The 72,089-nt window shown below is 37.5% G+C and overlaps 2 pseudogenes; both read left to right on the forward strand.

The window, feature by feature from the left end:
* The first annotated feature begins 8,157 nt into the window (after positions 1-8,157).
* LOC140873963 (G-type lectin S-receptor-like serine/threonine-protein kinase LECRK3) lies at positions 8,158-35,544 on the forward strand (annotated as a pseudogene).
* Positions 35,545-35,732: 188 nt separating this feature from the next.
* On the forward strand, positions 35,733-49,193 carry LOC140873964 (G-type lectin S-receptor-like serine/threonine-protein kinase LECRK3; annotated as a pseudogene).
* The last annotated feature ends 22,896 nt before the right edge of the window (positions 49,194-72,089 follow it).

Genomic DNA, 72,089 nt, shown 5'->3' on the forward strand with positions numbered 1-72,089 from the left:
GATTGGGAGAGTCGGTGAGTCGTTACGTGATCTCATCCTCGGGATCCCAAAAGCAGAGCAATACTCCCGTGTTTATCAGAATCGATATCCTGGTTTTAAAGACATGCATATCATTAACTTCGACTTGAATATGTGGTTTGATAGCATGTTGTATATTCATTACTTGATATGTTGCTTTTACTGGGATTATCTTTCTCACCGGTTACCCGGCTGTTGCTTTGTTTTGTATGTGTACTTGGCAACAGGTGGGGCAGGAACAAGTCAGAAGAGGCATGGTTAGCTTCGAGGGCAAGTAGTAGAAGTGAGACTCGGTTTAGAAGTCGAATTAGCATGTTTATCTAGTTTAAGATTGAAGCATGTTAGAACTCGAACTTGATATGTTTTGTTATTCGAATTAGTTTGTATTCGGATTGTAATCTGAAATCGAAGTATGTTGTTGTTGTATCGATTTAGACTTCTGGTTGTTTTTTTTAGGCCTTCTGAAAGCATGACTTGTTATGGCATGTTTCCCTACACCCTGTTATTGCATTTGTATTTGAAGGCATGTCGGACCAAGCACGGAATTCTTTTCTTTTTTTCTGCAGCCTGAGCATTTTCTGCCCAGGCCTTCCGCGCGCGGGCGAGGCGTTCCTCGCGCGCGCGCGAGGCCTCCGTTGGGCCTCTGAATCGTTTGCCCGCGCGCGCGCGAGCTTAATACCTCGCGCGGGCGCGAGCCTTTAAAAAAAAAAAAAAAAAAAACTCTGACTTGTTTTACTCTTGGATTCTTGTTCGCTTAATTGTTGTTTAATCCGAGATTAGTGGTTTAGAATCGAGGTCTCACATAACACCTTGACCAACATCTTCCTTATGGCCCATCTCCGATCAAATATCATGTGAGTAAAAACCTTTTCCTGCTATTTGAATTTTTCCGAGAGTGAAAATTTGAAGAAAACTTTTGGGCAATTGAGAAAACAGGAAGTGATTAGAATAAGGAGTTGCGCGGAATTTAAACAAGGAAATAATGTATTTCCAAAAACAGATAAAAACCCAAATATATTCTAAAACACTCAACCTTTCCTATTTTTACTTGAATTTACAGCCCCTAACGGTCAAAATATCTCCAACGGTAACAATCCTATTTAAATTAGGAAACAAATCATTCCGATTTTTAGCAATTATCTTGGTCCAAATATTTCACAAAAAATTCAAACTAAACTCCTCATCAGAATACAACACCACTGAAACAAAATCCAATCTCATTCAAATTCAAAATTCAATGGATAGGAGAAAAATCAAAATTTTGTTCGATTAGAATTTAAAACCTTTTGGCCAAAGATATTTACAAATAAAAATATGCATGTCCTAATTATGTCTAAAACAGAGTGTGACATAAAAATAAAATGGGATCACATGCAAAAATATATGTTGACAAATGAGATGTTTTCAACGATGTTGGCAACATCTTCCAGCAAGACTTTAACGCCCCACTTTATCAAGACTGGTCTTTTCAGCGTGCTTATGTCCTTACTCACACGCATCCTGAAAAACTTCCTAGGGGGTCACCCATCCTATAATTGCCCCAAGTCAAGCATTCTTAACTTTGGAGTTCTTATGTGATGAGCTTTCGAAAAGAAGATGCACCTTCTTGATATGAATAATACATATGAAATCTTTTAACCTCTCCTCAACCATGGAGTCCCATACCTACACAGTTCCAGAATCCCTCTCATTCCGGTACGGGATCGGTTCATTTATTTCTCCCTCCGCCTAGAAGCCTACCAGGAGCCGCTCATTGTCCGTGCAACCTCTTGGCACCGGCGATCACTCTCTGCCTCTTCAGCCCCGGGCGTCACATGTCCACCAGCTTCCGCTTGGTTTGTCCCAGAACCATACCGTACTAAGAGAGGTCGGCTTTGATACCATTTTTAACGCCCCACTGTATCAAGACGGGTCTTTTCAGCGTGCTTATGTCCTAACTCACATGCACCCTGAAAAACTACCCAGGGGGTCACCCATCCTATAATTGCCCCAAGTCAAGGACGCTTAACTTTGGAGTTGTTATGTGATGAGCTTCCGAAAATAAGATGCACCTTCTTGATATGAATAATAAATATGAAATCTTTTAACCTCTCCTCAACCATGTAGTCCCATACCTACACAATCTCAGAATCCCTCTCATTCTGGTACGGGATCGGTTCATTCATGTCTCCCTCCGCCTAGAAGCCTACCAGGATCGGCTCATTGTCCGTGCAAGCTCTTGGCACCGGCGATCACTCCCTGCCTCTTCAGCCCCGGGCGTCACAAAAACTTCAGGATTCAGAAAAATTTTTGGTATCCAATTCATTATTACAGAAGTTGTAGCCTGCAAACTAAAGGAAACGATCTTCAAAGAACCCCTTTAGGTAGCTTTTTCCATTTGATTATGATTTTCAATCAAATTTGATGATTGACTCAACTTAAGTTTAATCTTTTTGTTCAATTGAGATTCTGATATTGCAAAGTCACTTTTCATTTGAGACACGATCATAGAATACACGAACATCCCTCCACTACTTCGTGATTTATTCAGAACTCTTCTTCAATTACTCCATATTAAACTGTAAAACATTTTGCAAAGAATCCTGAGTGAAAAATAGTAGATGGTTACAAAATATCCAACACATCACAAAACAGAATGAATGCATGAATGCAATATGCCTAATGAACCTTAAAAGAATGCACATGCATGAAAAGGTGTAGTCACAGGGTGTTGGCAACACTCCTGACAACATCTTGGTTCAGTCTATAATGCACACATACTGAGAGACTTCCTTAGACTGGAGAATCTCTCGAAATACAAAGCTTTTGTGAATATATCAACTAATTGGTTATTTGTTCCAACAAACTCAATTAATATCATGCTTTTCTCGACCAAATCTCAAATGAAGTGATGTCTAATGTCAATGTGTTTGGTTCGAGAGTGTTGTACTGGATTTTTGGATATATCAATGGCACTAGAATTATGACAGTACACAATAGGAGTATCACTCTTAACTCCATAGTCATTCAGCATTTGATTCATCCATAGGATTTGTGAGCAACAACTACCAACAACAACATACTCAAACTCGGTAGTAGAAAAGTGAGACACAATTTTGTTTCTTACTATACCATGACCCTAGGTTATTCCCCAAGTAGAAACATCCTCCCGAAGTGCTCTTTCTCTCATCTAAATCCCCATCCCAATCAGCATCACTAAGCCCTACCAAATTCAAATTGGTTTCTTTAGTGTACCACAAACCCAAATTCAAAGTACCTGCCATATATTTCAGTATACCTTTCACGGCCTTTAAGTGAGTAATTTTTGGGTTAGAATGGTATATAGCACACAGAAAAACACTATACATGATATCAGGTCTAGTATCACTCAAATACAAAAGACTAACAATCATGCTTTTCTGTAGAGGGTGTTGTCAACACCTTCGAAAACATCCTCCCTAGACAGTTTTTCATTAGACCTCATAGGTGTGCGCATGTGTTTAGTGTTGTCATTCAGAAACTTTTTCACAAGATTTTTAGCATACTTTATTTGACACAAAAAAATACCATCATGAATTTGTTTCACTTGCAATCCCAAGAAATAAGTTAACTCACCAACCATGCTCATTTCAAATGTAGAAGACATGCACTTCACAAAATCATCAACAAGTTTGTCATTTGAAGCACAAAAGATTATATCATCTATATAAATTTGGAAAATTAAGATATTACCTTGAGACTTTTGCACAAATAAAGTCTTATCAATTTTACCTCTTTTGAAGCCAATATTGAGCAAGTACTCGGTTAGTCTTCCATACCATGCACGTTATGCTTGCTTCAATCCATACAATGCCTTTTTCAACTTATACACATAATCAAGATGATTTGGATCATCAAACCCTTTAGGTTGTTTCACATAAACTTCTTCATTTAGGATCTCATTCAAAAAGGCACTTTTTACATCCATTTGAAGAAGTTTCATTCCCATGTTACATGAAATAGCAAGCAGAAGTCGGACTGAGTCAATGCAGGCTACAGGAGCAAAGTTTTCATCAAAATCCACCCCTTCAACCTGTGTATACCCTTGAGCTACCAACCTAGCTTTATTTCTAAGGATGTTTCCCGACTCATCAGTTTTATTTTTGAAAATCCACTTAGTTCCTAAGACATTACCATGAGCAGGACACGGTACCAAGTACCAAACATCATTCCTAACAAATTGTTCTAACTCTTCATGCATAGCATTGACCCAAAATTCATCTTTTAAAGCTTCTTCAACCTTTTTGGGTTCAATGTTTGACACGAAACAATAAAATCTTACCTGAGAATATGTAGAGCTCATGCACATTAAACCTGCCATCTTTTGATAATTCATTTTCTCTTTCCTTCGAGTTTACATGTTTCCATGTACTTCTCCAATTACTTGTGAGGTTGGATGATTCTTCTGAATTTTGCTTGGAATATTCTTTCCAACTTCATTCACCTCACTGTCCTCATCAATATTCTCAACAGTAGGTTTCTCAATTTTTGTTTCTGAAATTTCTGTAGGAGGTGTTGTCGGAGGTGTTGTAACACCTTGGACAACATCTAAATTTCCAGAATTATCAAGCAGATCATCAACTTTATCCTCAGCTGTTTTCTTCTTTAGATCTGCAAAATCATCAAATACAACATTTATTGACTCAAAAATAGTCCTAGTTCTTAAGTTATACATCCTATAGGCTCGACTATTTGATGAATATCCCAAGAACATACACTTATCACTCTTTGCATCAAACTTAGTAAGATGATCCCTATCATTCAAAACGTGACATACACATCCAAAAACATGAAAATATTTAAGGTTTGGCCTCTTTCCCATGAGAATTTCATAGGATGTCATAGTAGTACCATTTCTCTAATAAACTCTATTTGAAATATGACATGAAGTATTCAAGGCTTCTAACCAAAAATGTTTTGAAATATTTTTAGAACTTAACATCACTCTTGTCATCTCTTGCAAAGTACTATTTTTCCTTTCAGCAATTCTATTTTGTTGTGGAGTTTTAGAAGCAGGAAATTCATGAGAAATACCTTTATTATCACAAAAACTTGAAAAAGAAGAGTTTTCGAACTCTTTACCATGATCAGTACAAATCCTGATTACCTTCAGATTGTGGATATTCGAAATCTTGTTGAGCAGTGTGTCTGATTTTTCTCTCAAAAAGTTTACCCAAGTATATCGTGAAAAATCATCCACACAAACAAAAGAATATTTCTTACCACCAAAGCATTCAACATCCATTGGACCCATCAAGTCCATATGTACAAGCTCAAGACAACATGTTGTCAGAGATGTTGGCAACACCTCGTGTGACATCCTAGTCTGCTTTCCTTTTTGACATGCTTCACACAAAAATGGAACACCTAATTTTAATTTAGATATACCTCTGACAACATCTAACTTACTTAAGTTCTTTAGTATCTTGAAATTTGCATGACCCAATTTTTAATGCCACAGGTCAAATTCAGTCACTTTTGTGTGCCTACAAGCCATCTCTTCTCCAAGTTGATAGCAGTTTTCAGATGACCTAGTACCTGTCATGACACACAAATTAGAACTATCAAATACTTTGCATAATTTTTTATCAAATAGCACATGTAAATTATCATCACAAAGTTGTCTTATGCTTACTAAGTTTGCGGTAAGTCCTTCAACATGAAGCACATTGCGACGCTTAGGCAAACCAGCAACATTCAATGTTCCTTTTCCAACAATGTTTCCCTTTGAACCACCTCCATAAGTTACTTTTCCACCTTTTTGTTCAACATAATCAGTGAAAAACTTCTTGGAACCTGTCATATGACGTGATCTACCGCTATCAAAGTACCAAGCACCTGAAACATTAGTTCTCAAAGCAGTATAAATCATATAACAGTGAATATCAGCTTTTGGTACCCAAACTTTTCTTATAGTAGATCTGTTTCTATAGATGTTTTGGAAGGGTGTTGGCAACACCTTTGGTGCAGATCTCTGTCTGTAGTCATCCTGCAGCTTGAAGCAATATGGTTTGATATGACCGGGTCTATGACAGTAGTGACAAATGTACTTACCTTTCCTTCTAGGTTTTGTAGGAACAGTAGGATGTGGCTTCAATTTTGGAGGATTAGTTGGTGTGGCCTTTTTGGTTAAGCTTTTAGTACAGGTACTTTCTTTGACAAACACATGTCTTTTTGAACTTTCACCAACCTCAAATGTGCTGTTTTCAAAACCTAAACCAGCCGTACCATCTCATCCCATCATGAGTAGAGAATCAAGCTTGGATGTGCTTGAATTAAATTTAGCCAGTGTAGCTTTTGCTTTTCCGAGTTCTTTTTTTACTTGACTTAGTTCTATGTCTTTCTTACTCAGCATAACTTCAAGCCTTGACACATCAGCCTTTAGATCAGAATTTTCTTTTGAAAGAATTATATTCATCTTATTTCTTTCAATCCAATCAGCATGTAACTTTTCAAACATCATCCAAGCTTCTTCAATGGATATAATCTCATCACCTAAATCATTATTACACAAATTATCAGTAATGGATGAATTTAAACAAACTGACCTTTGGGAGGTGTTACGACCAGGTGTGGCAACACCTAAAGGATTGACTTGAAACTTCTTTTTGCTTTCCAGTAGGGCAGATAGGGCAGTGTGGATTTCTTCATCTTCCTGTTCTTCTTCATTAGACTCTTCATCACTTAAAGACGTATTCATACCTTTTCTAAGAGTGTTAGCACACTCATTTGCATAATGTCCAAATCCTTGACAAGCATGACACTGTACCGTGTCTAACTTCTTTGGTACTAACTTATTCTTCCCTTCCAACATCAGTCGAGGCTTAAGAGTATCAGTAGATTTCCTTGGTGACTATTCTGGTCCAGTAATTCTCAAAGGCTTGTTAGAGAACATTGGAGCCTTGAGTTTTTGATCCATCTTTATGGTCTATTTCATCTTCTTCAGATAGTCATTGAATTTCTTAGTCATGAGAGAGATCGACTCATCCTCTAAATCAGACTGATGAACTTCTTGGTGGAATTGAACATACTCCTCATATGAGGGCTTTGAAGCTTGAAGTGCTATTGATTTCCATTTATCCTTCTCTTGTGTTGTAGAGTTCATATCAAATACTTGAAGGATACTAATCAGTTCAGTCTTCTTCATCTTTGAGGTGTCTGTTACCTCCTCAAGCGCCCAAATCTTCCCATTGAATCTCTTTGGCAAAGACCGAAGAACTTTGTTCACCATATTCTCACTAGCAATAGGTCCTCCAAGACCATGCGCCTCTGTAGCTATCTCCCTAAGTTTCTTATCATAATCCGCAATAGTATCATTCTCATCCATCCTGATATTCTCAAATTTTGCGTTTAACAATCTTAGTCTTGTTCTTCTCACACTATCAGTTCCTTCACAGTGTTCTTGAAGAGCATCCCACACATCCTTGGCTTTTGTGCAGTCGGCTATGATTCCAAACATTCTCACATCCACATATGAAACAATTGCATTGATTGCTTTAGCATTGTAGCTTGAACTTTGTGTTTCCTCGGCGGTCCAAGTTGCTTCTAGCTTGAGAATATATTCTCCTTCTGGATCTAACATCTTTGGAGGAGTCCAACCAGTCAGAATGCTTTGTCAAGAACGAACATCCATTGCTTTTATATTATAGCGCATCCTTGTCTTCCATAGTGCGTAATTCGTGCCATCAAGAATCGGAGGTTTCAAAAACGAGTTAGCAACAGAAGATGAGTCCATCTTATTCCCTGTAATAAAATAAACAAATCAGGATCAGTTCTTAGTGTATCAAGAATATGGCTCTGATGCCACTTGTAAGGGAATAGGGGTTGCACATAAACAGTTTGAGGTGTTGTCACAAGGTGTTGACAACACCTACAATAACACCTTGAGTAATTTGAAACGGAATATAATTTAAGCGTGAATAAAATAAACAAGCAACCAAATAAATAGACTCAAATGTTTTAAGAAAAAGTATAAAATACTCTTGCAGCGCCTTAGGGCAAAACTTTCACTAGAAAATAATTCAAAGAGTTCTACAAACCCTAAAACTAGTGATTATTATAAAAACCAATTTTCTCAACACAAGTGAGAAAATACACAATAAAAGTTCTCGTAAAAATTCTATGCAAGATAGAATAATAAAACGAGACAAGGAAAAAAATATTGAAGCCAAAACACGTGAGCAGCACACTTCTCCGATCAATGATCTTCAAGTGTTCTTCAATGCTTCAAGTAGTCACGACCGATACAAGCTTCTGAATATCTTCGGTTCTTTCTCAACGTACGTATTATGAAGCTAGTAATTCTCAATTGGTCGTTCTCTCTCTCTAAGTTCTCTGTGTACGTCCATCTTCAATATATAGGCTAGAATCCTTCTTCACAATATTTCCTTGTATGCGTAGGATTCCTTAGATTTGATCATATCAAATCTACAAAGATTGAGAAATAAATCAATTAGATATGATAATGATAGATATTATAATAAGCTTATCAATATCTCAAAACAGCTTACCTAAGTAAATAAATAACTTATAAACGTTACTTCATGTCCAAGAAAGACAAAAGATATTAAATAAATTCTTTTCAAAAACTTGAGATTTTAAAGGAATAAAATATTCCTTTCAGGTTCGTCTCTCATTGCAAATAATGAAAATTCCACTTGGTTATCACCATCAGGTGATTTTGCTTTCGGATTCCAACAGATGGTTCCTGGTGGAGGCTACTTTCTTGCCATCTGGTTCAAAAACATACCCGAAACAAGTGTAGTTTGGTCTGCGAATCGCGATAATTTAGCCGAACAAGGATCTAAGATTCAACTCTCCTTAGATGGGAGAAAGTTGGATGATCCAAGAGGGCAACGGATTTGTTCAGCTGATGTGGGGAGCTCTAGCATGGCCTACGACGCCATGCTTGATACCAATGACTTTGTGCTAGCAGGAAATTCATCTGTGGTTTTGTGGCAGAGTTTAGATCATCCAACCGATACCATGTTACTAGGCAAGATATTGCATATAAATGGGAGATTGGTTTCCAGCTTTTCGTTGACGAATTACTCGAGTGGGAGATTTGTGTTATTAATGCAAAATGATGGTAATCTTCTGTCCAACACCAGAAACTTCCCTCGGGATGATATGATCGGTACATATTGGGCTACAATGACTATGACCGTAGGGTTCCAAGTGATCTTCAACGAATCTGGCTACATCTTCCTCACAGCAGAGAATGGAACTATACCTGGTTTCCTATCTTCAAATGGTTCTTCAACCGGACAATATTACCAGAGAGCGGTATTGGATTATGACAGGGTTTCCAAGCATTGTGTGTATCCCTAGTTTGGTCATACGACAGGTGGAAGGCCAATGAATAGGTCCGTTTTGGACTTCTTACCTAAGAATATATGTCTCCGTACACCACTCGTTTTGGCATGGGATGCGTGTGGCTTCAACAGCATATGCTCCCTGGGAATTGATCAGAGGCCTGACTGTATCTGTCCCACCAGTTACTCTCTTTTGAATACAAGTGACAAGATGAGCGGAAGAAAGCAAGATTTTGTCGCACAGAGTTGTTATCAACAATCACAAGATACATCCCTTTTCACTTTTGTGGACATGCCTAACAACAATTTTCCTGGTGGTGATTACATAGCATACCAACAAGTTCAAGAAGATTGGTGTCGACAGTCCTGTCTTGATGATTATCTATGCGCCATTGCTATCTATAGAGACAACAAATGTTGGAAGAAAAGGTACCCACTTTTGAATGGAAGAATTGACTCGGGGATAGGGGGAAAGCATTGATAAAAGTAAGGAAAGGCAATGCCACATTAGCCCCGCCTAGTAATAATAATTCGAAAAAGAGCAACAGATCCACTCTCAATATCACAGGATCTGTTCTGTTTGGAAGTTCGGTGTTCGTAAACGTAATCCTGCTCATTGCTTTATTGTCGTTTGGTTTTCATTTAAAACGACGAGAATCAAAGATTCTTCATCCGTACTCGGCCCTTTCGGGAGTAGCGAACCTAAGAAGTTTCACTTTCAAAGAATTACAAGAGGCAACAAATGGATTCAAGGAAGAACTTGGTAATGGGGCTTGCTAAACTGTGTAAAAAGGGACTCTGGAGGACCGAAACGGCCCTTTGAGCGTTGTAAAAAAGCTGAATAAGATAGCCAATGAAGCTGAACAAGAATTCAAAGCTAAATTGAACTCAATCAGACGAACTAATCACAAAAATCTGGTTCAGTTACTAGGATACTATGATGAAGGTGAAAACATGCTTCTTGTTTACCAATACATGAGCAATGGCTCGATAGCGAGCTTTCTTTTCTAGAACTCGAGGCCGAATTGGTACCAAAGAGTACAGATCGGATTTGGAACCGCAAGGGGACTCTGCTATTTGTATGAATAGTGCATGTAGTAGCCCGTACCCTAATTCAGTAATTAAAGGATTAATGCTAATTAAATAAATTGGTTATCGGACGGATCGGAAGCTCCAAAGGCACGATCGGAAGCTCCGAACAGGAAAGGAAGCTCCGATGAGCCATCGGAGGCACCGATGACATTATGTCATCCATGACGTGTGGTTAGATCGGAAGCTCCGATCAGGATCGGAAGCTCCGATCACCCCTATCCGGAGTCAACAAGTGATATTTTGACACGTGGCAGATCAGGATCTTCGGAAGCTCCGATGGCAGGATCGGACGTTCCGATCTAGGTTCGGACGTTCCGATCGAGGATCGGAAGTTCCGATCGTTGTCTATAAATAGAGGGCCAAGGCTTCATTTCCAATTGCCAATTCCGAGTATTTCCCTCTCCTTTCTAGTTTATTCGAGTTGTTCTAGTCTTCCTAGGCTTGACCCGGTGGTCGTTGAGGCGTTCGACAGTCGTAGCAGAGTTGTGCCCAAGTTCTGGAGGCATCGACATCAAAGGGCTAACAACGGACGAAGGTATAGCTTTTGCTTCCTATAAATATTTAGGAGTATGCAATAGCTTAGTTAAGGCTTTTAGAGCACTTTAATGATAGAAGTATCATTTGGCAGTGTAGAGCAGACTATAGGCGTGGACCTAGAGTTGGTAGAGCTTGCACTGATTTGAGGTACAAAAGTACTGTTCGAGATATCCTGACTGAGTATGCATGTATTATGTGACTGCATGGTTTATATGTCATTGATTTATGCTGCATTCATTTGCATATTGAGCTATCTCCTTCGAGATGTCTGTTAGTAGGGTTATTCCCTATCCTGTTAGTGGTTGGACTTACATCGATTTGGGTCCGGCATATCCACTGGTATTATGGTATGGGAGCCACCACCTGAAGCGACGGCACAACGTGCTACACACCAGGGCCCGGTCTGTCTATGTTATCTGATCCTTGACCTCGAGTTTATAGGGAGTTCACTTTGCATGCATGTATACTCATACTCTCGTACTGAGCGTCTTATGCTCACGTCTCGTACTTTGTGTTTCTGGACACCCTATTCCATGGGGCAGGCTTGCGATTAGAAGAGGCGGGTGGATCCAGGAGGGGCTAGTAAGTGGTTGACCAGTTGGAGCTTCATCTAGGTTTTATTTCTGTGGTTTTGAGGTTGATGCAGCTATTCGATTTGGTTGTATATTATTTGGACAAATTACAGATTCCTTTACTTGGGATTGTATAATGTTTATGGTTTCCGCAGTTTTATTCTGATATTAGATTAATTAAGTTAATTGCATGCCTAAGTTCTTTTAGTAGGTGATCCGGGTAAGGGTCACTACATTTATGGTATCAGAGCATGCAAATGTATTCTTGGGATTTAGTCTCATCATGAGGTATTTTTGTAGATGGCAAATCATGATGACCAGAGTTCTCATGGCAGTATTGGTGGGCGTTGGGGTGATGCCGACCGAGAGCATCATCGAGAACGGCGTCATCGTCATCATGAAGACGAGCGTTTCACTGTGCGTCGATTCTTAGCTATGGGTCCTAAGCCCTTAGTTGGAGGTGAGTCTCCGGAGGATGCGAAGAACTGGTTAGACCGCATGGAGACGACTTTTCAGACTTTCCAATGCACCGAGGAGTAGAAGATGGAGACCCTTGGCTATCTTCTGGATGGGCGAGCCCGTAGGTGGTGGAGGTTTACTTCTGCACCCTTTATTGCGGCGAGAGGAATGGCCACCTGGGCCGAGTTCCGCACAGCTTTCCAAAAGCGGTATTTTCCTCCTGCACTCCGTCAGTCGAAGGCAGGAGAGCTATTGAGTCTGCGACAGGGAGACATGTCTATCGATGAGTATCAGCAGAGGTTCTTTGATCTGGTATCCTATTGCCCCGAGATTGCTGATAGCTCAGAGATGAAATATAATCTGTTCCTTCAGGGCCTTAACCCTAAGATCCATGACCGTGTGGCGGTTGGAGACGACATGTCCTACGAGGGTTTGGTGAGCCGTTGTCACTAGGTGGAGGACAGCATTCGGTGGAACAGTTCTTTCCCTCAATCGAGGCCTGCTAGTTCTTTGGGTCCCCGTGCCCAAATTTTTAAGAAATCTGGATCTACTACTTCTTCCTCTGGTTCTGGAGGTGTTGTCCGTTTCGGTAAGAAGGACAAGTGTGATCACTGTGGGAAGAACCATCCATCCGACAAGTGCCACAGAGCTTGTGGAGCTTGTTTACGTTGTCGAGAGACTGGTCATATCCGGAGGGATTGTCCACTATCTGGGGGAGGCGGTTCTGGTTCAGGTTCAGGATCGGGTTCTCAGGACACCATTCAGCAGAGGTCGCAGGGACAACCTGCTGGGAGTTCTCATTTGAGGCCACGAGCTTCTGGCCAGGTGTTTGCCCTGAGACATGATCAGGCTGTGGAGGAGAATGAGAAAGTAATCGCAGGTACATTTCTGCTTTATGGTATACCTGCTCTTGTACTTATTGACACTGGTGCATCTCATTCCTTCATTTCTGCACGTTTTGTTAAGAGGCATAAGTTACCATGCATTGCACTAGACGTAGTGATGTCTGTTTCTACTCCGGCGGGCCAATCTGCTTTGGCTAAGCGTCTAGTGATGGGTTGCCCTTTAGAGTTCGAGGGTAACATTTTGATTGCGAATCTCATGGTCCTGGCGATGGACGACTTTGATTGCATTCTGGGAATAGATATGTTGACTACCTATCGAGCTTCAGTGGACTGCTATCAGAGATTAGTACGCTTTCATCCGGAGGGGAGTGAGAGCTGGTTTTTCTATGGTGAGGGAGCGCGACCCCCGATGCCTTTGGTATCAGCTTTGAGAGCCCGTCGGGGAAGGCTACCTTATCTATGCAGTTGATTTGTCCGCTGAGAGTATTGGGATAGAGAGCATTCCTGTTGTGGATGAATTTCCAGATGTATTTCCTGATGAGATTCCGGGTTTTCCTCCTGCTAGGGAAGTCGAGTTTGGCATAGAGTTGATGCCGGGTACTTCGCCTATTTCTCGAGCACCGTATCGTCTGGCTCCGTCAGAGATGCGCGAGTTGAAAAATCAGCTACAGGATCTTTTGGACAAGGGGTACATTCGTCCTAGTGTATCTCCTTGGGGAGCTCCTGTTCTCTTTGTAAAGAAGAAGGATGGGTCGATGCGGTTGTGCATTGACTATCGGCAGCTGAATCGAGTCACTGTGAAGAACAAGTATACGTTGCCTCGTATTGATGATTTGTTCGATCAGCTGCAGGGCACGTCAGTTTACTCCAAGATTGACTTGAGATCTGGGTATCATCAGTTGAGAGTCCGTGATCAGGACGTAGCCAAGACTGCATTCCGTACTCGCTATGGGCATTACGAGTTCCTAGTGATGCCATTTGGTTTGACTAATGCGCCGGCTATATTCATGGATTTGATGAACCGTGTCTTCAGGGAGTATTTGGACAAGTTTGTCGTGGTCTTCATTGACGACATCTTGGTGTATTCGCGTAATATGGAAGAACATGTTTCTCACTTGCGGTTGGTACTGCAGACTCTTCGAGATGAGCAGTTGTATGCCAAGCTGAGCAAGTGTGAGTTCTGGATGGATAGAGTGGTCTTTCTTGGCCATATCATATCCAGGGAGGGGATTTCTGTTGATCCAAGCAAGATTGAAGCGGTACTTAATTGGTCGCGTCCGACGACAGTTGCTGAGATCCGTAGTTTTCTGGGTCTAGCAGGGTATTATCGTCGCTTCATTCTGAATTTCTCTCAGTTAGCTCGACCTTTGACGCAGCTTACCCGCAAGGGTGTGGATTTCGAGTGGTCCTCCGAGTGTGAGGAGAATTTCTGTGAGCTTCGACGGCGGTTGACTTCTGCGCCGGTGTTGGCATTACCGTCAGGATCTGGAGGGTATGTGGTATACACTGATGCTTCTCTTCAGGGGTTAGGTTGTGTCCTGACTCAGAATGGGCATGTGATCGCATACGCTTCTAGACAACTGAAGCTTCACGAGGACAACTATCCAGTCCATGATTTGGAATTGGCAGCCATTGTGTTCTCTTTGAAGATCTGGCGTCATTATCTGTATGGCGAGAAATTTGAGATCTTCACCGACCATAAGAGTCTCAAGTATTTGTTCACTCAGGCAGAGTTGAACATGAGGCAGAGACGTTGGATGGACTTGCTTAAGGACTATGATTGCGAAATTAAGTACCATCCGGGAGCTGCTAATCTCACCGCTGATGCCTTGAGTCGCAAGGTGCGACTATCCGCACTTCAGACATGTTCGATGTCTAGTGCGATCAGTGACTATTGTACTTCAGGTTATACCTTCAAGCATAAGAAAGGTATGCAGAGTATCCAGATGTTTGCGATATTATCTGAGCCAGCTTTGTATTCGCGGATTCGAGATGCTCAGATGTCTGATTCAAAGACCCAGCGCTTAGCTCGTCTAGTTAACGAGGGTAGCTCGTCTGGATTTCATTATCAGTCAGATGGATTTCTGTGTTTGTCTGGTAGGCTTGTGATTCCGCAGGATGAAGAGTTGCGAGAGGAGATTTTGTCTCAGGCACATCGCACTAAGTTGAGTATTCATCCTAGGAGCAACAAGATGTACAAGGATCTACGTACTCGTTTGTGGTGGAAAGGAATGAAACGCAGTGTTTATCAGTTTGTTTCGAGATGTTTGGTGTGTCATGTAGTGACCCTTACCCGGATCACCTACTAAACAGAACTTAGGCATGCAATTAATTCAATAAAACAGATATCAGAATAAAACTGCGGAAACCATAAACATTATACAATCCCAAGTAAAGGAATCTGTAATTTATCCAAATGATATACAACCAAATCGAATAGCTGTATAAAACCCAAACAACAGTAATAAAACCTAAGCGAAGCTCCAGCTGGCCAACCACTAACTAGCCCCTCCTGGATCCACCCTCCTCGTCCAATCGCAAACCTGCCCCATGGAATAGGGTGTCCAGAAAATACAGAGTACGAGACGTGAGCATAAAACGCTCAGTGCGAGAGTATGAGTATACATGTATGCAAAGTGAACTCCCTATAGACTCGAGGTCAAGGATCAGATAACAGAGACAGACCGGGCCCTGGTATGTAGCACGCTGTGCCGTCGCTTCAGGAGGTGGCTCCCATACCAAGATAACCGTGGAAACGCCGGACCCAAATCGATGGAAGTCCATCCACTAACAGGATAGGGTACAACCCTACTAACAGACATCTCGAAGGAGATACAGCAAGATGCAAATGAATGCAGCATAATGTCATGGCATATAAATCATGCAGTCACATAATACATGCATACTCAGTCAGGATATCTCGAACAGTACTTTCGTACCTCAATACAGTGCAAGCTCTACCAACTCTAGGTCCACGCCTATAGTCTGCTCTACACTTGCCAAATGATACTACTATCATTAAAGTGCTCTAAAAGCCTTAACTAAGCTATTGCATACTCCTAAATATTTATAGGAAGCAAAAGCTATACCTTCGTCCGTCGTTAGCCCTTTGATGTCGATGCCTCCAGAACTTGGGCACAACTCCGCTACGACTACCGAACGCCTCGCCGACCTCCGGACCAAGCCTAAGAAGACTAGAACAGCTCCAAAAGGACTAGAAAGGAAAGGAGAACTCATTATTGGCAAATGAAAGTGAAGTCTCGGCCTTCTATTTATAGACAACGATCGGAACTTCCGATCCTTGATCGGAACGTCCGAACCTCGATCGGAACGTCCGATCCTGCCATCGGAGCTTCCGAAGATCCTGATCTGCCACGTGTCAAAATATCACTTGTTGATTCCGGATAGGGGTGATCGGAGCCTCCGGTCCTGATCGGAGCTTCCGATCCAACCGCACGTCATGCCTGACGTAATAACATCGGTGCCTCCGATCGCTCATCGGAGCTTCCGATCCTGTTCGAAGCTTCCGATCGTGCCTTCGGAGCTTCCGATCCGTCCAATACCCAATTCAATTAATTAGCATTAATCCTTTAATTACTCAATTAGGGTACGGGCTACTACATTCTCCCCCACTTAAGATATTTCGTCCTCGAAAACAGATCTTAAGTACCGAACGCAAAGACAGAAATCAGAAACATTCTTTATTCAAATCAAACGTTTACAGAGTTTGCAACTGAATACAACTTAAAGAATGAAATCAAAACAACTCAGGATGGTCTTTACGCATCCTATCCTCAAGCTCCCACGTAGCTTCCTCAGTGCCTCGGCGCTGCCACTGAACTAAAACCAAAGGAATGACTTTGTTCCGTAAAACCTTATCCTTATAATCCAGGATACGAAGAGGTTTTTCAACATAAGTCAAATCCTTGTCTATCTGAACCTCAGACCGCTGCAGAATATGAGATTCATCCGCCACATACCGCCGTAACAGAGATACGTGGAACACGTCGTGAATACTGGATAGATGCGGTGGCAAAGCTAGTCAATAAGCCAAATCGCCAATGCTCTCCAAGATCTCAAACGGACCGATAAATCTGGGAGACAACTTGCCCTTAAGGCCAAATCTGAGAATCTTGCGGAAAGGTGACACTCTCAGAAACACTTTCTCCCCGACCTCGAACTGCAAAGGCCTACGCTTGATATTAGCATAGCTGGCCTGACGATCCTGTGCAGTCTTAATCCGTTTCTTGATCTGATCAACAATGTCTATCGCCTGCTGGATAAATTCCGGTCCCACAGCCTGTCTCTCCCCCACTTCTTCCCAGAAGAGTGGAGTACGACAACGTCGCCCGTACAACGCCTCAAAAGGTGCCATCCCAATACTAGTGTGATAGCTGTTGTTGTAAGCGAACTCGATCAATGGCAAATGATCCTGCCAGGCTGAACCAAAATCCATGATGCACGCTCTAAGCATATCCTCTAGGGTACGGATAGTGCGCTCTGATTGACCATCAGTCTCCGGATGATAGGCTGTACTCAAACTGAGAGTAGTACCCATCGCACGCTGAACACTCCCCCAGAATCTAGAAGTAAACCTGGGGTCCCGATCGCTGACAATGCTCACAGGCACTCCATGAAGTCGAACGATCTCCTGAATGTACATCCGTGACATGCGATCCACAGAGTACTCTCGGCTATAGGCAATGAAATGCGCTGACTTGGTGAGTCGTTCCACCACAACCCAGATAGCATCACAGTTCTTCGGGGATACCGGCAAATGGGTCACAAAGTCCATAGTGATAAACTCTCATTTCCATTCAGGAATAGGCAGACTGTGAAGCAATCCTCCAGGTCGTCGGTGCTCTGCCTTGACCTGTTGACACACCAAACATCTCGAAACAAACTGATAAACACTGCGTTTCATTCCCTTCCACCAGAAACGAGTACGTAGATCTTTATACATCTTGTTGCTCCCAGGATGAATACTCAACTTAGTGCGATGTGCCTGAGACAAAATCTCCTCTCGCAACTCTTCATCCTGCGGAATCACAAGCCTACCAGACAAACATAGAAAGCCATCTGACTGATAATGAAATCCAGACGAGCTACCCTCGTTAGCTAGACGAGCTAAACGCTGGGTCTTCGAATCAGACATCTGAGCATCTCGGATCCGTGAATACAAGGTTGGCTCAGATAATATCGCAAACATCTGGATACTCTGCATACCTTTCTTATGTTTGAAGGTATAACCTGAAGTACAACAGTCACTGATCGCACTAGACATCGAACAAGTCTGAAGTGCGGATAGTCGCACCTTGCGACTCAAAGCATCAGCGGTGAGATTAGCAGCTCCCGGATGGTACTTAATCTCGCAATCATAGTCCTTAAGCAAATCCATCCAACTTCTCTGCCTCATGTTCAACTCCGCCTGAGTGAACAAATACTTAAGACTCTTATGGTCGGTGAAGATCTCAAATTTCTCGCCATACAGATAATGACGCCAGATCTTCAAAGCGAACACAATGGCTGCCAATTCCAAATCATGGACTGGGTAATTGTCCTCGTGAAGCTTCAGTTGTCTAGAAGCGTATGCGATCACATGCCCATTATGAGTCAGGACACAACCCAACCCCTGAAGAGAAGCATCCGTGTAAACTACATACCCTCCAGATCCTGACGGTAATGCCAACACCGGCGCAGAAGTCAACCGCCGTCGAAGCTCACGGAAATTCTCCTCACACTCGGAGGACCACTCAAAATCCACACCCTTGCGGGTAAGCTCGTCAACAGTCGAGCTAACTGAGAGAAGTTCAGAATAAAGCGACGATAATATCCTGCTAGACCCAGAAAACTACGGATCTCAGCAACTGTCGTCGGACGCGACCAATTAAGTACCGCTTCAATCTTGCTTGGATCAACAGAAATCCCTTCCCTGGATATGATATGGCCAATAAAGACCACTCTATCCATCCAGAACTCACACTTGCTCAGCTTGGCGTACAACTGCTCATCTCGAAGAGTCTGTAGTACCAACCGCAAGTGAGAAACATGATCTTCCGTATTACGCGAATACACCAAGATATCGTCAATGAAAACCACGACAAACTTGTCCAAATACTCCCTGAAGACACGGTTCATCAAATCCATGAATATAGCCGGCGCATTAGTCAAACCAAATGGCATCACTAAAACTCGTAATGCCCATAGCGAGTACGAAATGCAGTCTTGGCTATGTCCTGATCACGGACTCTCAACTGATGATACCCAGATCTCAAGTCAATCTTGGAGTAAACTGACGTGCCCTGCAGCTGATCGAACAAGTCATCAATACGGGGCAACGGATACTTGTTCTTCACAGTGACTCGATTCAGCTGCCGATAGTCAATGCACAGCCGCATCGACCCATCCTTCTTCTTCACGAAGAGAACAGGAGCTCCCCAAGAAGATACACGAGGACGAATGTACCCCTTGTCCAAAATATCCTGTAGCTGATTCTTCAACTCACGCATCTCTGACGGAGCCAGACGATACGGTGCTCTAGAAATAGGCGAAGTACCCGGCATCAACTCTATGCCAAACTCGACTTCCCTAGCAGGAGGAAAACCCGGAATCTCATCAGGAAACACATCTGGAAATTCATCCACAACAGGAATGCTCTCTATCCCAATACTCTCAGCGGACGAATCAACTGCATAGATAAGGTAGCCTTCCCCGCCAGACTCTAGAGCTCGACAGGCTCTCAAAGCAGATACCAAAGGCATCGGGGGTCGCGCTCCCTCACCATAGAAAAACCAACTCTCACTCCCTTCCGGATGAAAGCGTACTAATCTCTGATAGCAGTCCACTGAAGCTCGATAGGTAGTCAACACATCTATTCCCAGAATGCAATCAAAGTCGTCCATCGCCAGGACCATGAGATTCGCTAACAGAATGTTCCCTTCGAACTCTAAAGGGCAACCCATCACTAGACGCTTAGCCAAAGCAGATTGGCCCGTCGGAGTAAAAACAGACATCACTACGTCTAGTGCAATGCATGGTAACTTATGCCTCTTAACAAAACGTGCAGAAATGAAGTAATGAGATGCACCAGTGTCAATAAGTACAAGAGCAGGTATACCATAAAGCAGAAATGTACCTGCGATGACTTTCTCATTCTCTTCCACAGCCTGATCATGTCTCAGGGCAAACACTTGGCCAGAAGCTCGTGGCCTCAAATGAGAACTCCCAGCAGACTGTCCCTGCGACCTCTGCTGAACGGTGGCCTGAGAACCCGATCCTGAACCAGATCCAGAACCGCCTCCCCCAGACTGTGGACAATCCCTCCGGATATGACCAGTCTCTCCACAACGGAAACAAGTTCCAGAAGCTCTACGGCACTTGTCGGATGGATGGTTCTTCCCACAGTGATCACACTTGTCCTTCTTACCGAAACGAACAACACCTCCAGAACCAGAGGAAGAAGAAGATCCAGACTTCTTGAAAGTTTGGGCACGGGGACCCAAAGAACTAGCAGGCCTCGACTGAGGAAAAGACCTGTTCCGCCGAATGCTGTCCTCTGCCTGGTGACAACGGCTCACCAAACCCTCGTAGGACATGTCGTCGCCAACCGCCACACGGTCATGGATCTCAGGGTTAAGGACCTGAAGGAACAGATTATACTTCACCTCTGAGCTATCAGCAATCTCGGGGCAATAGGATAACAGATCAAAAACCTCTGCTGATACTCATCTATAGACATGGTTCCCTGTCGCAGACTCAGTAGCTCGCCTGCCTTCGACTGACGGAGTGCAGGAGGAAAATACCGCTTTTGGAAAGCTGTGCGGAACTCGGCCCAGGTGGCCACTTCTCTTGCCGTAACAAAAGGTGCAGAAGTAAACCTCCACCACCTGCGCGCACGCCTATCCAGAAGATAGCCAAGGGTCTCCACCTTCTGCTCATCGGTGCATTGGAAAGTCTGAAAAGTCGTCTCCATGCGGTCTAACCAGTTCTCCGCATCCTCCGGAGACTCACCTCCAACTAAGGGCTTAGGACCCATAGCTAAGAATTGACGCACAGTGAAACTCTCGTCGTCATGGTGACGATGACGCCGTTCTCGACGAGGCTCCTGGTCGGCATCACCCCAAAGCCCACCAACACTGCCATGAGAACTCTGGTCGTCACGATTTGACATCTACAAAAATACCTCAAGATGAGACTAAATCCCAAGAAATCTTTTGCATGCTTTGATACCATAAATGTAGTGACCCTTACCCGGATCACCTACTAAACAGAACTTAGGCATGCAATTAATTCAATAAAACAGATATCAGAATAAAACTGCGGAAACCATAAACATTATACAATCCCAAGTAAAGGAATCTGTAATTTATCCAAATGATATACAACCAAATCGAATAGCTGTATAAAACCCAAACAACAGTAATAAAACCTAAGCGAAGTTCCAGCTGGCCAACCACTGACTAGCCCCTCCTGGATCCACCCTCCTCGTCCAATCGCAAACCTGCCCCATGGAATAGGGTGTCCAGAAAATACAGAGTACGAGACGTGAGCATAAAACGCTCAGTGCGAGAGTATGAGTATACATGTATGCAAAGTGAACTCCCTATAGACTCGAGGTCAAGGATCAGATAACAGAGACAGACCGGGCCCTGGTATGTAGCACGCTGTGCCGTCGCTTCAGGAGGTGGCTCCCATACCGAGATAACCGTGGAAATGCCGAACCCAAATCGATGGAAGTCCATCCACTAACAGGATAGGGTACAACCCTACTAACAGACATCTCGAAGGAGATACAGCAAGATGCAAATGAATGCAGCATAATGTCATGGCATATAAATCATGCAGTCACATAATACATGCATACTCAGTCAGGATATTTCGAACAGTACTTTCGTACCTCAATACAGTGCAAGCTCTACCAACTCTAGGTCCACGCCTATAGTCTGCTCTACACTGCCAAATGATACTACTATCATTAAAGTGCTCTAAAAGCCTTAACTAAGCTATTGCATACTCCTAAATATTTATAGGAAGCAAAAGCTATACCTTCGTCCGTCGTTAGCCCTTTGATGTCGATGCCTCCAGAACATGGGCACAACTCCGCTACGACTACCGAACGCCTCGCCGACCTCCGGACCAAGCCTAAGAAGACTAGAACAGCTCCAAAAGGACTAGAAAGGAAAGGAGAACTCGGAATTGGAAAATGAAAGTGAAGTCTCGGCCTTCTATTTATAGACAACGATCGAAACTTCCGATCCTTGATCGGAACGTCCGATCCTGCCATCGGAGCTTCCGAAGATCCTGATCTGCCACGTGTCAAAATATCACTTGTTGATTCCGGATAGGGGTGATCGGAGCCTCCGGTCCTGATCGGAGCTTCCGATCCAACCACACGTCATGCCTGACGTAATAACATCGGTGCCTCCGATCGCTCATCGGAGCTTCCGATCTTTTTCGAAGCTTCCGATCGTGCCTTCGGAGCTTCCGATCCGTCCAATACCCAATTCAATTAATTAGCATTAATCCTTTAATTACTCAATTAGGGTACGGGCTACTACATGTCAACAGGTCAAGGCAGAGCACCGACGACCTGGAGGATTGCTTCACAGTCTGCCTATTCTTGAATGGAAATGGGAGTTTATCACAATGGACTTTGTGACCCATTTGCCGGTATCCCCGAGGAACTGTGATGCTATCTGGGTTGTGGTGGATCGACTCACCAAGTCAGCGCATTTCATTGCCTATAGCCGGGAGTACAATGTGGATCGTATAGCTCGGTTGTGAAGGGGATCGGTTAACTCGTGCTCGGAAACGCAGCGGAAATATAAAATTTTTTAATAAAAGAAATCCGAGCACTTATGTAGTATTCAAAAACTCAAACAACCATAGGGTGTTTAGAATTTTACCTATCAATCTCAAAGATTGATTTATGGCTCCAACCAAGTTGATAAACAACTAGGCTCTTGAAAATGGTAGACTCAATCTACAAGCTTCCAAGAGCACTCCTTGCTCAAAATGGATTCAACTATTCGAGCCTTCGAATTAGGTCCACGACTAGACGATCTAAATCCACTCTAAATATGCACTAGAATATTTAGAGGATTTTCCATTGAGATTTTCTTTTCCTTCTTCCACAAAAATGAAAGAAAATTTTGGAGGAAAACTTGAAGAAGGTTTCGGCCACTTCAATTAAATTATTGGAATGGAATGGATTGTTTTGTGTGTATATATTATTCCAAATAATATATTAAAGGAGAGGGATTAATGAGTACAATTAATCCATGCATGGAAAATTGCAAGGCATGCATGGAAAATTGCAAACCATCTTACAACCCTTCAAATTCCATACACACACATATATATATCATATATATATATATATACACGCCTATATATATATACATATATAAATATATATATTTAAATGTAATTTGAACTTATTTTTAATTAATTATTAAACCTAAACCCAATTAAGTTTAATCAATTAATTAAATTTAACTTGAACCCATTCAAGTCCACTAGTATCAATAATTATACAACACTATATTAATTTGAGCTCTACTAGACTCAATAGTGTTTAATTAATTCAACACTTGAATTAATTTAATTATTTGTACATTAAAATGTCTACTAGTGTTAAATTAATTCAACACTTGAATTAATTAACTAAGTTCAAAATAATAGTTTAGAAAATCACCATTTTCATAAACTAATTATTTTAAGTCAACTTTTAATCTTGGAACACATTCACAAATTAAAAGTTACTTATTCCATTCATTCTCCAATTTAGAAGTCAAACTTCTAATTTATTTTACTTATAAACTCCTTTATAAGTTGTTCAACACATTGAACTTATTTTAATCTCAACGGGATCTAGAAAGCTAGTACTTGTGTGACCCTCAATGGTTCACTGATACAACTAGCAGTGGGTTCACATCTCCATGTGATTCGGGATCAACAAGTCCCTTATATGAGCATACCCTATATAGCTCCATTCTTATTAATCAACACATTGATAATAAGAACGTCAGAAAACTTAAGTCTGATAGTACCCAACCAGTCATGTAAACATCTAGCAGCATTGCTTACATGACTCCCTAGGTATCAAATGATAGTGCCTGCAAGAACCAATCAATTATGGTTAGCGTACAGTACGGTCCCTTCAACTCATATATCCCGACCGATTATACAACCATTGGTTTATCGAGAGTTGTCATTGAATTGATAACTATGTGTCATGCCGTAGTTGCATCGAAAGTGTAATTCAAGAAACTCCTTTCTTAATTACCACTTACTCTGATCAGAGATTTCAGCTACGTATGCATGATATAACATAGGATATCCATACCCGTAGGTAAGCGGTGAATCCCCGACTACAATGAATTGACTCCTATATGTTTCGTCACAACACCCAACATTGCCACTTGATGACCCCAGATGAGTCGGTAAACAAGTCAAAGTGAAGCACTAGCATATAGAGTCTCCATGTTGTCCCGGGTTATAGGACTAATGGTGTACAACCATAAACTAGGACTTCTCCACTCGATAAGTGAGAACCACTCGGAAAATCCTTTAGGGAGGGTTGTTCAGTGCACTCTACAGGGAGCACCTATTTGCATGCTTGGACATCTCCATGTCCCCTACCAATGAAACATGGTACTCACATCGCAAATACTAGTCTCAAGCTCGAGCGGCCTTTATCCTTCTTTATGGCGGCTGAATCGACTAGGAACAGTTTAGAATATACAGTATTCCAAATATAAGTTTCATGATAGTCATCACATGACCATCTCATATTCTTTCTACTATTTGTATATTCAAGGGCTTTATCTATGCAGCATGCATGGGTATAAAGATAAAGATGTGCCAAATTAAATAATGTCAAATATTATTAAAATAAAGATTGTCATACAAGAGTTCTCTCAAGGACCATCGGCCAACACATTGGCTCGACGGGCACCTACTCTAACAATCTCCCACTTGCACTAGAGCCAACTACCCATATTCTTCAAACCCATTGATTCGCGATGCTTTTCGAACAATGGTCCTGGTAAAGGCTTAGTTAGTGGATCAGCAACATTATCTGCGGAGGCGACTCTGTCTAACAAGACATCTCCTCGTTCCACAATTTCCCGGATGATGTGGTATTTTCTCAGTACATGTTTGGATTTCTGATGAGACCTTGGTTCTTTTGCCTGAGCAACTGCACCAGTGTTGTCGCAGTACACCGGGACTGGATCAACTCCATTAGGAATAACGCCCAACTCTTGGACGAAATTCCTAATCCAAACAGCTTCCTTTGCAGCATCGGATGCAGCAATATATTTTGCCTCAGTGGTTGAATCCGCAGTGCTATTTTGCTTGGAACTCTTCCAATAAACAGCAGCACCATTGAGCATGAATATAAAACCGGAAGTTGACTTCGAATCATCAACATCGCTTTGGAAGCTAGAGTCGGTATAGCCTTCCAATTTTAGTTCTCCACCCCCATAAACTAAGAACATATTCTTAGTCTTTCTCAAATACTTGAGAATGTCTTTCACAGCTTTCCAGTGTGGAAGACCAGGGTTCGATTGATATCTACTTGTAACACTAAGTGCAAAGGCCACGTCAGGACGTGTAGATATCATCGCATACATGATACTACCAATTGCAGATGCATATGGAATGCGTGTCATCGCTCTATCTCTGCATCATTTTTGGGAGACATGGACTTGGATAGAGACACGCCATGACACATTGGTAGATGTCCTCTCTTAGACTCATCCATCGAGAACCTCTTCACGATGGTATCAATGTATGTGGACTGGGTGAGACCAAGCAATCTTTTCGATCTATCCCGATAGATTTGTATTCCCAATACAAAATATGCTTCACCCAAGTCCTTCATCGAGAACTTACTCGATAACCATACTTTAGTTGATTGCAACATTCCTACATCATTCCCAATGAGTAGAATGTCATCAACATAAAGTATCAGGAATGTCACAGCACTCCCACTGACCTTCTTATACACACATGGTTCCTCAGGATTCTTAGTAAACCCAAACTCTTTGATTGTACCATCAAATCTGAGGTTCCAGCTCCTAGATGCCTATTTGAGACCATAGATAGATCTCTGAAGTTTGCATACTTTATGCTCACTTCCGATAGATGTGAACCCTTCAGGTTGAGACATGTAAATTTCTTCCTTAATATCCCCATTAAGAAAAGCTGTCTTCACATCCATCTGCCATATTTCATAGTCATACCATGCGGCAATGGCAAGCAATATCCTTATGGACTTGAACATTGCGACTGGAGAAAAAGTTTCTTCAAAGTCAACTCCTTGCCTTTGAGTATAACCTTTTGCCACCAATCGAGTCTTGAAGGTCAGAACCTTCCCATCCGTCCCAAGCTTCCTCTTGTAAATCCATTTACACCCTATAGGAACAATTCCTTCAGGTGGATCCACAAGATTCCACACTTGGTTCGAATACATGGAATTCATCTCAGATTCCATAGCTTCAAGCCACTTGGATGAATCGGCATCAGACAATACTTCCTTGAAGGTCCTTGGATCACATCCATGGTCAGGCTCATCTTGGCCCTCTTCAAGAAGCAGACCATACCTCATAGGTGGTCTTGATATCCTCTCGGATCTTCTAGGAGCTAGTGTCTCCTCTCTTGGCTGTTCGGGTGTGGATTCCACAATCGTGGGTGTTTCTCGAACTTCTTCGAGTTCTATCATCTCCCATTTTCTATCCAATAGAAATTCCTTCTCCAAGAAGGTTGCATTCCTAGAAACAAACACCTTTGTTTCTTTGGGATGATAGAAATAATATCCAACCGAATTCCTTGGATATCCCACGAAGTAGCATAAAATGGATTGAGCATCCAATTTATCTCCCACTATCTGCTTCACATAAGCAGGACATCCCCATATTATTAGATAAGAATACTTTGGAGATTTTCCCATCCATATCTCATATGGTGTCTTATCAACTGCCTTTGAATGGACATTGTTCAACAACAGTGCCGCTGTCTCAAGTGCATATCCCCAAAAGGATGGCGGCAACTCCGTGAACCCCATCATAGACCGAACCATGTCCATCAAAGTTCGATTACGACGTTCTGAAACACCATTCAACTGAGGTGTACCAGGAGGAGTCCACTGTGAGAGAATCCCATTCTCCCTAAGATACTCTTGGAATTCAGTACTCAAGTATTCACCACCTCGATCCGATCGAAGTGCCTTGATGCTTTGTCCCAATTGTTTTTCTACTTCATTTCTGAATTCTTTGAACTTTTCAAAAGCTTTAGATTTGTATTTCATCAAATACACATACCCATACCTAGAGAAGTCATCGGTAAAGGTAATGAAGTAAGAATTTCCATGCTTAGTGGTGATGCTAAGTGGACCACACACATCTGTATGGATCAAATCCAACAGTCCCTTGGCTCGCTCCACATGGCCCTTAAAGGGAATTTTGGTCATCTTTCCTTTTAGACAGGGTTCACAAGTAGTAAGAGAATTAATATCAGACATATCAAATATGCCTTCTCCCACTAGCTTGTTCATCCTTTTAAAAGATATATGACCTAATCGAGCATGCCATAAGTGTGCTGGATTTAGAGTATCTTGTTTTCTTTTGGATGTTGTTGATATCTCTTGGACATTATACGTAGGAATATCTTTTAATTTTAAATTATAGAGATCATTTTCCAATTGTCATGTACCAATTAAACATTCATTCTTGTAAATATTGCAAACACCTTTGCCAAATAAACAAGAATATCCATCTTTATCAAGCACAGAAATGGAAACAATGTTTTTCACCAAATCTGGTACAAACAAAACATCTCTCAAACATAATTTAAAATCATTGTCCAACAATAAGTAAACATCTCCAATAGCTTTGGCTGCAACTCTTGCCCCATTGCCCATCCTCAAGAAGGTCTCACCATCTCTGAGTCTCCTACTTCTTGTCATCACCTGCAAATCATTACAGAGATGTGAGCCACAGCCGGTATCCAATACCCAAGAAGAAGAGTTAAGTGAAATGTTTACTTCAATGTAGAACATACCTTTTCCAGAACCATTCTGGTCAAGATATTCCTTGCAATTACGCTTCCAATGTCCAGGTTTCTTACAGTGATGACAGACGTCATTAGTCTTGTTAGCCTTAACTGGTGTGGCTACCACAACGGGACTCGGAGCTTGCCTCTTCAAGGGCACATTCTTTTTGGGAGCTTGGAAGGAACGCTTCTTTCCTTTCCCATGTGGTCTATTCTTTGAACCAGATGAAGATCCCACATAAAGAACCGGCTTCTCTTTCTTGATTGTGGATTCAAACGTAACAAGCATGTTAACCAACTCCTCAAGGGTTGGATCTAACCTGTTCATGTTGAAATTCACCACAAAAGGATCAAATGAGCTAGGCAGTGACAAGAGCAACACGTCTGTGGTCAACTCAGTTGGTAGCACAAGATCCATGCTAACGAGTTTCTCCACGAGCCCAATCAACTTCAGGCCATGCTCATGGACCGAAGCCCCATCTCGCATGCGCAAAGTGATTAGCTCCTTGACAATCGCATGTCGAAGTGGGCGTGTTTGTTCACCAAAGAGTTCTTTGAGATGCAAATGAATGTCAGCAGCATGATTTGCACTCTCAAAACGTCGCTGAAGCTCATCATTCATAGAAGCCTGCATATAACACTTGGCTTTCAAGTCATGGTCACACCAATCCTTGTAAGTCTATAGCTCCTCAGGGCTACAATCAGTCGGAGCCGCATCAGGGGGCGACTCATCAAGTGTGTATGCAATCCTTTCCGAGTTCAAGACAATTTTCAAATTTCTTAGCCAATCGAGGTAATTTGGACCGGTCAGTAAATGTTTGTCGAGTATTGAAAAAAACGGATTGCGAATTGATGACATTGTCAAAACTTGTACTGAAAAATAATAACAGATAAATGTCAATGACTATTTTAAAATATTTAATAAGATATAAAGTATGGACTTTAACTTTATAAATTTTTTACTCCCACTGTTTTGACATTTTTACTACCCTCTAGTAAAAACGGGAAACTCCTTTCCTCAGTAGGTACATAAGGTCCAATTAGCCAATTACGATCCCGAATAATATCAGCCAATCATAATTTCTAAAAGGTAGTTTCCAATTGCATCTCCATGCAACCCTTACGTAAACTTTTGTCTCACGCTTGATTAGGACCCAATAATATGACGTCGTTCATCTTTACGTGTCAAGCCTTACCCATCGATATCGAACCTTAATGGACGGTCGCCATGAGTTCCCCCAATAATATGAGCCGAAGTCATGGGAGTTCCACGTAGTTCACATCACCATGTCAATGGATGTCACAGCTTTCCGGCATCCAAGCCCCCCAATAATATGAGCCGAGCATTGAATACGGGTAGCGTTCGTCATGCATCCATTGTCGATGGAAGACATGGAAATTATAAACAAATTTATAATTCCCCTTTTCGGGCTTGATATAAATTTTGAATCTAATTCAAAATGAGGGTTTTTAATTTTGAAAAGGTCTCATCATTAATTTTAAAGATCGCCATGTTTGATCGTATGTTTGCCGGATTCATGCAACTTTGTTATTATAAAATAATAACGCACATACTAATTAATAAGGATGATTAATCGCCCCAAAAACTATTTGGCCCGTGTGAGCCAAACACGGGCCTAGGTCCAATTCCTAGGGAATGCATGGGATGCAAATGCAACAATTACATAAGCTTCCAATATTTACATGTCTTGAATCTTCATAATTCATCATGGCCCACCATCTTCCAATCTTGAACTTCCGCTATTAAATATTTTACATGAAAATATCCATGGCAAATAGGGATACATCTCATGGGGTGGGAACGAGCCATAAACCAAGCCCACTTTGTAATTTGATAATTATTACAATCATTCAACACAAAATATCCTAGCATACACCTAGCAAATTGGTCTTGGGCTTTTAATCATCCTTCATGCACAATATCACATATCATACACCATCAATTAATTATCTCAATAATTAATTGATCAAATATTATATATCTTGGTCCAATCACTAACCACCACAATTATAAAATAAATTAACAAAATAAACAAACACCTTTGTTTACTTTCAAATTAATTTATTTATAATTGAATTTCTTGTAAATCACAATTTACTATAAATAATCAAAGTCACACTTTAACTATTTATTTTATGAGAAAAATCACATATTATAAAGTTTAATTTTTCATAAAAATCAACTATAATATATTTAACAATTTAGGGCCTATGACACATGATATTTCAAAACACCTTTGAAAAACTCAAGTCGTCATAGTCGTCACCGAAACTCCGTCGCCGGATTTCGGCCAAAAATTTTTTTTTTTTTTTTTATTAAAAATATGGGGCAGCCCACGGCTGCCCCTAGGAAACCTTCGGGCAGCCCAAGGGCTGCCCGAAAATAAAAAAATAATTTTTTATATAATTTGCCCTAAAAGTTAAAATATTGATTTTCTCATGCGGTTAGAAATTGACCTCAACATAATATCCATCAAATACTACACAAAAGAGTAACCTAGGCTCTGATACCACTGAAGGGGATCGGTTAACTCGTGCTCGAAAACGCAGCGGAAATATAAAATTTTTTAATAAAAGAAATCCGAGCACTTGTGTAGTATTCAAAAACTCAAACAACCATAGGGTGTTTAGAATTTTACCTATCAATCTCAAAGATTGATTTATGGCTCCAACCAAGTTGATAAACAACTAGGATCTTGAAAATGGTAGACTCAATCTACAAGCTTCAAAGAGCACTCCTTGCTCAAAATGGATTCAACTATTCGAGCCTCCGAATTAGGTCCACGACTAGACGATCTAAATCCACTCTAAATATGCACTAGAATATTTAGAGGATTTTTCATTGAGATTTTCTTTTCCTTCTTCCACAAAAATGAAAGAAAATTTTGGAGGAAAACTTGAAGAAGGTTTCGGCCACTTCAATTAAATTATTGGAATGGAATGGATTGTTTTGTGTGTATATATTATTCCAAATAATATATTAAAGGAGAGGGATTAATGAGTACAATTAAGCCATGCATGGAAAATTGCAAGGCATGCATGGAAAATTGCAAACCATCTTACAACCCTTCAAATTCCATACACACACATATATATATATATTATATATATATATATATATATATATATATATTATATATATATATATATACACGCCTATATATATATACATATATAAATATATATATTTAAATGTAATTTGAACTTATTTTTAATTAATTATTAAACCTAAACCCAATTAAATTTAATCAATTAATTAAATTTAACTTGAACTCATTCAAGTCCACTAGTATCAATAATTATACAACACTATATTAATTTGAGCTCTACTAGACTCAATAGTGTTTAATTAATTCAACACTTGAATTAATTTAATTATTTGTACATTAAAATGTCTACTAGTGTTAAATTAATTCAACACTTGAATTAATTAACTAAGTTCAAAATAATAGTTTAGAAAATCACCATTTTCATAAACTAATTATTTTAAGTCAACTTTTAATCTTGGAACACATTCACAAATTAAAAGTTACTTATTCCATTCATTCTCCAATTTAGAAGTCAAACTTCTAATTTATTTTACTTATAAACTCCTTTATAAGTTGTTCAACACATTGAACTTATTTTAATCTCAACGGGATCTAGAAAGCTAGTACTTGTGTGACCCTCAATGGTTCACTGATACAACTAGCAGTGGGTTCACATCTCCATGTGATTCGGGATCAACAAGTCCCTTATATGAGCATACCCTATATAGCTCCATTCTTATTAATCAACACATTGATAATAAGAACGTCAGAAAACTCAAGTCTGATAGTACCCAACCAGTCATGTAAACATCTAGCAGCATTGCTTACATGACTCCCTAGGTATCAAATGATAGTGCCTGCAAGAACCAATCAATTATGGTTAGCGTACAGTACGGTCCCTTCAACTCATATATCCCGACCGATTATACAACCATTGGTTTATCGAGAGTTGTCATTGAATCGATAACTATGTGTCATGCCGTAGTTGCATCGAAAGTGTAATTCAAGAAACTCCTTTCTTAATTACCACTTACTCTGATCAGAGATTTCAGCTACGTATGCATGATATAACATAGGATATCCATACCCGTAGGTAAGCGGTGAATCCCCGACTACAATGCATTGACTCCTATATGTTTCGTCACAACACCCAACATTGCCACTTGATGACCCCAGATGAGTCGGTAAACAAGTCAAAGTGAAGCACTAGCATATAGAGTCTCCATGTTGTCCCGGGTTATAGGACTAATGGTGTACAACCATAAACTAGGACTTCTCCACTCGATAAGTGAGAACCACTTGGAAAATCCTTTAGGGAGGGTTGTTCAGTGCACTCTACAAGGAGCACCTATTTGCATGCTTGGACATCTCCATGTCCCCTACCAATGAAACATGGTACTCACATCGCAAATACTAGTCTCAAGCTCGAGCGGCCTTTATCCTTCTTTATGGCGGCTGAATCGACTAGGAACAGTTTAGAATATACAGTATTCCAAATATAAGTTTCATGATAGTCATCACATGACCATCTCATATTCTTTCTACTATTTGTATATTCAAGGGCTTTATCTATGCAGCATGCATGGGTATAAAGATAAAGATGTGCCAAATTAAATAATGTCAAATATTATTAAAATAAAGATTGTCATACAAGAGTTCTCTCAAGGACCATCGGCCAACACATTGGCTCGACGGGCACCTACTCTAACAGGTTGTACATTCAGGAGATCGTTCGACTTCATGGTGTGCCTGTGAGCATTGTCAGCGATCGTGACCCCAGGTTCACTTGTAGATTCTGGGGGAGTGTTCAGCGTGCGATGGGTACTACTCTCAGTTTGAGTACTGCCTATCATCCGGAGACTGATGGTCAGTCGGAGCGCACTATCCGTACTTTGGAGGATATGCTTAGAGCGTGAGTTATGGATTTTGGTCCAGCCTGGCAGGATCATTTGCCATTGATCGAGTTCGCATACAACAACAGCTATCATACTAGTATTGGGATGGCACCTTTTGAGGCGTTGTACGGGCGACGTTGTCGTACTCCACTCTTCTGGGAAGAAGTGGGGGAGAGACAGGCTGAGGGACCAGAGTTTATCCAGCAGGAGATAGACATTGTTGATCAGATCAAGAAACGGATTAAGACTGCACAAGGATCGTCAGGCCAGCTATGCTAATATCAAGCGTAGGCCCTTGCAGTTCGATGTCGGGGAGAAAGTGTTTCTGAGAGTGTCACATTTCTGCAAGATTCTCAGATTCGGCCTTAAGGGCAAGTTATCTCCCAGGTTTATCGGTCCGTTTAAGATCTTGGAGAGCATTGGCGATTTGGCTTATCGGTCCGTTTGCCACCGCATCTTTCCAGTATTCACGACGTGTTCCACGTATCTCTGTTGCGAAGGTATGTGGCGGATGAATCTCATATTCTGCAACGGTCTGAGGTTCAGGTGAACAAGGATTTGACCTATGTTGAGAAACCTATTCGTATCCTGGATTATAAGGATAAGGTTTTACGGAACAAAGTCATTCCTTTGGTTTTAGTTAAGTGGCAGCGCCGAGGCACTGAGGAAGCTACTTGGGAGCTTGAGGACAGGATGCGTGAAGACCATCCTGAGCTGTTTTGATTTTATTCTTAAGTTGTATTCAGTTGCAACTCTGTAAACGTTTGATTTGAATAAAGAATATTTCTGATTTCTGTATTACATTCAGTACTTAAGATCTGATTTCGAGGACGAAATATCTTAAGTGGGGGAGCATGTAGTAGCCCGTACCCTAATTGAGTAATTAAAGGATTAATGCTAATTAAATAAATTGGGTATCGGACGGATCGGAAGCTCCGAACAGGATCGGAAGCTCCGATGAGCGATCGGAGGCACCGATGATATTACGCCATCCATGACGTGTGGTTAGATCGGAAGCTCCGATCAGGATCGGAAGCTCCGATCACCCCTATCCGGAGTCAACAAGTGATATTTTGACACGTGGCAGATCAGGATCTTCGGAAGCTCCGATGGCAGGATCGGACGTTCCGATCTAGGTTCGGACATTCCGATCGAGGATCGGAAGTTCTAATCGTTGTCTATAAATAGAGGGCCGAGGCTTCATTTCCAATTGCCAATTCCGAGTATTTCCCTCTCCTTTCTAGTCTATTCGAGTTGTTCTAGTCTTCCTAGGCTTGACCCGGTGGTCGTCGAGGCGTTCGACAGTCGTAGCAGAGTTGTGCCCAAGTTCTGGAGGCATCGACATCAAAGGGCTAACGACGGACGAAGGTATAGCTTTTGCTTCCTATAAATATTTAGGAGTATGCAATAGCTTAGTTAAGGCTTTTAGAGCACTTTAATGATAGTAGTATCATTTGGCAGTGTAGAGCAGACTATAGGCGTGGACCTAGAGTTGGTAGAGCTTGCACCGATTTGAGGTACGAAAGTACTGTTCGAGATATCCTGACTGAGTATGCATGTATTATGTGACTGCATGGTTTATATGTCATTAATTTATGCTGCATTCATTTGCATATTGAGCTATCTCCTTCGAGATGTCTGTTAGTAGGGTTATTCCCTATCCTGTTAGTGGTTGGACTTTCATTGATTTGGGTCCGGCATATCCACTGGTATTATGGTATGGGAGCCACCTCCTGAAGCGACGGCACAACGTGCTACATACGGGGGCCCGGTCTGTCTCTGTTATCTGATCCTTGACCTCGAGTTTATAGGGAGTTCACTTTGCATGCATGTATACTCATACTCTTGTACTGAGCGTCTTATGCTCACGTCTCATACTCTGTGTTTCTGGACACCCTATTCCATGGGGCAGGCTTGCGATTGGAAGAGGCGGGTGGATCCAGGAGGGGCTAGTCAGTGGTTGACCAGCTGGAGCTTCGTCTAGGTTTTATTTCTGTGGTTTTGAGGTTGATACAGCTATTCGATTTGGTTGTATATTATTTGGACAAATTACAGATTCCTTTACTTGGGATTGTATAATGTTTATGGTTTCCGAAGTTTTATTCTGATATCTGATTAATTAAGTTAATTGCATGCCTAAGTTCTGTTAGTAGGTGATCCGGGTAAGGGTCACTACAGTGCAGCACTCAAATCATACACTGCGACGTCAAGCCTCAAAATGTACTCTTGGACGGATCCCTGGTTTCAAAAATATTGGATTTGGGCTTGCAAAACTTATGAGGGAAGATCAGACCCGAACAATTACCGGGATCCGGGGAACCAGAGGATATGTAGCTCCTGAATGGTTCAGAAACATGCCTATCACAGTGAAGGTCGATGTTTACAGCTTCAGTATCTTGCAGTTGGAGCTGATATGCTGCAGAAGGAACGTGGAAACAGGTGTGGCCGAGGAAATTCTGGCTGATTGGGGCTATGATTGTTACAAAGACGGTACATTGCACTTTTTAGTGGCTAACGAAGAGGAAGCCAGTAAAGATATCAAACGGTTCAAGAAATTCGTGATGATCGCGATTTGGTGCATTCAAGAAGATCCATCGTTGAGGCCTAACATGAAGAGATTTTTGCATATGCTTGAAGGATCTATTGAAGTGCCTCTTCCACCGGACCCTGAATCCTTCATCGATTAGATCTTGAGTATCATCATATCATATTTGTCCTTTAATTTTTTGATTTGGTGCTTTTAAGATGAATGGAGTACTAATAATAATGAAGTTGAGTTTGGAGCTAGGAAATAAGGATGATTTGTTTTATTAATTAGTCATGTTGAATTACTGATTTTTGTTTTTGAATTTTTCTCGAAATATTTGAGATCAATATGTACGAAGATTTCAAGCTGTAATATCTAGATTTAGATTTAAGGAAAAAAAAAATGTATTAATTCAAGTTAAATATTAAATCTACGACAGTTCTTCCAGTACCAAAAAAATTTTGATGTTACGTTAACGTTTTTAGTGTTACATAAGTATTTTCTGGTGTCAACGCCACATATTTTCTGGTGACATGTCAGTACTCAGGCTATAAATGAGTGAAAACCAAAAATAATTTAGTACATCAAACCAAATCTTGAAAATTTATTAAACCAAAACCAAAAATAGGAAAAGTTAGTGAAAAAAATGGACTCCAACTATCAATCAAAATTATTTCTATTTTAAAAAAATCAAATCATGTTTATTCAAAAATGGGATAGATGGAACTAAATAATTAAATCGAAACATGATAAAAAGAAAAAAAATAACCCAAATTCAATATAATCTAGTTGTTTACGAAAACAAAATCAATCTAAATTATTGTGTTAGGAAATCAAGTATCTAAGTTTTGGTATTTCACTAACTACTTTGGACATCAACTAAATATAAGGAGAAGTAGACCAGTCGAAGAGCAAAAACAGATCAGAAGAGCTAGTCGAAGAGCAGAAGTAGACCAATCAAGAAAAGCAGACCAGAAGAGCAAAAGTAGACCAGTCGAGAAAAGCAGATCAGCAGAGCAAATCAGAAGAGCAAAAGACAGAGCCATTCGAAGATTTGAAGTAGAGCAGTAGAGCAAACCAGTATAAGCTCACCACTCGACCGATCAAAGCCAACAAATTTTGGATAAAGTTTCTCGTACACTGCTATAAGTAGAACTGTGCAGCCGCCATAGTGTACTTTATGTCAGTGATCTAAAAGACAAGAAAACGGTTACAATCCAACATATACATTTGAATCAAGATGACCATTTTCTTGCTCCTATAAATAGGGATCAAAGGCAGCAAAGAAAGCAGCCGACTCTAAAAAGAACTCACAAACACTATCAACTTATCAAAGGACCACTGAACACTTTCAGTTGCTCGCAATCAATCAGTAGAGGAGTTCAAGCTTATATCGAATGTTATATCAATAACTGTAGAACACAAGCACAATCTACAGAGTATATCAGATCAGTTAGGAACATTTTGTGCGAAGTGTTGAGTTGTAAACATTGTACTTAATCAATTGAGGTACTGCAAACCTCTATAACAAATCCAGCCAAGGACTGAATTTTTGAGTTAAGTCTAGGAGTCTTGGTTGTAGACAGTGGGGTAAATCCTAGCTGAGGTGGGGTGTTGCAAATTGCTTATAATACTCAAAGTCTTCTAGTGATACATTTTAGAAACAGAAGAAGGGGTGACGTAGGAGCAGTTGATCAGTATCCGAACATCCAAAAACAAATTGTTGTGTCGATTAATTTTTGTTGAGCACACACACACACACACACACACATTCTATCATATTCCAGCAGACCATTTGATAAAAGTTCTAATCTATTAGCTGACCTCCTTTTGCACGTTCATATTTTTGTTGGTCAATTGATACCGACAGTAGAGAAACGAGAGTTCAGTTGCTCATCCTATTTAACTCACTACTACAGAAGCAGTAGTCAACTGATCCCATCAGGTGACCCCTCGAGAACTAATCCAAAGCAGTAGAGTACTACCAGTTGAGAGTAGATCAATTTCAGTTGCATTTACATGAAGTAGTGATTTTTGAAATGTGTGTATTTCTCCCTCTACGCACGGTCATCAATCCTGATAGTATCTAACTATTATAATAAATTTTTCTATATAACGTAATAATGTCCCAATTTTTCATACAACATTCGTACCCTGGGCTAACGCAATAGCGTACAAATCATATTAGTTATTAAACTGCATCGAACAAGCCCCGTGTGGCATGCTCGTCCGATAAAGTTTTAATAAGAGAAATCGAACTCCAGACAATTTATCAAAAATTTACCATCTCTACCAAACACCTTTTTGAAGCATTAGGTAACGTTCGTACTTATATGTTGACCTCCTATTGCCCGTCTTCTACGTTCTTCAATGCTTTAATTTTCCAAAGTAATCCTTGGGTTAGGACTCTTGAATTTGAGTCTGACAATATCTAAAAGACTAAAAAGTTGCCCTCTTTTGAATGGAAGACTTGACTCGAGCATCGGGGGAAAAGCATTGATAAAAATAAGGAAAGGAAATGCCACATTAGCCCCGCCTAGTAATAATTCGAAAAAGAGCAATAGATCCACTCTCATTATCACAGGATCTGTTGTGTTTGGAAGCTTTGTGTTCGTCAACGTAGTCCTGCTCATTGCTTTATTGTTTCTCGGTTTCCATTTAAAACGACGAGAATCAAAGATTCTTCATCCATACTCGGCCAACATAAGAAGTTTCACTTTCAAAGAATTACAAGAGGCAATAGATGGATTCAGGGAAGAACTTGGAAGAGGGGATTACTCAACTGTGTATAAAGGGACTCTGAAGAACAAAAATGACGGTCTAATTGCGGTGAAAAAGTTGAATCAGATAGCCAAAGATAATGCACAAGAACTGAAAGCTGAAGTGAACTCAATCAGCAGAACTAACCACAAAAATCTGGTTCAGTTACTAGGATACTGTGATGAAGGTGAAAACAGGCTTCTTGTTTACTAATACATGAGCAATGGCTCGATAGCGAGCTTTCTTTTCCAGAACTTGAGGCCGAATTTGTACCAAAGAGTACAGATCACATTTGGAATCGCAAGGGGACTCTGCTATTTGCATGAAGAATGCAACACTCAAATCATACACTGCTACGTCAAGCCTCAAAATGTACTCTTGGACGGATCCCTGGTAGCAAAAATCTCGGATTTTGGGCTTGTGAAACTTATGAAGGATGATCAGACCCGAAAAATTACCGGGATCCGGGGAACCAGAGGATATGTAGCTACTGAATGGTTCAGAAACATGCCTATCATATTCAAGGTCAACGTTTACAGCTTCGGTATCTTGTTTTTGGAGCTGATATGCTGCAGAAGGAAAGTCGAAACAGTTGATGATTTAACAGTTGGAAGGCCGATGAGTTGGTCTGTTCTGCACTTCTTACCTGAGAATATATGTCTCAGTATGCCACTCTACTCGGTATGGGGTGCGTGTGGCTTCAACATCATATGCTCCCTGGTGGGAATTGATTAGAGGCCTAATTGTTTCTGTCCCACCGGTTACTATCTAATCGATCCAAGTGACAAGATGAGCGGATGCAAGCCTGATTTCATGGCACAGAGTTGTGATCAAGAATCACAAGATAAATCCCTTTTCAATTTTGTGGGCATGCCTAACACCAATTTCTATGGTTTTGATTACATCACATATCAACAAGTCCGAGAAAATTGGCGTCGACAGTCTTGTTGTAAGACACGGAATTATTTAATTTTAATTCAAGAATATTTACTTTGAGAATATTTAGAGTTTAGAATTAAATTCTAATATTCTTAAATAAATAAGGATTAAAATTGAATTAAATCGCTTTTCCGGGGACTGAATTGCAAATAGCCAAAAGTTCAGGCACTGAACTACAAATAACTTATATTTATCTTAATTTCTACTTGTTTATCTTCATTGTACATGTGAACCATCAGATTATAAGGGAAGAAAGTCAGAAACACGGCTGAAACCCCCAAGATGCCATTTTTGTCCCGTAAAAGCTTCGATATATTTTGATCCGGCCATCAGAAATTCGAGATAAATATATATCTGCGATCACCGCTCCGAGAGATACGTTTTGGTACAAATTTTAGTGAGCTTTATCATATTTTATTTTTATGATGAAGATGGAATTTAATGATTTTAAGATATATGTATATATGAGCTGTACCGATTGTATATTCGCAGACGAATCGGAAAAAGACTGTCGTTCCGATTTTATATGAATTTCTGAAGCTATTTTCGAAACTGACCTATTCTTATATTGAGGAATTCGTTGGTTTTATTGCTGAAATATTGGTGATATGTGGTATATTTGATTGTTGGATTGATATAGACATAGAATGGATCGCCGGTTTTTTTAGCCGTTACGCTGTCGGTTTTAAAATTATTACACTTTTGAGTTTATTGAATTAGTGAAGCCTAGATTGAATGTATAGCTGATTTTTTTGGCTCATTCATATTCCATTTTCAGCTTGGTATCAAAGTGTGTTGAAGCCGAGACGATAGTCTTCAAACCGAGAAAGATTGAAGAAGGTTTGAAGTAGTTTAATTGATTGACTTGCAACGAATTCGATAATATTTTGATATATATTTGTCATGTTATGTTTTCAGATTTGACGTGCTTTCAGACTCAACATTGAAAGGTATAAATGACAGTTAATCCAGATGGAATAGAACACTCGAAATAGCTATTGTTTCGAGTATTCCCTTGTTAATCACATACTTGTTTGATTATGTGCTTTATGTAATTAGATGCTTTTTGTTGCTTTGCTTGTTTATTTGATTAAGTGTTCAAGGTGTTTTATAGCATTTAATGCATACAGATTATGTTGCATGCATCTTGAATTCAAGCCTAAAAAGCATAGAGAGCTGAAAGGCCTAGAGTGCATATGACGTATGGAAAACTGTAGTTGAGTGGCACGGAATGTAGAGTTACTTCCAGAGCCAGAAGACTCACTATAGTTAGACCAAAGTCAGAGGAAATAAAATACTTGACTTCACCTCGATTGTGTGAGTTGGTGTTAGTTTAAGATTTTATTTCCTCGGGATCCCAAGAACCAATATTTTCTTGATATCAGATTTGATAGTCTGCCATTGAAACATGCATTGCATTCATGTTTATTTTACTGCATGTTTTGTTATTTATACTGGGATTTATTCTCACCGGAGTTTTTCGGCTATTGCTTTGTTTTGTATGTGTGCATGGCAATAGGTGGGGCAAGAGCTGGTCAGAATCGACAAGAATAGCTCGAGAGAGAGTAATAGCATGTGGTGATTTTGGTTTTAGCAGTTGATGTACTAGATCATGTATCAAACATGTTAGAACACTAAACTTTGTTATATATGTTTGATATTGTCACTTTTGAGATTGGTACATATGGTGTATTTTAGAATATGATGTTTATGTTGGAATTTGTAGTTGGCCATGATTTGATGCGCTATTTAGAATTGATGTTGCATTGTTTGGCATATCGAAGAGCAGCCTGGAATCGCTGGTTTGTTGACCTCCGCGCGGGCTAAAAGGCTTCTCGCGCGAGCGCAGGCCACCAACAATTCTTGCTGGAACATTTCCTCGCGCGCGGGCGAGGATTCCCTCACGCGCGCCCGCGAGTCATGGATTAAAAAAAAATTTGGTTTTAATTAATTGAACTAGATTGTATTATATGATGTTTACGTATAAATTTCCCCAAGATAAGATTAACAACTCGGGTCCCCACAACAGGTGGTATCAGAGCGTAAGTTTTTGGATTAAGATAGAAGTTGATGAGCGGGGTACATTGAGTATGTCTGATTTCTTTATATTGCATGAGATTACATGTTGTATCTGATTATGTGCAGTATATGCTAGCATGCTTTATATTACAAGACTTATGTGATTGCATGATTATGTGCTTTCATTGCTATTTCATGCTAGATATATGCAATTGTATTCCAGATTATCCTCAGTCAGAACCTAAATTCTCATGAGAACGCATGAGAATGCTTATCAGAGAAGGATGGAATAAATTGCTGAATATGATATTGTTTATGCACTAATATGTTTGATAATCAGATATGCCTCCCCGTAAAGCACCGATCACTAGATAGACATTGGTTGTTCCCCAGGCCGAACCAGCACCAGTACCACCGCCAGTTGCTGAACCTCAGACTGCACAGGGTAGTACATCTGCTGATTCTATGGATGTCACTGCTACCCCGATGGAGACATTGTTGAAACGATTTCAGTCTTTCAACCCGCCAAAACTGAAAGGAACAAAAAATTCAGTTGATTGTGAGAATTGGTTAGAAGACATTGAACAGTTATTTGAATCGCTTGATTATTCTGATGATCGTCGTATCAGACTTGTAATACATCAACTTCATGAAGTTTCCAAGAGTTGGTGGATTACTACAAAACGGACGTTGGAACAACGAGGTACGACTATCACTTGGAATGTCTTTAAAACTGAATTTTATCAACGTTTCTTTCCAGTCTCCTATAGGAAAGATAAGGGTGATGAATTTGCCAATCTAAGGCAAGGCAATATGAATATTGAAGAATATGTGGCCAAATTTTCAAGTCTTTTGAAATTTGCCCCACATGTAGCAGCGACTGATGAAGCCATGGCAGATCAGTTTATCAATGGCCTCAATCCAGATGTGTTTACTTTGGTGAACAGTGGACGACCCAATACCTTTGCTGATGTATTGAATAAAGCTAAGGGAGCAGAAGCAGGCTTATTGCGACAAAGAGGAACACTGTTCCTTCCACAGCCATTTGCACAGCCTGTATCAGTATCGGTGCCACAAAATCCGCCACAGTTTCAGCAACCATCTCCCAGATTTGAGGGAGGAAGCAGTGGCAGAAAGGATTCTAGATTCAGGCCAAAATGTAAACAGTTTAAGAAGTAAGTCAGTAGTTCCTCCAGTTCAAGTGGACAGAGGCCGTTTGGTACAGGGCAGAGATCTAGTGATTCAGGGATTTATTGTGGCAAGTGTGGTGGAAGACATGCTACTGATCAGTGCAGAGGTGTGTCAGGTAATTGTAACATCTGTAGCCAACCAGGTCATTATGCCAAGGTATGTCCGCAAAGAACAACAGACCGTACAGCTGGTGCAAGTTCTTCTCGACCAGTACCTCAGACGTAAAGACAATCAGTGCATTCATTTCAGCCTCAACAACAAACTAGATCAGGAAGAAGCCAGACTGTGACTCAACCTCCTAGGCAACAGGCACGAGTGTTTGCATTGACTGAGGAGCAGGCTCAGGCAGCACCTGACGATGTTATAGCAGGTAACTGCTTTCTTTTTGGTTATCCTGCTTATGTTTTGATAGATACAAGTGCATCACATACATTCATATCTGAAAAATTTGCTATGATGCATTCTTTATCGTCTGAGCCATTGCCTACTATTGTTTCTATTTCTTCACCTTCGGGTGAAGGTATTGTATCTGTTAGAATGATTAGAAATTGTGCTTTGCAATATGACGGGAATGTGATTGATTTGGATTGTATAATACATGGATTATCAGATTTTGATTGTATTGTCGGTATAGACATGTTAACCAAGTACAGGGCGACTGTAGATTGTTTCCAGAAAGTGGTCAGATTTAGACCAGAAATTTCAACTGAATGGAAATTCTATGGTAAGGGTTCTCGAGCCAAGATCCCTTTGATGTCTGTGTTATCTATGACCTGTTTATTGCAGAGAGGTGCAGAAGGATTTCTGATTTATGCTGTCGATGTATTGAAATCCAGTCCAGCAGTGATAGATATTCCAGTGGTGCATGAATTTGCTGATGTATACCCTGATGAAATTCCTGGTTTATCTCAAGTTCGGGAAATAGATTTCAGCACTGAGTTAATGCCAGGTACGCAACCAATATCTAAAGCTCCTTACAGAATGGCACCTATTGAATTGAAGGAGTTGAAAGATCAGTTGGAAGATTTGATGGCCAAAGGGTACATTAGGCCGAGCGTTTCACCTTGGGGCGCTCCGGTACTGTTTGTACGAAAGAAATATGGTTCAATGCGGTTGTGTATCGATTATCGTCAACTGAACAAGGTAACGATAAAGAATAAATATCCATTGCCTAGAATAGATGATTTGTTTGATCAGCTACAGGGTTCAGCTATCTATTCTAAGATTGATTTGCGATCTGGATATCATCAGCTGAGAGTACGAGATGAAGATATCCCTAAAACTTATTTCAGAACAAGGTATGGACATTATGAATTTATTGTCATACATTTTGGTTTAACCATTGCTCCAGCAGTATTTATGGGATTGATGAATAGAATATTTCAGAAATACTTGGATGACTTTGTCATTATTTTTATTGATGATATCTTGATATATTCCAAGAATGTGCACGATCATGCTGAACATCTCAGAATCATCTTACAGACTTTGAGAACTGAAAAATTATATGCCAAGTTATCGAAATGTGAATTTTGGTTGCAGAAAGTTGTATTTCTTGGGCATATCATTTCAGGTGATGGTATTTCAGTGGATCCAAGCAAGGTAGAGGTTGTACTGAATTGACCTAGACCTACGTCAGTGCCAGAAATACGGAGTTTTATGGGTTTAGCAGGCTACTATCGCAGATTCATTCGAGATTTTTCCAGCATTGCCAAGCCTATTACGCAATTGACTCAGAAAAATATGCCGTATGTATGGACTGAAGCTTGTGAAGCTAGTTTCTTGGAGTTGAAGCAGAGGCATACAAGTGCACCTATCTTGATGATTCCATCAGGTACGGGTGATTTTGTTGTATATTGTGATGCTTCTCACAAGGTTCTGGGTTGTGTGCTCATGCAGCGAGGGCATGTTATCGCTTATGCTTCGAGACAGTTGAAGCCACACGAGACTCTGTATCCTATTCATGATTTGGAGTTTGCCGCTATCGTCTTTACATTGAAGATATGGCAACATTATCTTTATGGTGAGAAGTTTGAAATCTTTTCTGATCACAAAAGCTTAAAATATCTATTTTCGCAATCAGAATTGAATATGAGACAACGTAGATGGCTAGATTTATTGAAAGATATTGATTGCGAGATCAAATATTATCCAGGAAAATCCAATGCAGCTGCAGATGCCTTGAGTAGAAAGGTATTTTCATTATCCTTATCTACGATAGGTGTATCTCAATTGATTGAAGATTGTTTTATTTCTGGATTAGTATTTGAAATAGATATACAGCCTATCCATGTGTATGCTATAAAAGCTGAGCCAGAATTGTTAATACGAATCAAAGAAGCACAGAAAGTGGATCAGAATATTAGAAATCGATTGAGATGGTCAGATCTGGACATCAATCCGAATATCAGGTCAGTGCTGATGATGTGTTATATGTGAATAACATATTGGTTGTTCCAGATGTTTCAGACTTGAAACAACAGATATTGAAAGAGGCTCACAGTAGTAGATTCAGGATTCATCCTGGTGGCAGAAAAATGTATAATGATTTGAAAATGCAGTATTGGTGGAAACAAATGAAGTCAGATGTGACTGAATTTGTATCCAGATGTTTGAATTGCCAACAGGTGAAAGCTGAACGAAAGAATCCAGGTGGTTTCTTACAGAGTTTATCAGTTCCAGAATGGAAATGAGATCATATTTCCATGGATTTTGTCACACAACTACCACGTTCATCTAGAGGGTGCATGCCATTTGGGTGATTATTGATCGTTTGACGAAATCAGCATGTTTCATTCCGTACAAGATGACGTACAGACATGATCAAATGGCAGAGATCTACGTCAGAGAAGTTGGTAAGATTACATGGTGTGCCTAAATCTATCGTTTCAGATCGAGACCCTAGATTTACATCACACTTTTGGCTTCGCTTGCAACAAGCTCTTGGTACTCAATTGCATCTGAGTACTGCATATCATCCTCAAACAGATGGACAGTCAGAGCGGACTATCCAGACACTTGAGGATATGTTGAGAGCTATAGTACTAGACTTTGGTACTAGTTGGCAAGAACCATTACCACTTGCAGAATTTTCTTATAATAACAGCTATCAGACTAGCATTGAGATGGCTCTTTTTGAAGAATTGTACGGAAAGAAATGTAGATCACCATTATATTGGGATGATATCTTAGATGTACCAGAAGTTGGGCCTGATATGATCCAAAAAATGACTGAAAAGGTGAAGCTTATACAGAAAAGAATGAAAACAGCTCAGAACAGACAAGCAAAGTATGTGAATATCAGACGACGACCTCTATCTTTTGATCAGGGAGACAGAGTTGTCTTGATGATTTCTCCATTTAGAGGTACAGTCAGATTTGGCAAGAGAGGAAAATTATCTCCACGTTTTATCGGTCCTTATGAGATTATCGAGAAGATAGGCGATCTTGCTTATCGACTCGCTCTTCCTCCATCCTTGTCTGGTATTCATGATGTATTTCACGTCTCTATGCTGCGGAAGTATCAGCCTGATCCTTCCCATATTCTTCAGCCTAATGAAGCTGAACTTGACGAGACTCTCAGTTATTTTGAGCAGCCTAAGCAGATTCTTGATCGTAAAGATAAACAGCTCAGAAACAAGACAATTCCGCTAGTCAAAGTTCAGTGGAGTCGACATGGCACAGAAGAAGCGACTTGGGAGACTGAGTCAGATATGAGACAGAGATTTCCAGAGTTGTTTCATTGATGTGAGTTCTTATTCTGTTTTATGATATTTCATTCTCTTATGTGTATACAGATTTCATATACAGCATGCTTACGATTTCGAGGACGAACTCATGCCTTAGTGGGGGAGAAATGTAAGGCCCGGGATTATTTAATTTTAATCTGAGAATATTTACTTTGAGAATATTTAGAGTTTAGAATTAAATTATAATATTCTTAAATGAATAAGGATTTAAATTGAATTAAATCGCTTTTTCGGGGATTGAATTGCAAATAGCCAAAAATTCAGGGACTGAACTGCAAATAGCTTATATTTATCTTAATTTCTACTTGTTTATCTTCATTTTACACGTGAACCATCAGATTAGAAGGGAAGAAAGGCTGAAACACGGCTGAAACCCCAAATACGCCATTTTTGTCTCGTAAAAGCTTCGATATCTTTTGATCCGGCCATCAGAAATTCGAGATAAATATATATCTGCGATCACCACTCCGAGAGCTAAGTTTTGGTACAACTTTTATTGAGCTTTCTCATATTTTATTTTTATGATGAAGATGGAATTTCATGATTTTAAGATATATGTATATATGAGCTGTACCGATTGTATATTTGCAGACGAATCTAAAAAAGACTGTCGTTCCGATTTTATATGAATTTCTGAAGCTATTTTAGAAATTGACATGTTCTTATATTGAGGAATTCGTTGGTTTTATTGCTGAAATAATGGTGATATGTGGTATATTTGATTGTTGGATTGATATAGACATAGACTGGATCGTTGGTTTTTTTTAGCCGTTACGCTGTCGGTTTCAAAATTATTACACTTTTGAGTCTATTGAATTAGTGAAGCCTAGATTGAATGTATAGCTGAGTTTTTGGCTGATTCATATTCCATTTTCAGCTTGGTATCAAATTGTGTTGAAGCCGAGACGATAGTCTTCGAACCGAGAAAGATTGAAGAAGGTTTGAAGTAGTTTGATTGATTGACTTGCAACGAATTTGAGCAGATTTTGATATATATTCGTCATGTTATGTTTTCAGATTTGACGTGCTTTCAGACTCGACATTGAAAGGTATAAATGGTAGTTAATCCAGATGGGATAGAATACTCGAAATAGCTATTGTTTCGAGTATTCCCTTGTTAATCACATACTTGTTTGATTATGTGCTTTATGTTATTAGATGCTTTTTTGTTGCTTTGCTTGTTTATTTGATTAAGTGTTCAAGGTGTTTTATAGCATTTAATGCATACAGATTATGTTGCATGCATCTTGAATTCAAGCATAAAAAGCATAGAGGGCTGAAAGGCCTAGAGTGCATATGACGTTTGGAAAGCTGTAGTTGAGTGGCACGAAATGTAGAGTTACTTCCAGAGCCAGAATACTCACTATAGTAAAACCAAATTCAGAGGAAATAAAATAATTGACTTCACCTCGATTGGGTGAGTTGGTGTTAGTTTAAGATTTTTTTTTCCTCGGGATCCCAAGAACCAATATTTGCTTGATATCAGATTTGATAGCCTGCCATTGAAACATGCATTGCATTCATGTTTATTTTACTGCATGTTTTGTTATTTATACTGGGATTTATTCTCATCGGAGTTTTCCGGCTATTGCTTTGTTTTGTATGTGTGAATGGCAATAGGTGGGGCAGGAGCTGGTCAGAAGCGACAAGAATAGCTCGAGAGAGAGTAATAGTATGTGGTGATTCGGGTTTTAGCAGTTGATGTACTAGATCTTCTATCAAACATGTTAGAACACTAGACTTTGGTATATATGTTTGATATTGTCACTTTTGAGATTGGTACATATGGTGCATTTTAGAATATGATGTTTCTGTTGGAATTTGTAGTTGTCCATGATTTGATGCGCTATTTAGAATTGATGTTGCATTGTTTGGCATATCGAAGAGTAGCCTGGAATCGCTGGTTTGTTGACCTGCGCGCGGGCGAGAAGGCTTCTCGCGCGAGCGCAGGCCACCAGCAATTCTCGCTGGAACATTGCCTCACGCGCGGGCGAGGTGATATCGCGCACGCGCACGAGCCAATGGTTGGCCGCGGGAAGTTTTTCTCGCGCACGGGCGAGGAGTCCCTCACACGCGCGCGCGAGTCATGTATTAAAAAAATTTGGTTTTAATTAATTGAACTAGATTGTATTATATGATGTTCACGTATAAATTGCCTTAAGATAAGATTAGCAACCCGGGTCCCCACACTTGTCTTTATGATTGTTTTTGCGCCTCTGCTTCCTATGATAGAAATACATGTTGGAAGGAGAAATACCCTCTTTCTAATGGAAGACTTGACTCGGCATAGGGGGGAAAGCATTGATAAAAGTAAGGAAAGTCAATGCCACATTAGCCCCCCTATTAATAATTAGAAAAAGAGCGACAGATCCACTCTCATCATCATAGGATCTGTTTTGTTTGGATGTTCAGTGTTCGTCAACGTAATCCTTCTCATTGCTTTATTGTTGTTTGGTTTTCATTTAAAACGATGAGAATCATAGATTCTTCATCCGGACTCGGCCCTTCCGGGAGTAGCGAACGTAAGAAGTTTCACTTTCAAAGAATTACAAGAGGCAATAAATGGATTCAAGGAAGAACTTGGTAGTGGGGCTTGCTCAACTGTGTACAAAGGGACTCTGGAGGACCGAAACGGCCCTTTGATCGCGGTCAAAAAGCTGAATAAGATAGCCATAGAAGCTGAACAAGAATTCAAAGCTGAAGTGAACTCAATCAGCAGAACTAACCACAAAAATCTGGTGCAGTTACTAGGATACTGTGATGAAGGTGAAAACAGGCTTCTTGTTTACGAATGCATGAGCAATGGCTCGATAGCGAGCTTTCTTTTCCTGAACTCGAGGCCAAATTGGTACCAAAGAGTACAGATTGCATTTGGAATCGCGAGGGGACTATGCTATATGCATGAAGAGTGCAGCACTCAAATCATACACTGCGACGTCAAGCCTCAAAATGTACTCTTGGACGGATCCCTGGTAGCAAAATTTCGGATTTTGGGCTTGCGAAACTTCTGAGAGATGATCAGACCCGAACAATGACCGGGATCCGGGGAACCAGAGGATATGTAGCTCCTGAATGGTTCAGAAACATGCCTATCACAGTGAAGGTCGACGTTTACAGCTTCGGTAATGTGGAACCAAAGGATATTAATTAGTCAAAACAAAGATAGTTAATTTTTTTAAAGATCAAACTATGAAAAATTAAAGTTTTTTTTTCAATAATAACCTAAAATAATTTATCATTGTCAAAGAAAGAGTAAAATTTTAATTCATCATTTAATTTTGATATTAATCTCAATTAATCATCTAAATCAAACATACCCTATTTCGCATCATATTCAATCACGTTAATCCTAATTTGATTTATCACTACACAATTCTATAATTGAATGTGAGGATTATCAAGTATGTATCGAAAGTTAAGGATTACGAGTTTTATGATCATAAAAAAATAAACAAAATATATATAATACAACCAACGATCACAATCATTATACGAATAGTTTATTAGTAGGTCTCATAGATCCATGTCAATGAGACGGATCGACCCGACCTATATTTATCATTAAAAGTAATACTTTTAGGATAAATCTGTAAACATATTGCTTTCATACGTACTATAAAAGGTATATTTTATTCATAAATCAACAATTTGATTGACTTACTTAGTATCCAGCACCAAAATTTCTCCTTTACATCCAGTGACACCATTTTTTGTAAAACACTGTAATGGCTTTATTTTCCTTAGGTAACAATACAATATGAATCAAAACTACGAGCTTGACTCTGATATTAATTTTATGACCGAACACGTTTCGCTTTATCAAAATTTATAGTTGATGGTAACAATACGACTCAAAATTTTAAACAATACAAAATCTCAAGCGTCATGTTTCGATTAATGCTCTCAGAGACTGTTACTGCACCCCAGCATAAAAAATTTATGTTAAATGATAATTTTACTTATATTGATTTTTAAGAGAAAACAGTAATTTCTTGATGAGAAATGATTTTTTGATTCATTAACTTGTCCAAATTTGAGTTTTAGTCCATTGAATTGTCAAATTTGGTCATGGTGCATGCACTAAAATTTAATTTTCAATTATTGTTAGTCCAATTTCTGACATAATATTTGACAATTCAACAATGTTCGATCTCAATTCAGCATTTTTACGTCGTGTCAGTATTTTTTATTATAAAATATTATTTTCCAGGGTCACGTCCTCAATTAGACCAAAAGTAGCCGAATTAAAATTTAGTTTATCACAAATAAACTTTGTAACTTACTGGACCAAATCATAATATTAAATAAGTTAGTGAACAAAAAAAAACTATTTTTCCTTTATTTAAAAGCTTTATTTAGAGATGAATTTTGATCTTCTATTGATAAAGTAAATATAAGTCACTTATTATTTTTTCTCTGATAAACCATGTTAATCATTAGACAATTGTTGTAGCTTGACTTGCTACAGTAATTTCTTTCAGATAAATGATTTTTTGATTCATTAACTTGTCCAAATTTGATTTTTAGTCCATTGAGTTGTCAAATTTGGTTTTGGTGCACTAACATTTAATTTTCAACTATTGTTAGTCCAATCGCTGACGTGATTTTTGACAATTCAACAATGTTCGATCTCAATTTTTAACTTGAATATGTTTTTATTCTTAATTTTCTTCAATAATAATCCAATTGTGTTGTTTTAAATTTGATATACATATAAATAACATGTTGTTGTACATTCCATAAAAAACATTTATATGGAGTGTGATAGTTAATATATAATTTTTAATAATAATATGTTAAATATATTATTGGCAATAAAAATTTGAGTAGACAAAAAAATGTGAATAAAAATATATTTTAAAGGATGAACAATCATATTTTAAACAAGTTAAAAAAAATTTATAATCAATCATTTTTAGGATTTAAGTAACGTAGATATAAGAATAACTTGTCTGACTTAAAATCGATTTGAATTTAGTGTGATTTTATACTTTTTGTCACGCAACTTTTTACGATTTCATAAGAATTAACATTAATTAATTCTATTAGCCAAGTAATACTGTAATACAAATATCAACATGAAACTTAGTTATAATCATAATCTCTATGTCTCACTTATTTAAACTATATTTATTTTTTATTTGTCTTAATTATATAGTTTAGTTCTCATATTAAATTCATATGTCCTACTCTTTTAACAATTTATCCCTATTAAATTCATATTATTAACTACTTGTATAAATATTTTATTTTATTAAAATTTCATTAAATAAGGGTAAAATAAGAAATTTCTTTATAAAAGTTTTTTTTTCAAATACTTTCTTAATATATATGTGAAAATACACACTAGCCTAAATAAGTGGGAAGAAATGAGTATATTTTTTACCTTGGACAAGAAAATATTGATATTGTTGATTACATTTATAGTTCCTAAAATTTTCATAAATATTACAAAAAAAATAAATATTAATTATTAAATAAAAAATGATAATAACTAAAGTTTCCCTTTTATAGATATATATATATATAGATATATACAAATAAATAAATTAAGACATATTTCAATTAATATAATAATTTTTTAGTTTAAGAAATGAATTAAATTTAACAATTAATCTACTTTGAATAATAAATCACTGGAGACGAAATTAAGATAAATTTTAATTAATAACTTTTTTAATTTATGACATGAATTAAATATTAACAATTAATATACCTTAAATAAATAAATGAAAAAAAATTAATTACTCTTGACTAATCTAGAAAATGAATTGAAAAACCTAAAAAAATATTGGAAATGACAAAAATATTTATTAATAGTATGTAAGATAAAGAAGGGCAAATTAGAAAATTCATAATTGGAACTCATATATTTATAAGATTAAAGAATAACTTTTTTAATTTAAGACATGAATTAAATATTAACAATTAATATACCTTGAATAAATAAATGGACAAAAATTAATTACTCTTGACTAATGTAGAAAATGAATTGGAAAACCTAAAAAAACATGGGTAAGCTTAAGATAAATACTCAATCACAAATTGATTTTTATCTTCAGTACCTATATCAGGGAAATTAATTTTCCACTCCCTGACACACCAAGAATTTTGTTTTGCACTACCTATTAGCATTTACATCATTTATTTTACAAATTTTCTTTTTTTTTTATTTATTATTTTTACTTATCTTCTTCCCTGCGTTTACCCTCCTTCCTCTCTCTTCGTCACCATCTTTCTAGGTCTTAAACTCATCTGAAAAATCTCAAAGCACCGATTTGCCGCTGCTCAACCCCGCATTCTTCACTCTCTTTCCCCTTTCTCTTCTTCTTCACGACTAGTCTTGTCTTTACAAAAAAACCCATTCAAAAAATCACAAGTTTCATCAATATATTAGAGAAGATGAATTTGAGCGACAAACAACCTGAATTTGGCAGGTTCGATTCTTAAGATCAATTATTTGCCTTCTTTTGGTTTCCATTCTCCTTAATTTTCATTTGTTGTATACCCATCTCTCCATCTCAAATGGGCAACAAACGACCGAAGCCACTAACCATTGAAAATTATGGACAAAGACACAATTTTTAGTGACCAAAAGTGACGAAGATTAAACGAAAAAGAGCAATGAAACTTGGAAAAATGGTAAGTTCTCCTTGGCAATATGTGATTGTTCAGACTTATGTTTCTTCAATTTGTTCTTTTTGCTCTTCAATTTGTACTACTCTTTCTGCTTCTGACCTTAAGCCCCAAACCATAGAAGCCACTAAAACATTGGAAATCATGGACAAAGACGTGATTTTTAGTAACCACAAGTTACGAAGAAACAAAAAAACAATGAAATAATTCACCTTGAATAAATGGCATGTTCTTCTCTCCTTGACAATATGCAATTTTTAGAGTTGAGTTTCTTCAATTGTGCTTTTTTTTCTTCAATTTTTGGTAATGTTCTTAGGATAGTTTTGCTCATTGCTGAAGAAAACAATAAGAAAAAAAAATAGTATACTGAGTTTTTTGGCTTCTCATATTGTGAGATATTCTATATTCAACAAGTTATTTGCGTAATAGATTTAAGTGAATAAACTATAATGTTTCTATACCATTAATCCATGTAAATCAATTATTTCAGAGGGGTTAAACACATATTGGATTGAATTGTGTGGAGCAAGCTTGATTATTGTAAGATAATTTCCTTTGAGTGAAAGAAAAAGGAAGCGTCATAAAACAAAGGAAAATGAAGGAAAACAGGGTCATTGTACTCCCTTAAATTCGTGCACTGGGTTGAAGAATATTTTAAATGGTGTCTTACGTGAGTATTGTCAAATGGTTAAATTCATCTAGTAAGAAGAGACCCTACTGCAAATTTCTTATTTTAACTATGTTTCTTATTTCAACATAAATGTCTTGTGACTGTAATAAATCCATGTGATTAAACATTGATTTGTTTTGATAAAACATTTAAACCCTTGTCTTAAATCAGTTCTGATAGTTTGAGTACGATAATAAGATTGACTAGTTAAATGTTAAACATATTTTCTTTGTTACAATTACAATCCTGTGCATTTGCCAACCCCCAAGGACTACTATTGTTTTTGTGTGTGGTTAATGATAGGTAGCTAAGGTCATCAGGAGACCAGAGATGATGCTTCTAGAGGCAGCAATATCTGAGTTGTGTCAATACCATCATATATATTTGCATTCTACAAGTATATTGGGGCGGGTCTAGGGTTGTTTGGAAGTATATTTGTCTTGTTTAGTTATGTGTGAGATTGTTTTATTATGTGATGTGTGTAAATGAGATTTATTCTATTTTATGTATTATAATCCTCTTTCTCATATTTTGGGATCATTTTAAGTGCAAAGGCAATAAGGACTAAATTATCGACACAAAATAGCTTATTTCGAGCACACAAAAACCCAACTCCAGTACAATGGGCATGCAATTGGGTACATAATAGGGAAATTTAAGCATATATTCTGAACGAACAATCGTGTATGGAAGATGTACCAAATTTAACAACACATATTATCGCAAATAGCCTCTATTATACCTCATTTTCCATATATTGTACCAAATATAACCAGTACTGCGTTTCTGACCGCGCATCAACACCATCATGGTAAACATGTATGGAAGATGTACCAAATTTAACAAACCATTGTACCGCAAATAGTCTCTATTATACTTCAATTGTCATCTATTGTACTATTGGTCAATATAAATGGTACTGCGTTTCTGACCATGCACCAACACCATGGTAAACATGTATGAAAGATATACCACATTTAACAACACATAATACCGTAAATAACCTCTATTATACCTCATTTGCCATATATTGTACTATTGGGAAATATAATTGGTACTGCATTTCTGATCGCGCACCAACACCACCTTGGTAAACATGTATGGAAGATGTACCAGATTTAACATAACATCATACCGCAAATAGTCTCTATTATACCTCATTTGCCAACTATTGTACTACTGGTCAATATAACTGGTACTTCGTTTCTGACCACGCACCAACACCACCATGGTAAACACGTATGAAAGATGTATCACATTTAACAACACATAATATTGCAAATAGCATCTATTATACCTCATTTGTCATATATTGTACTATTGGGAAATATAATCGGTACTGCATTTCTGATCGCGCACCAACACCACCTTGGTAAATATGTATGGAAGATGTACCAAATTTAACAAAAAATCATACCACAAATAGTCTCTATTATACTTCATTTTCCATATATTGTACTACTAATCAATACAACAGATACTGCGTCTGACCACACACCAACGTCGCCATTGATGTTACAAAATTAGGACATTAGATGCATACATAAGGTTGTTTTAACCATAGATGTTACAAACATATAAATTAGATACATATACATGTATTTGTTAATCATCATATGTGCTACCAAATTAGATATTAAAATAGATAAACATGTGATAATTATAACTGATGCTAAAAAATTAAAACTTTGATGTGTAAATATGTGTTTATCATCATTGATGTTACAAAATTAGGACATTAGATACATACATAAGGTTTTTTTAACCATAGATGTAACAAACATATACAATGGATACATATACATGTGTTTTTTAATCACTATATATGCTACCAAATTAGACATTAGAATGTATAACCATGTGATAATCATAATTGATGCTACAAAATTAAACCTTTGATGTGTAAACATGTGTTAATAGCCATTGATGTTACAAAATTAGGACATTGGATGCATACATAATGTTGTTTTAACCATAGATGTTACAAACATATACAATGGATACATATACATGTGTTTGTTAATCACCATATATGCTACCAAATTAGCCATTTCATGCATAAACATGTGTCAATCATCATTGATGCTATAAAATTATGCACTTGATACATAAACATGTGTTAATCACTAGTTATTGATCTTCATTCTTGTAATGTATATATGCAGTACAAACAAAATATATTTTGTCGTACGTATCCTTTAATTAAGGGTACCAAATTCGCAATCGGTGGTATTACATTTTTTCAATGTGCGGTACCACAAGCACATGCATTAGTTATTGATCTACATTCTTGTAAGTTATCAGAAGTATGAATGACATATACTTTGGCATATATATTGGCTTCATATATGGTAGCAAATACACTATATGTGGTATACTATGTACGTATTGTGCGGTACGACGAGCATACTCACTTGTTATTGATCTTCATTCTTGTAAGTTATCAAAAGTATGAATGACATATGTTTTGTCGTATATATGTTCTTAATATATGGTAGAAACTACACTATATGCGGTATACTATGTACGTATTATGCGGTACGACGAGCATACTCACTAATTAAATAGCATCACCATCTTATTATGTAAGCTAAGTTGGTATAAAATCCTCATGAATTTGTGGTACGCTTTCATACAATCTGTGGTATAATTTAACAAAATATGTGGTACAATAAAAGATGAGTTGTAGTACAATAAACATCAGCATGTGGTACCTCTCATATATATCATTTTCCCCATATATCATAACACTTATATTAATAAATTTCAAATAATTGTACACAACTTCTCCTTTTCCAGTTCAGAAAAAAAAAATTAAATGTTAAATTGTTGTAATGTGATAAGATAACTTGGTAAAATAGTCTTCATAGTTTGTTAAAATATAATAAGTGGTGAAACTACAACTTAGTTCGTATATCTTATTTTATATGATTGTGTTAAATTTGTATGTAATAAATGTACTAATAAATGTTATTTGATAGCAGTATTGTATCATACATTATGTGGTGCAATTTAATATCTTAAGATACAATATAAGCTAAGTTGTGGTACAATGAACACGATCATGTGGTACATATATTTTCTAATTCCAAATATTTCATCTGTCTTATATTTGGATGCATTTATTTTCCATGCATAATCATTGACATTACAAACAACGAAAACTTTTTGTTTGTCATTTTTCTTATACACAAACGATCTCATGGTAGCAATAGCATAGTTTTTAAGAACCTTTTGAAACTCATCAAAATTTTTAAAAATTTATCCCTCTCCATGAATCAAATGACTCCAAGCATCAATGTAGTTACTCTGTAGAACCATTTCATATTGAGAAGCACTCGAAGAACCAACATCCGCATCAAACTCATTCCTTAAAGAAAATCAACAATAAAATAATTCAATAAATCACTTGAAATACCAACTACAAGCGTAGAAATATAAACACAAAACTCTATCGATAAATAACATATGATTTAATAACATGGGGACAGAACCTAAAGTTCAGTTTATGTTTCGGGATTTATCTCCAATTCTCCCTAAAAGAAATGTTCTCATATAGTATAAAATTAGAAAATAAATGTTCGATAAGCATTTGAAAATAAAAAAAAAATGATTTGTCTAAAAAAAAAAAACAAAAATGATCCGGTTTGAAGTGACGCTGAATATCAACAAAAAAAATTTATAAACATAAATCACAAATATCCAAATGAACTATCTATTGGAGAAAATTATACACAACACCGATCAAAGCTAAAATTATACAAATCACAAAAAATAAATTTTATCATGAATCCTTACTAAACACCTTATTTTTTTATCAAATGGTTGCGGCAATACGTGCTTTGACACTATTCATTGTGCAATATTTTTGTAGGTCCAAGCTTCGTCACCGTCATGAGCATAGTACTCCAACCACAAATATGTGTAAACACTGCAATCCAAGTCTGCACATTGTTGCCGTAAATGAACTCATTTAACAGTCATAAAAAGGTTCAACACTAAGCTTAGTGTATACGTAAAGTTAAAATAGAAAAGAAAGATCTATATTTTAGCTACTTTCCTGAACCAGTTTTTAATATTTATTTGCCTCTCTATATCAAGGCTTGTCACAGGATCTCAAGCAGCACCTTGCACTATAATGATGTCATTCAAAATTATAGGCTCAAAAAAATTAGCTAGTAAATGTGATCATCAATTAAATATAACCACCACACTATTAAATAACCCACATTGTTAAAAAAAATATAACTGCAACTAAAACAATTTGTAAAATGAAGATTGGAATCAACTTTAAATGGTGTTTTTCTTGAGAGTTCGATGACAAGATCAACTGTGCACACATGGAAACTAATACACTCGACGTCGTAACAAATAATCACAAACTCAAAATGTGCAGCATAATTATAAAGTTAAATATTGAAATATACAAATAATAATCCAAGTAAACTAAATTTTTTCCCCATATTTCAAGTGTATTCTCCCTAAATATGCAGAGATCATCCCTACGGCTCACATCATCCCTTTCACATAAATTTGATTAGTATAACCGAAAAAAATAATAAAAAAGGGAAAAACATTTTGCATAACTAATCGAACAAAATCATAAGCATGACAATAAAAAACATGACAAATTTTACAATTAAGGTATTTATTAAATCAAACAAAAGTGGATCAAAGCTTTTGTGAAATTACCATGAAATATAGAAAAAATCGAGAAAACTTTGATCAAATTGGAGAAAACTCTGAAAAAATCACAAATTAAATGAGGTACCATAAATCAACAAAAAATACTGGACAAATTGGAAAAAAAACCCAGAAGTTAAGAATGTGTTCCAACATTGCTTTCGTTCTCCTCTGAAAAATCGACTGTTTAATTTCCTTCTCTTCCTTCGTTCTCACTTATGTAAACCCATTCGAAATCTTCGTCGTGTGGTCCATGGGTTTTACATAGTCTTGAAGGAGAAGATGGAAGCTTAGATTTTATTTTTAATCGATAGGAAAGAAATTGGGGGAGGAGAGAAGAGGCTGAGGTTGGGAGAAGGCAAAAAATTAATGGAAAATAAAATTACAAAGGAGAAAGTACCCAAAAACATAAAGAAGAGAGTTTAAAATAAATTTATCTTCTCTCAGGTACTGCAGACACAGGGACTGATTTTAAACTTGAGTTTTGTGTTGGGGATTTTTCACCAATTCTTTGTTTCTTATATAGTAAGTATTTGGTACATTGCATTTGATTATATATATATATATATATATATATATATATATATATATAGAGTTTTGATATTATGGGCAACCACTATGGGCACCTACATGGGCAACAGCTGACGTGACACCTTGTACATCCAATCAGTGATTGTCACGTCAGCTATTGCCCATGTAGGTGCTCATGGTGATTGCCCATAATATCAAAACTTTATATATATATATCCATAATTTAAATTTATAAAAAGGGCATACCTTTTTTTATTATATATAACATAACGATCAAATATTAATTCGCTTTATTTTTCAGTTTCTCTAGCTCCAGCTGTCAAATCCTATATAACGTTTGATTGATATGATTATATATATACTTTTATTATGCAATTTTTTTCACTTTAAAAAAAGATTTATGGTACAATTGCAATTGGAAGGCAGCGAAAAAAGTGCTCCCATATCTTCATATGTGCTTATTGGTCAATGGTCATGAATTATTAATCATGTGTACCATATAATATTTTTTGTAAATTATTACGAATATTGGGATCATGGATTCAAGAAATTTAATGGGAATTTCTGTGTCACAGTTCATATGTTAGGATGTATTAATATACTTGGAGTATTTTTTTCTCATAATAGTTACTCCCTTAAATACATGATCAAAATAAATATTTTATGGTTCAGGTGGATGAGTTTTATGAGTGTCACTCATTAAATGAGAGAAATTTCTCAGTTTTTAAATCATTTCAGACTTATATGTATATATATATATCTATCAATCAATCTATCTATCTATCTATCTATTATTATTATTATTATTATTATTATTATTATTATTCTATTACTACTCTTATAGATATATTGTGAATTTTTTAATTTACTCTTATTTATCTTACATACTATTAATTAAATAGTTTTGTCATTTTCAATGTTTTTTGACAAAATTATAAATCAGTACCTAAACCCATTTTCAACTTACATTTTAATACCACCTCTTTGTAAACTTATTTTCTACTCCCTAGATAGAGAAACTTTTGTTTACAAATACCAATTATACCCTTATCTATTCAAATTTTTTTTTAAAAATAAAAAAAATAAAAATGCGAGAGCATGGACATCAAAAACAAAACTAATCCAAATAGTATTTATATCAAAATTAAAATTAAAATTAAAGAACATAAACCTTATCATATACATGCTTATGTTGATACAGAGATGGATCAATTATTATGCTTGATACAGTAGAGGAAAAATTAAAAATTGAAATTGAGGAAAAAAAATTTGTAATACCAATTATATATCAAATAGAATCAGGAATGGACATTATAAATAATAATATGAAATAACTTTTAAGACAATATCTTCCATTTACGCAGTTTGAAGATCATATAACTTTAAACAAAGTATCATCAATGATTTACATTCCTAAAATACAAACAACATTTCGTGTAGGAAACAAAGAATTTACAAAGAATTTTCATAAACGAAATACAAACCCAATAGAATTAAAAATAGAAAAATATTTTAACGATTAATCCTGAAAAAGAAATCATGAAAAAATTTCATGATATTTGTTCTGAAAATCCTTAGGGCAAAATTAAGAAAAGAAAATAATTTATTGCTTCAATAAAACTTAAAGATCCTAATATCACAATCCGTCAAGCACCTAGAAGATGCAACATGGAAGATGTAAAATATTCGAAAAAGAGATTCAAGAATTACTCAAACTTAAGATAATCATTCCAAGCAAGAGTCCACACTCTTCACCAGTCTTTTATATCAGTAAGAAAGATACTGATAAAAAAATAATGGTAATTGATTATCGGAAAATGAATAATGCAACAATCATGGATAGATATTACATCCCGAACAAAAATAATTTACTATCTTATATAGGAGGAATGAAATATTTCTCCAGTTTATATTTTAAATCAGGATTCTAGCAAATTCAGTTAGATCTACAAACACAATTACTTATAGCATTCAGTTGTCCAAAAGGGCAATATCAATGGACTGTATTACCTTTCGAACTTAAACAAGCCCCAGGTATTTTTCAAAGATATATGGATGAATCTTTTAAACCATACGTAAATTTTTGTTATGTTTATATAGATGACATATTAATTTATTCAAAAACATTATATCAACATTATAAAGATCTCATGACAGTATTAGAAATTTGTCATAAATATGGAATTATACTTTCTGAAAAGAAAGCACAATTGTTTAAAACAAAAATAAATTATTTAGGATTACAAATAGAAGACGAAAAACATTGTTTACAGCAACATATACTTAAGAAAATTCATGATTTCTCTAGTGAAATCAAAGATAAAGATCAATTAAGAAGATTTCTAGGATTATTAACATATTTCGGAAATTACATTAAGAAACTTGCAGAGATCAGAAAACCTCTTCAGGCAAAACTTAAACAGGACTATAAATGAAAATGGACGAAAGAAGATACTAATTACATAGACACTATTAAAAAAATAATTAGTAATCTTTTTGAGTTATATTTTACTTCAAATAAAGATATAATAATAATTGAAACAGATGCATCAGCGAATACTGGGGAGCATGTTTAAAAGCCTATACATGAGAAAGAAATTTAGAAGAGCTTACTAAAACATCCACCAGAAATAATGAAGACTTATGTAATTATACATTAGGAACCTTTCAAGGCGCACAACTAAATTATCATTCAAATGAAAAAGAATTATTAGCTTTAATATTTACAATTAGAACATATGAAATTTATCTCATCTCTAAACCATTTTTAGTAAGAACAAATAATATGAATTTAACATATTTCAAGTCAAGGAAAATATCAAGAAATGCAGGGAGAAATGCAGCAAGGTTAATTAGATAGAAATTGGAATTGAACCATTATCAGTTCGAGATCCAGCATGTCAAAGGAACAGATAATTCATTACCCGATTATACTATCCGTAGTAACGAAATAACAAAAGAGATTCTAAGTTATCCAGAAAATGACTTCTATTCATCCGAACATGCCTCAGAAAGCATGGGGAATATAAATTGATGAAATGAGATTTATATTTAGAAACATGAATTATTTTATAGCTTCAAGTCATCCGAACATGCCTCAGAAAGCATGGAGAATATAAATTGATGAAATGAGATTTATATTCAGAAATATGAATTATTCTATGAGTAAAATAATCAATCTCATTTATGAAGATTGGTTCAATTCTTGCAAAATAATTCATAAATGAAATGATACGCATAATAAAACTATCCGAATTACTCACGATAAGAGTTACATTACTAACTAATATATATATATATATATATATATATATATATATATATATATATATATATATATATATATATATGTATGTATTTTCTTGTGCAGGATGAACAAATTAAATCAATTATATGAAATATTGATCGACATACAGGAAGAAATTCAAATTCTTTAACAAAAACAAAAGAATGTAATCGGAAAAATTCAGAGGATAAAAGAAAAGATGACAACCTCGTCGCCGTCATCCTCACCAAGAATCAATCAATCAAGGTAACCTTCCTGAACTTCCTGCTGCCCTTAAATCAAAATCATTTGAAACTTTATCATGCCAGGAATAACTCTCAAGCAAGAAGTACTCATATAAATTAAAAGTTTCGAGATTTAAGAAATAAAATTAAAAATTTAGAAAATACAGATCTAGTTTATATTCAGATCTATAATGAAATGAATAAAATAAATCAACGATTATTCATTGTATAAAATTATATAATTGTTCGATTTGGTGAACATAGTATAAAAAAATATATGATGAAATTGATGATGAAGAAAATAATTAAAAAAGAATTCAAAATCATGTCATTATCCTTTATAAGAAATGGAAAATTAATAATTAAAATTGGTTTGAAATAGAGGATAATCATGAATACGATATATTTTATGAATTACATATAAATAATTTTGATTTAACTATTTTTGAATGAATTTATCAATTAAAATTTGTAATAGTAACTAATGAATGGAACCAAATTGGAGTAAAATGATTTATCTGTTACAAATGAATCCCAAATTCCGCAACTTGGTATCAAAGTCGGTTTTAAAAAAATCAACCTAAATTAATAATAATTTCAAGAACAAATGAATTCAACAACACTTTCGTTTAGAAATCCTCTCCTAAATTATAAAGTACAAAAGATAATAATTCATACAAGATGGAATTTAAAGAAAATATATAAAGCAGATATCTTTAATTTATATTCTCAAAATATAAATTACAAAATAGATTTTAATAATGAATTATTAATACATCTAAAATCATTAAAATCAACAATTGATAATTTTGAAGATGATCAACACTTAACAGATCAAATCGAAGCAATTGAAGATCTAGTAAACGATTTAATGATAATAAGAAGATCATATATTTGTTAGAAAAAAATGACCGAACAAAAAGATTTATTAAATCCACAAAATCTTAAGATCGAAGAAAGTGAAGAAAATCAAGAATATAATCTAAATATTATATTAAATCAAAATAAGTTTGCCGAGATATAGAAAACGGGGTTTTCTAATTCAAAAGCAAATTTAATAAATCAACCTGAAGTATTAAGTAAGATTTCAAATCTTATTAATCCCAGGAAGAATTTAATTTATTACTCGATACGTACAAAGGAACGATCGTGAAAGATAAATAATGAACTAAGGTCTAACACTCTAAAGTTATTAACAACTCAAGATATTGATAGCATCATGGCAAAAGCCAGTGAGAAAGAACGATCTGAACTAAAATATGTTCATATATGAGGAATTGAAATAATTGTATCAGCTCACTATCGAGAAGGAATAGATACACCAATTGAAATCACAGTTCGTGATAAAAGAATACGTAATTTTGAGGATTCCATCCTTGTAAAAATTGTAGGAAATTTATGTTACAAAAAGATGAAATTTTGTATTTATCCACAATACAATATATCTCTTTTTGATAAAAACATAAATGATGTATTAACATTAGATTATTTCATTTATAAAAATAATCTTATGTTAACAGAAAATCATCCAATCAACATAAATTATGTTGTTGGATTAACAATGAGTAATAATTCTCAAACAGGAATGATTTCAACAAAGCCAACCATATCTGTTGAAATAATGTTTGAAAATATTACAAGAATTGAACACCCTCGAAAGCATTTATTGAAGAAATAAGTCCCTACAAAAGATGGAGTTCAGATGATATCCAAATAACAAAACATTCATTACCAAGAAGATCATTATCATTTGCTAGAAATGATGAAGATATTCTAGAAAAGATTGGAACAATGAACCAAAATATTCTTAAAATTAAACAAGCCATTGTTAATGAATCAACTTTGCGGGGACCTCGGGTTGCTAATCTCATTTTAGGACAATTAAATATTAATAAATAATCAATCATGTATTTAAAAGAATACTCAAACAAAATAATAATAAAAAAATTTAAAATCGGCACCTCGCTCGATCGGTAAAATCCTACCGATCGAGCGGGCAAGGAATATCTTCTCTCGGGTCTGAGCAAATCTTGGCCTCGCTCGATCGGTCAAATCATACCAATCGAGCGAGCTCAAAACTTCAATTCTCTGTTTTGAATTTTTAAGGCCTCGCTCGATCGGTTGAATCCTACCGATCGAGCGGCCTCTCTGCCCAGAAAATCTGCAGAAACACTTATGCTGTCAAGACTTGGAAATCTAATAAAAAACCAACTCAAACATGGTTGATAAAATAAGGAACATGCATATATACACATATAAAGTCTCTCAAGTATAAATTCATGCCTTTATTACATCAAACAAAGAACATAAGGAGCATGAATCCACAAGCTACACAAAGTCTCAAAAGTGTGCTTCAAGTTTCTAACTGTCTACTAAGTTTTATACATTCTAAGGCATAGTCTTTCAGCTACAACCCGAGTCCTCACTCTCGCTCCCGAGCTATCAATGTCATCGTTGACTAGCTCCTGCCCCCTCTGTTGCCATGCACACATACAAAACAAAGCAACAGCCGGATTAACTCCGTTGAGAAAACTTTCCCAGTATAATCGACATATATAAAGCGTTAAGTAAATCATATCGACTATATTCATAATCGACTCAAAAATAGAGTAAATAACGCATATATCAAATAAGAATTGATTCATATAACGTCGTTTTCCATCAAGATTCGTAAACGATCTTGACATGGATATCCATCTATTGTAGTCATTCTTGACTCGAAAATAAGGTTGCCTCAGACCTTGGCATAGAATCAATTCAATAGCATATCATATCATCATCGTATCAACTTAAACTCAAATATCCACTACCTGAGATGGATCGACAACATCAAAATCAAATCAAAACAATAAACAAGTATGTGGTTTTGGCGGGACAACTCAAGAAACGTCATTCTCGAGTTTCAAATCCCTGACTTGCGATGTCATCATTATACCTTAGTATTTCTCGGTTCTGAATACTTCAAATCTGAAATACAATATCAAAAGACACATATCAAACTTCGTTCATGTTTATCATTTCAGAATCGAATCAAAACCATCAATAGATCATCAATCATTCTCATTTCAAACCTCAACTTCTTCTTCTTCGGTTCAACTCGGAGTCTGAAGTAGTTATCCTTCAAAACTCAACTGAAACTGAAGAATAAAAATGATATAACATCTAAACAAAGATCTCAGCTCAGTCATAGGCTATCAAAACAGTCTCAAAACATAATCCATCAACGTAGCGATTGAAAATCGTTAACCGACGAAATATCGTAGTCATTTTCCACCTCATACACGTGATACATCAGCAATAAACAACTCAAATAGAAAGATAACAACAGCTATAACCATCGAACAAAAGCTGAAAAACAGGATTAAGTACAAGCAACATAAATTCTTCGAGCCGGTTTCGATACCGGAATGTAGAAACGTCGAAGAACATATACATAACATCAATATCTGATATCTACCAACTTTTGAGTTTCAAAACATGCCGAAATAAAACAAAACTTACATCAAATCGAAGCCTTCGTTGCAAGGATTCCAGAACACTTTTCGGAATCAAAATCGGATAACCGACTAAAAAGTTACGAGGATTTGAAAATCAAAAATCAAATGAAAAGAGAGGGTCTCGACTTTTTTTCTGAAAATTCTGAATAAGAATGGAACATACACATACACATGCTGAGTATTACATTTAAAATCAGATAACTTCAGCCAATATTGCCATTTAGTCCCTCAATTCTTCAGAAATTGCAATTCAGTCCTCGGCCCTTATTTTAATTCAATTTCAATCCTAAATAATTTAATAATATTAGAATTTAAATCAAAACTCTAAATATTCCCAAATTAAATATACTAGGATTAAAATTAAATAATCTCGGATTAAATTAAGTAATCCCGGGCCTTAGATTTCTCCCCCACTAAGACATGAGTTCGTCCTTGAATTCATAAACAGTATAGATATGCAGTCGGTATACTCATAAGAATAAAGAATAACCGAAAACTGAATAAGAACTCACATCAGTGGAATAGATAAGGAAATCTCTGCCTCATGTCTTCTTCAACTTCTCACATCGCTTCTTCAACTCCGTGCCGACTCCATTGAATCTTCACCAATGGAATGGTCTTCATTCGAAGTTGTTTTACCTTTCTATCGAGTATCTGAATCGGCTGTTCAAAATAGCTAAAAGTTTCATCCAATTCAGCTTCATTAGGTTGCAAGATATGGGATTCATCAGGTTGATACTTCCTCAGCATCGAAACATGAAATACATCGTGGATACCAGATAAATAAATAGGAAGAGCGAGTCGATAAGCAAGATTGCCTATCTTCTCGAGTATATCATATGGCCAAATAAATCGTGGATACAACTTTCCTTGCTTGCCAAATCTGACTGTGCCCCTGAACGGTGAAATTTTCAAGAACACCCTATCTCCATGTTCAAAAGATAACGGCCGTCGTCGAACATTCGCATATCTAGCTTGTCTATGTTGCGCTGTTCTCATTCTCTGCTGTATCAACTTCACCTTCTCAGTCATATGTCTGATCATATCCGGTCCCAACTCAGGCACCTCTGATACATCATCCCAATATAATGGCGATCAAAACTTCTTCTGGTACAAGGCTTCAAATGGAGTCATCTCTATACTCGTCTGATAACTGTTGTTATAAGATAATTCTACAAGTGGTATAGAATCTTGCCATGTAGTACCAAAATCAAGTACTACAGCTCTAATCATATCCTCAAGAGTCTGAATAGTTTGTTCAGATTGTCCGTCAGTTTGAGGATGATAAGCAGTACTCAAATGTAAGCGCGTACCTAGAGCTTTCTATAGGCTATGCCAAAAGTGCAAAGTAAATCTAGGATCTCGATCAAATACAATCGACTTTGGCACACCATGCAATCTTACCACTTCTCGAATATAAAGATCTGACATTTGATCATGACGATAAGTCATTCGATAGGGAATAAAACACGCAGATTTCGTAAACCTTTCAATGATCACCCAAACAACATCACATCATCGGGATGATCGTGGCAACTTCGTCACAAAATCCATGGAAATGTGATCCCATTTCCATTCAGGAATAAATAAACTCTGCAATAGACTCCAGGCTTCTTCCTCTCAGCCTTCACCTGTTGGCAGTTCAAACATTTTAATACAAATTCAGTCACATCAGACTTCATTTGTTTCCACCAGTACTGATTCTTCAAATCGTTGTACATCTTCCTGCCTCTAGGGTGAATGCTGAATCTACTGCTATGAGATTCCTTCAGTGTTTGCTGTTTCAAATCAACCATATCTGGAACAACAATTCGGTTATTCACATATAATACATCATCATCACTAACCTTATACTCAGACTGATGTCCTGATCTGATCATTTCAATCGACTTCTGAACATTCAAATCAGATTTTTGTCCTTCTTTAATTTGAATCAACAGTTCTGGCTCAGTACTGATAGCACAAACTCTCATCGGTCTCCTATCTGTCTCAAATATATATCCAGAAATACAGCAATCTTCAATCAAATTAGATACACCTATAGTAGACAAGGATAAAGAACATACCTTCCTACTTAGGGCATCTGCTGCTGCATTTGACTTTCCTGGATAATATTTGATTTCACAATCGAAATCCTTCAATAAATCGAGCCATCTTCGTTGTCTCATATTCAGTTCAGATTGTGAAAACAGATACTTCAAACTCTTGTGATCAGAAAATATTTCAAACTTTTCACCATACAGATAATGTCGCCAGATCTTTAATGCAAAGACGATAGCTGCCAATTCAAGATCATGAATTGGATATCTGACTTCATGTGGTTTCAATTGTCGTAAAGCATAAGCAACAACATGTCCTCTCTGAAAGAGTGGGTGCTCGGTGAGCCAACTTGTGGCTAAGGGCTTTGATGACTCTTTGTATAAACAATCTTTTGTTTAATATGATTTACACTTTTATTAATGGCAATGACTTTATCTTTCTTCATATTGTTATATTGTGATATACTATTGTTGTTTTGATAAAGACCTTGAATATACTATAGTGTATGTAAGATGTGGTAGTACATGGGGATGTCTATCATGAAACACATCTTATAGTCACTGTATATTCTAAATCGTTCCTAGTCGATTGAGCCGTTCGTTAATAAGGATAAGGATCGCTCGAGATTGAGACTAGCATTTGCGATGCCGAGTACCACGTTTCATTGGTAAGGAACATAGAGATGTTCAAAGCATGCAAATGGATATTCATACGATGAATGATCGAACTACCCTATCCGGACTTTCCAAGTGGGTATCACTTATCGAGTGGATAAAGTCCGCGGTTTTGGTTGTACACCATTAGTCCTTACTACTTGAAACATCATTGAGACTCTATATGCTAGTACTGTACTTTGACTCGTTTACCTACTCTATTGGGGTCATCAGGTGTCGGGATTGGGTACAGTTACGACACATATAGGAGTCGATGCTTTGTTGTCAAGGATTCACCACATACTTGCGAGTGTGGATATCCTATGCAACCTGAGGAGATATTAGTGTGACGAATCTCTGGCCAGAGTACATGATGTGTTTTAAGAAATGGTTTCTTAGTAGCACATGCGATGTCACTATTTGTTCTTCAAGATGTATTGCATAGTTATCGAATCTCGAACGACTCTCGATTTACCAATGGTTGTTGATTCGATCGGGATATATGGATGAAGGGACCGTACTGTACGCTAACCAAAATCTATTGGTTCTTGCAGGCACTACCAGTGATACCTAGGGAATCATGGGGCGATGTTGCTAGGCACTCTTACCATGATTCGATGGGCAAGTCGGAAATTGTTGTTCCGAGTCACAAGGAGTTGTGAGCCCACGGCTAGCTGTATCCCTGAACCATTGAGGGTCACACAGAGTAATGGATTTTTAATCCTCGTTGAGATAGTTAAATTTAAAGAGTTAAATTTAATGAACAAAGAAGTGGGACTTCTTATTTAGAGTAGAGGAGTAAGATTTCCTAAAATGACATAGGGATGGGCATTTTTGGAAATCACTGAATTCGGATTCAGAAAATTTATCTTGACTCTAAAAGATGCAGAAATGGTTTCTGTGAACATTGGTGAAATTGGTTTATCAATCTGAGTCACGATGAATTTTATATTAATTTCTGAACATGCGGGCTTTGCTTGTCAGGCTTGAACTTATGACTAATGGGCCCTAAGCTGTTAGCAGCCCACATTATAAATAAGTTATTGCAGTACAAAAATTACACAACAGAGGTCACAAAATATTTTTGAAAACCCTAGCTGTTTTTACACAGTGGCCGCCGCCCCCTCCCTCTCTCTGTCGAAAATTCCAGCCTGTGAATTTTGAATTTGCAGTCTGGTTTAACGGATCAAATTCGTTAATTCTCTTCGTAGAAACTTCTGATAGATTTTCTAGTGCAATCTATCAGAGGGATTAAATATCTGTTCGTGGACCTGATTGAAGAACAGTTCGTCCATCAGTTTCAGGGATATACAACAAGAGCAGAGTAATCTGTTGGTGTCCATAATCTCGATTCGAGATTGGAGGTAAAAATTTATAATTGTTATTTAATTTTTACACACACAATTTAATCGTTAAGTTTTGATACCCATTATGGAATTGTTCCATATAAAATTTTTAAACTTCCGCTGCACCGGGTATAAATTCTGATTGATCTGATCGCCGTTCTCCAACACTCTCTGCATCAAAACACATCCCAAACCGTGGTGAGAAGAATCGCAATAAACAACAAAATTACCAGTACCTGAAGGGATTGTCAAAACTGGTGTTGTAGTCAATATTTTCTTCAAATCTAGAAAACTAGATTCACATGCTTCAGACCACACAAACGGTGCATTTTTCTGTGTAAGCTGCGTAATAGGTTTTGCAATAGATGAGAAGTCTCGGATAAATTGACGATAATACCCTGCCAAGCCCATGAAACTTCTGATTTCTGGCACAGATGTCGGTCTCTGCCAACTGATTACAGCTTCAACTTTACTACCATCTCCTGATATAATATGACCCAAAAATACCACTTGTTTTAACCAAAACTCACATTTGGATAGCTTAGCATATAGTTTCTCTTCTCTCAATGTCTTCAACACTATTCTCAAGTGATCAGCATGATCACACAAATTCTTAGAGTATATCAAAATATCATCGATAAATAAGATCACGAAGTCATCTAGATACTTTTGAAATACTCTATTCATCAATCCCATAAATACTGCTGGTGCATTCGTTAGACCAAAAGGCATGACTATAAATTCGTAATGGCCATACCTGGTTCTAAATGCAGTTTTAGGGATATCTTCCTCTCTTACTCTTAGTTGATGATAGCCGGATCGTAAATCAATATTCGAATATACTGACGAACCCTGCAATTGATCAAATAAATCATCGATACGAGGTAAAGGATATCGATTCTTTACCGTTGCCTTGTTCAATTGTCGGTAGTCAATACATAATCTCATCGATCCGTCTTTCTTTCTAACAAACAGAACCGGAGCACCCCACGGAGAGACACTCGATCGAATGTATCCTTTGGCTAACAGATCTTCAAGCTGCTCTTTCAGTTCTTTCAATTCAAATGGTACCATACGGTAAGGTGCTTTCGATATGGGTTGTGTACCAGGCATCAATTCAATACTGAAGTCTAACTTTCGAAATGGAGGCAATCCCGGAATCTCGTCAGGGAAAACATTAGCAAATTCACTAACCACTGGCAAGTCAGCCAATTTTGGGCTAGTTTTCATCGTATCAACTGCATAAATCAGAAATCCTTCTGCTCCTTTCTGCAACAAATCAGTCATAGCAAGAACAGATATCAAAGGAATTTTGGATCGTGAACCCTTACCATAAAATTTCCACTCATCAGCCATCTCCTGTCTGAACCTTACAATTTTTTGAAAGCAATAAACTGTGGCTCTGTACTTGGTAAGCATATCAATACCAATGATACAATCAAAATCAGATAACCCAAGCACAATACAATCAATCTCAATCTCATGACCCTCAAACTGCAATGTACAATTTCTAACAGACTTCACTGATATAATACCTCTTCCCAAAGGAGATGAAATAGACACTACAGTAGCTAAGGGTTCAACAGGAAATTCATGTAATGCAACAAATTGCTCGGAAATAAACGTATGTGATGCACCAGTATCAAATAAGACATAGGCAGGATAACTAGGAATGAAATAGTTACCTGCAATCACATCATCTGGTGCAGCTTGTGCTTGCTCTTCAGTCAGTGCAAACACTCTAGCCTGTTGTCTCTGTTGCTGGCTCCCAGCTTGACTTCCTCCAGCACGGCTCTGTGATGATGGCTGAGGTTGGAATGAATGCACCGAGGATGCTTGTCTCTCTGGCTGTGTCCCTGATCGAGATGATCCAGCACCCTGTGCACTTCCAGAACCTCGCTGTGGACATACTTTCGCAAAATGACTCGGTTGTTGGCAAATGTGACAGGTGCCAAACACTCTTCTACACTGCTCATTGGTGTGACGACCACCACATTTAGAACAGTATGGATCAGATGTACCGAATTTCTGTCCACCTATGAACTTTCTAGACCCACTCGAACTTGAAGAACTACTACCAGACCTCTTAAACTATTTGCTCTTTCCCTTGAAGAAATTTTTCTTACCACTGCTACTACCTCATGCATCAAATCGAGGTGGTGGTGGAATCTGTGGCTGCTCTTGCGGCTGTCTCACTGGCTGCTGTACAAAATGTTCTCCTTGTTGCCTCAATATTCCTGCTTCAGATCCTTTTGCACGATTCAAAGCATCAGCAAAAGTATTGGGTCATCCAGCATTCACTAGGGTAAAGACATCAGGATTCAAGCCATTGATAAATTGATCGGCTTGAGCTTCATCACTTGCAGCGATATGCGGAGCAAACTTCAGTAAGCTGGTGAACTTTGCAACATAATCTTCAATATTAATCTGTCCTTGTTGCAAACTTGCAAACTCCGCTCCCTTGTCCTTACGATAAGAAAC

This window comes from Henckelia pumila, chromosome 1, assembly GCF_033568475.1.
Source record: "Henckelia pumila isolate YLH828 chromosome 1, ASM3356847v2, whole genome shotgun sequence".
NCBI lineage: Eukaryota > Viridiplantae > Streptophyta > Magnoliopsida > Lamiales > Gesneriaceae > Henckelia > Henckelia pumila.